A 68,614-nucleotide genomic window follows, 5' to 3' on the forward strand; every position below is an offset into this window, starting at 1 on the left:
TCTCCCAAGAAAGTACAGGAACAGCTTGATGAGGTAAGTATCTGATAACACAGAAAATCTTCTGTACTCTAAATAATTTTATTGTCCCTGTTGCTTCTATTTAATACATCCTTCTTGGTGCAGGCTCAAGGGCTACTTAAAACTACAATTTCCACCGGTCAATCTAAAGAGGCAAGATTGGCCAGGGTAAGCTTCAATGATGTTTATAGCATTTATGTTATTTTCATGCCATTATTTCCTTCTATGTTGGAAAAAAATGAATATTCAAGTTTTAACTAGCTTTTCAAATACAAGCTACTCAACTGTCTATCTTAGGTTGGCTGTTATACATACAAACTAGGGGGAAATTTCCTCTCTTTGGATGAGCTTACATACTGGCTAGACATTTTTGTTTTGGAAGTTTATTTATCCATCTGTTATTCACTGTTAGGTCTGTGCTGGACTTCAAACCCGACTTCAAGAATACAAATCTGAAAATGCACAACTCGAGGAACTTCTTGTTGCAGAGGTGAATGCTTCTCTCCTTTCTACTTGGGTTAGTTTTCTTCTGTTTCAATAATTTGACATGTTATATATTTATTTTTTTTGTTTTCAGAGAGAGCTTAGTAAATCATTCGAGGCACGCATAAAGCAGCTACAGCAAGACGTGTCAGAATCCAAAATTGAAGTGACGAGAGTAGAGTCAAATATGGCTGAAGCCTTGGCAGCAAAGAATTCGGAAATTGAAGCACTTGTCGGTTCCATGGATGCACTTAAGAAACAAACTGCTTTGTCGGAAGGAAATCTTGCTTCTCTGCAGGTTCAATACATTTACATTCTATCTCCTTTTTCTCCCTCTCATTTTTTTTCCATAGAACAGATAGTTCATATTGTTCTTGATTTCTAATTTTGACAACCAGAAGTTTTCATAACAGCCTGATATTGTTTTACCAGGCAAACATGGAATCTATTATGAGAAACAGGGAGCTTACTGAAACAAGAATGATGCAGGTCAGTGTGATTCTTTCTCTCACATGGAATTATTTTCATTTATACTCTTGCTCGTGCTGCTTTTATTCTGAGATCATGTAAGGAATGGGAACGTATATATCAGGCTTTACGAGAGGAGCTAGCTTCTGTAGAACGAAGAGCAGAGGAAGAGCGTGCTGCACACAATGCAACAAAAATGGTTTGTACCAGACATTACTTTTGTTGTTTAATTTTCATTCTATTGTTTTTTATTGGTTTTTTTTTTATTATTGAACAGGCTTCTATGGAAAGGGAGGTAGAATTGGAACATAGAGCCTTAGAGGCATCCACTGCCCTTGCAAGGATACAGGTAATGTAAGGACTCTTTTTGTTTGTCACTTATTGTCGTGATAAATTAAAGAACCTGTTAATGTTATGTGCCTGCTAGTGGAATGATTGCTTATTTTCTGGCTTTGTTACAACAGAGGACAGCTGATGAGAGGACTGCAAAGGCAGCGGAGCTCGAGCAAAAGGTGGCTCTGCTTGAGGTAGTGAAAAACACTATAATTCTTATATCTCTTTATTTACCTTTCCTAGGATAGTATCAATGTTATCAAGTTCTTGGTAAAACATTATATGTAATCAGGTTGAATGTGCAAATTTGAATCAAGAGCTGCAAGATATGGAAGCTCGTGTACGGCGAGGGCAAAAGAAGTTACCAGAAGAGGCAAATCAAGCAATTCAGGTATACCTTTTGTTACTGTAAAGCAGAGCACTAGTATCTAAATACTTTTACTTGTGACCCTGACAAGGCATTGGGTGTTGCTTATTAATTTTTCCAGTCATTTTGTTACTTTATTTGTTTTATGCATTTTTTAATTAAAAATATGTTGGGGAATAAACTTAAGCCATTAGATATAGAACGCATTTCTCATTATTGATAAAAAGGCTATTTATAAATATTTACATTAAAAAAAGTTGGTTTTATGAATATCACGTTACTTGAACTGCTTAGTCCTTTAGCAGTAGCAGGTAATAAACAGTCATTATTTGGTTGCTTTATAAATATTATAACATTGAATCTTTTTATTATTTTAGTAGCAGTAATAAATTACAATTACTTACCAATAAAAAAACAACATAAGATTCAGGCCTGGCAAGAGGAAGTGGAACGTGCTCGCCAAGGTCAGAGGGATGCTGAGAGCAAGCTTTCTTCTCTGGACGTAAGAATCTCCTCTTTTCATCCAGTACAATGTCCTTATATATCTGTATGTTTCTTTTGAGTTCAATATTCCTAAGACTGTAGGGGGCCTGTTAATAATTGGTGGCTATACTATTTTCTCTGTAAAAAATTTAGGCTGAAGTGCAAAAAATGAGAGTTGAAATGGCTGCCATGAAGAGGGATGCTGAGCATTATTCACGTCAGGTATTCTTATTGATTATTCAGCTCATCACTTTCTTTTCTTGAATGTGCCATTTCATATTCTTTTATTTATTTATAAGTGTTGTTCATATTATACAAACAATCTTCTGATAATATGCATTATGAGTATTGATGCTGTGCTTCTATCTTTTATTTATCTCATGTTCTAATAAACTAAAAGAGTGTATTTTGTTCTTCTGTATGAACAGCTTATGGATTTAAAATAGTATTTATTGCATTACCTTATTTGTTGGAATTTCCAATTTGCAGGAGCATATGGAACTTGAGAAACGCTATCGTGAACTAACTGATTTATTGGTAAATCACATTTACAAATGCTTTTAACAAAAAAATAAAATAAAAAAGGTTTCACAATGATAACCTGTTATATGGCATCCAGAAAATTTATGACAACCTCTTGTGTATAATTGTTGTCTGCCATTCAGTACTACAAGCAAACACAATTGGAAACCATGGCTAGTGAAAAGGCTGCTGCAGAATTTCAATTAGAGAAGGAATTGAAGCGTCGTCATGAAGCACAGGTTTGCTTTTAGGTGTTCTAAGCTGCTTGAATCATTAAATTACATTATCAATGTTATCACTAGTCTTTTTTAATTTGATGAACTCACAATGACGTTATACAGGCAGAGGCGGAAAGAAGTAGAGTTTCACGAAGGCCCTCATCATCTTGGGAGGATGATACTGAAATGAAGACACTTGAGTATGTTGATGCTTTCAAAGACCTATACAAAAATATTTTTATGTACATTCATTGATGGCTGTGACATAATATTGTCTTGAGGCCCTCATGGTCCATGCATAAAATGTTCTTTTGTCAAAGCATATCTCTTGACTTTTATTGATGGGAGTTCTTTAAAAGCATTGATCCATCTATTATATTGTAATTGATACATATGCGTTTTGTCCCGTATGCTTCTTGTTCTTACCAGTGCCTTTAAACTTGAATTCATTCCTATCAACCTTTTATTTGAATTGTGCTGATCTTCTTCTCAATCGTTGACACTGCTGAACTTGCTACAATTTTTTCTCTGATCCACTCATCCTTGCATCTTCTATTGGCTACTCTCTCTATGCACAAGATTATGTGTGTTTTGGACCCTCGTTGCATTTTGATTTGTGTTTTGCAGTTCACAAACATTTTAATATTTTTTTTATTGCATTAAGAATATTTTGATTGACGATCTTTCTTGAAATATGTTTCTTTATTTGGAGAATTTTAATATGAAGCATAATAATTGCAGGCCACTTCCCTTGCATCACCGCCATATGGCTACAGCAAGTATGCAGGTATTATCACGTCCCTAGTTGTTCAAACTCAAATAAAGAAGAAAAAAAAAATCATGGCATTCCTTTAGTTTTATCGTGTATAATTCTATTTGCTGCTCACAGTTGCAGAAGGCAGCGAAGTTCTTGGACTCGGGGGCTGTTAGGGCAACAAGATTTCTCTGGCGATATCCCACAGCACGAATTATCTTGCTTTTCTATTTGGTAAAAATGATTTGACACGTTAATAAAGAGACTGACTATACAATAATATGTCTTTGTGTGGAATAATTTAGATTACATCTCAATGATGAGTAATCTTCTGCAGGTATTTGTTCATCTCTTCTTGATGTATCTATTGCATCGACTTCAGGTATGATTAAAAAAAATTTTTTTTTTTTCTTTTACAATTGCTGAGGCATACATTTTCCTTAATCGGACACGTTGATGCATAGCTGAGTAAAATACTTCTCCATATGTAGGAACAAGCAGATGATCTTTCTGCTAGAGAAGTTGCAAATGCCATGGGGCTTACCAACCCTACCTTACCATGATTGGGTAGCTGCTGCTCTCACCATTCATTTTATTTTTTTGCCATACTTGTTCCCCTAAAATAGATTCTTAAATCTCCTTAAGGTGCATTCTCAGTTAATTTCACTAGCCCAAAAAGCCTTGGAGAATAATGAAGCTACATGAAATAGGTAGCACAAATGAAAAGTTTATCTCTCATTGTTTCCACATATTTTTATGGAAGAAGGTCAATAGTGGAGAAATTGCTGCAGATTGGTTTGGTTTGGAAATTGGAAACTGGTTTGTCTTAAAGGGTACTCAATTCTTTGTCCAGGTGGGCACTAAAAAAATGTAGTGTAATTACTCGAACATGGCTGGGTATACCTGTTTGGCCCAAATGTGTCTTAGCTAGCCATATTAAGTATTTGTTGAAGTCCCAGAAGACTTTCTTAGGGTACTCCTGCAGATTTGGTTTGCCCACCACTATATTCTCGTTTTGCATTTTTGGCAGAATTTTGTTTAAAAGTTACTGAAATGTGGTACAGATACTATGTAAATTTATCATGATCGATGTTTGTACTTAAAATGAAATACGAGATCTTACACAAATAGAAACATTTGAGCTGATTGAATTCTTCTATATAAGTGTAACCACTAATTTTTTTTTCTTCCCTCTTTTTTTTTTTCTTTCCCTAATGCCACTCGCAATTTGGTATCTTTGGAACAAAACCAAAAAGAAAAAGGGGGAAATGGAATGGCTATGTTTGGCTGGAGTTTTGGAAAAATGAAGGCGCTTGAAAGGAAAGTAGTCATTAGGGAATGGTGAGGGAAGATAGAAAGAAAAAAAAAATCTTTGAAATATGAGTAAGGAGAAATGCTATAAACCCGATGGAATTTTTCAACTCGAGTTTATGTGTCTTCTTTTTTATATAATGTGCGGCTTCTCCAATCTATTATTCGGTAAATGATCTAAAATATTTGCTTTTAAGTTACTAAATAAATTTTTTGGTGGTACTAATAATAAACATAGTTTATTATTGCCATCACGTTGACATATTACCATAATATTTATTCATTTTTACTAAATGATATAATTTATCTTTATACTAATTTTCTATGATTCTTTCTCGTTATCAAAATTTTAAGATGCAGATATGATGTAATCTTAAAATTTATCACACTAATAATGAAATTTGGTTTGTAGTGATGTTACATTAGTTAAAAAAAACAATGATATGGAGATGTCTTCTTCACACAATAATACACATGGATCTTAATGTCTAGTTGAGTAGCCTAGTGATTTCTAGGTGTAACATGCCAGCCATGAAAGCATGTTACAAGCTAGGTTGGTACTCAGTCAAATGTGCAAGTTGGTGAGCATGTTGATGCCTAATTTGTACGGCAGTGACATTTTCGTAAATATCTTCAATATTGCTCGAAAATGGACTAGACTTGGTTGTTCCCATATTGAAGGGGCAATGAATGCAATGATGCGATCGGATTTGGAAGATTCAGAGAATTGACAGGCTGATAGCCAAATATATCTCCCAAGAAGAAATCATATATGTTCCTAGTAGAATGCTAAAAGCTCATAAGGCTCTTTGTAGGGGGAGCACCTAGTGTCAGCTCTCCACCACCCCCTGGCGCAGGTGCGTCAAGTGAGCTACTACTAGTCAGGAGGGCTAGTAGGGCGGACTATGTAATCATCAAGATCGAAGGAAAAAGGAGCTCCATCACCCCTCGGAATCGAGTCTATCTCACTTTCGACAACCCAGATCTTTTGCCTAAGTTCAGCTAATCGTTCCAGGTGGCAAATGCAGGCTTTCCTTAAAGTCTCATATAGGCGGTATGGGCTATCTACGGAAGGTTTTGAGTCTGATGAGTATAGCTCTATGGGTTCAACGCCCGGAGGAATGCTAGACGAGCCGTCAAATGCCATAAAGCAACACCTGATGAAGGACACAGATGCATATGTGTGTGGGGGATGTGGTTTGCTACAAGATGCAAATGAACGATGTTAAACCCCTACGCGCATACACACAGTGGGAGGTAATACATAACATATATGCTACCATGCAGAAATGACCCATGACAAATGAAGGTGTCGACATGGATAAATGGCATAAACAACTATGGGGTGCAATAGTGTGTACATTTATACCTATGTATGTACTTATGGACATAAGCGCGAACCTCCACGTGAGCGTATACAAAGGCTAAAACAACACCACCTTCAAATACCACCTTAAGCCTACTTAGCATAAAATGATAAAGGAATGAATAAGGGAATAAGGGAATGAATAAGGGACCACTACTGGAAGCTAGTGATCATTAGGGAAGCTCACCACCATCGCTACCTAAGCGCCTCACACCAAAGCACCTACTCACCACCATCGCTAACAAAGTGTCTTGCACTAGAACACTAGGATGCGCCACCGTGACCTTAGTGCTACACACCACATGCCTACACATAAAAAAAAAAAAGACAATTGTTATTACCTCGTTGGATTTGGGTGCATTTATATATAGGATGATGTTGTGAGGGATAGAACCTCCCACTAAAAAGCCAAGTACCACTAAGCTAAGGTGAATGGTAGTATGGAAAAGGCTTTCATGAAGAATACCTATTTATAGAAAACCCAAACCCAACATAGCCCTTGGATTCAACATTCAATCCACGGTCAGAAAGGGAGCCTTACACTCACCTTGGGATTTGCGAAGCTGAATGGTAGGCTCATATTCATTCTCAAGAAGTGATGAGGATAACCACATACAAAGTGTGTTTCTTCACACTTCCAAAGCAAAGAAACACACTACCACCACACATGCCTTGATGACACCATATCATGAAGTCTACTAGAACGCCTAAAGGCCCTCTCATAGAATGGGGGCAAGTGTGGATGCGAAGAATTCAGCACGCGCCCAAGGCGGCCTCCTTGTCGCTAAATACCTCATAAGGCCAAAACTTGAGACTCGCCTCCTATGACGAAGTACCTGGGCGAGACCACGCCACACGGGTCACTGCCTCGTACTAAGGGTGGCGCCTCGCAAGGAAGAGGCGCCTTGCGCCAAGAGCGCGCCTCGTACCAAGAGCTCACATGTGAAAAATCACCAGCCACAAAAGCGTCTCACACATGGGGTAGCGCTCGCTCCCAAGTGGCATCTCGTGCCACCAAAATGCTTCACGTGCAGGGAGCACCTCGCGCCCAGGGGACGTCTCACGCCAAGGGCGCGCCTCGCGCCTGGGAGGGTGCCTTGCACCTAGGAAGGTACCTCGCACTAGGAGCGCACCTCACGTCTGGATGGCACCTCGCGCCAGGAGCATCTCGCACATGGGGGAGTGCACCTCGCACCAGGAGCATCTTGCGCATGATGGAGTGCCTCGCACCAGGAGGGCGCCTCGCACATGGGGACCGTGGGACAATGGTCTCGTGAGGTGAGACCCTCGCCTCACGCATGGGAGCCATTTCTTATCACATACGTTGTAGGCCTCATTGAAGTGGCCTTATCTCCCTCCCTGAGATAAGCACCGCCAATGGGGCACCTCTTTCCTTATGGGTGTCACAAGATGCAGAGTCAAGGACCTCTTGAACATGCGTTCGAGGAAGGTTAGAGAAGACCCCACAATGATTCGATATGAAGCCAGAAGTAGTGGGAACGATGAATCGTGTCATCCATGATAACATATAAGGATTCCAATACTTGAAGCTCGTAGGAATAATGTAACACCCTAAACTCCAGGGACTGCTACGGTGTGCCTTGTAAACAGTGCTAAACTCGCTAATCGAGTCTTTTGGGCAAAATCGTGTAACTAAGCATGATTAGCGGTTAGGGATTTAAAATTTTTGGTTAAGATATAACGTTTCATTAGAACGTTTATTATATACATTGGAATCCCAAAAATATAATTTAAAGGTCTATTACAAGAAAATATTTACAACCAACTGATCTAAGCGGCGAAACAGGGTTTAACCCTAGTTCCTCTTTCAACCCTCAGCCGTGGCGGTCGAGCAGCCGCATATGTATACGTCGTCACCTAAGCTCTCCAACTCAAGGATGGTTCAGCTTTCTTTTGCCTTTACCTGCACCACATAGCACCCGTGAGCCGAAGCCCAACAAGAAAACTCAATATGCTCATGAACAGTAATAACATGTCATCAAATCATAAGGAACATGCCTAGCAAATACAACCCTATTTAAGCAGGCAAATAAGTTCAAACAATGAACGAGTGACTAATCAACAAGTCACTAACAGGGGGTCTATATCTTTTTACAAGTGACTAATTACCAAGTCACTAACAGGGGGATTCTGCTCCCTCAGCCATGTGACAAAATAGTCACCTAGGCCTTTGGCCCTGGCTTTGAGTATCTAGTCCTAGACTAGTCAAGCGCTTATAATTTTTCATCGAACTTAGGGTCGGTCCAGCATTAATACCCCATATGAGTCATTAAATGCTGATATCGATTAGATCTAATCTTTTATCAGCCTTGGCGTTCAGGACGCTTATGCCGTTTCTGACTCTTAAGTCAATAATGCGCGACCAGTGCCGATCCTGAATAGTTGGTGCCACACACAAGTAAGCAATGCTACCAAACATATATCATATGTCAAATATCCGAATATAGGGCATTCAACATGCTTACTTAACAACTGTTAGCATAACTAAGATCATGCATAAACATAGAGACTCAAGCTCTGATCAGTCTCATATTCAATATTCATGGCATGCCCTAATCACATGTTTCTCGTGCATCACATGCATCACACTTAAACATCCAAGATGCATCAATAATAACCATATACAAGTGAGAAAGATTGCTAAGCATTCAATATGCTATCAATGTTCACATTTAAACATCCAACATGCATCAAGAATAACCATGCATGTCACATATGGGGTGCAGTTTTCTTACCTTTGGTACAAGCACAGGTTACCAATAAACAAGCCACAAGCACGGTCCCGATTCCAAGCCTCTAGCAATAACCTAGTCACAACCATAATATAAAACCTCATCAAAATGAGTAAATAAATACTTCCAAACCCAACCCAAGCCTCTGAGACATCAAATCCCACTCAACTAGGTAGTAGGATCAATCCCAGGCCCTCAGAGTTAAGTTCCCATCACAAAAATATAATTCTGGGCAACTTTTTCCTTAAGGGTCACGACCCTCCATGGACCATGCCGCGGCCCGCCCCCTGGCAGAGCCTATCACCACCTTCAGCAAGCTAGGGCCGCGGCGCCCTAGAACAGGGCCGCAGCCCAACCTCGCACCAGCCTAAAAACCTCGTTTTCTCCTTTCTAAAACCTTCCAAAAACCTATCCAAACATCTCCAAACTCAAAAATCAAAGTTCTCAAACACCCCCATGATCCAAAACCCATAAAACTCAAGCTTCAATTCAACCAAAAACTCATCAAAACACAAAGTCCAATTCAAGCTTAAAAACTTAGAACTTAAAACTTGAATTACCTCTGATTGAGTTGTTCCCCAACTAAATCCTCCGGCTAATAAGCTTTTAATCTTTCCTAGGATCGCTATGCCTCGATCATCGCTTGAATCCGAGTCCTAAAACTCAAGTTTCCTTCGAAAATGCGATCGGAAGACGAAAATGGAACTTTGAGGGAAAGAGAACGTTCTGAACGTTATTTTTATTTCTTAAAAGGTTACTTCAAGTTTAAGTAGTCTCAAACAAATACTAACGCTCGAGGTCTTCGAAAACACCCCAGGGGAAAAAATAGTCAAAACCTCCAGAATTTCCCCCTGATCTTACTAACTCCCAATTTATCACCAAATATTAATTCCCATTACCCAATAACCAGGTAATGATCTAAATACCCCTTGACTTACTCCGAGTCAAGAATAAATCCTGTTGTGACTTTCCCACTAGCTTACCTCCTAGGATCATCTCGTGCTAGGTAACCCTAGCATAACCAAATAATAATAAAGCACCACACACATATATCACATATGTGCCAAATATGCCCGAAATGGCCAAAATATGAAAATCACCCAATTAATTAGAAATGGGTTCACATGCATATTTAATACACCTAAACATGCATATTATCATTTAATAACATAATTGTTATCCCCATTTCCTGTGTGGACCCGGTACCTTCGTCCGGGTCCACGGTCAGGGGCTGTTCAAAATATGGGCCCGGCCCAAGGCCTCGTGGTACGAGAATGTCCAAGGGGGGCACGGGCCTGGATGCAATTCTGGGCCCTCGAGGAAGTCCGGTATGGGTCATCCGGGACAGTCATCCGGGAGACGTGCAGACAGTTCGAACCCCCCCCCCCCCCCCCCCACGACATACGCGTCATGGTCCCGGACCCTGGTATGGTCTGGGCCGGTGGTAAATGAAGAGGGACAAAGGTAAACAAACCCGGATCACATCATCCCCGGTTGGTGGGACCAAGCGTCCGGGACCCTGAAGCCGCCCCACTCCGCATGGGCGTTGTCCCTACTTTTCACCTACGGAAAAGGCCACCTCGGGATTGCACGCCGTTGTTTCAGATCTGCGCTGTCAAGTACTCTGACTGGTCTTGTCTCCTGAATCTGCCTCGTAACTCGAAGTGTCCAGACCAAAAACACTGTTTTGTCAGACGAAATATAGCTATTGGGCCAACTTATTGGGCCTTAACTGGTCTGAAATTCATGTATGTTTTATCTTTTATTTTGGGCTCCCACTGGGGAGGCCGAGAGTATCCATATCTCTGATGGGCCCGGGTCATACCCAGCCCAGACCCAGTGTTCCCATAAGCCTATAAATACAGGCTATAGAACATTGGAAGAAGGATCTCTCATCATCTAAGATATAGTTACTCTGTCAAAATATAGAGAAAAACTCCATTGTAAAAGGCTTTCCAAGCTCTAATACTACAGACTCGTGGACTAGGCTCATTAACGCCTCAACCACGTAAAAATCCCGTGTTAATCCTCTACTTCTATTACTATTACCCTTAAATAATATTTATTACTATAGTTACTGAAAGCCTCGGTTAACAATAATAAATCAATTATGGCCCTCCCGGCCTCCTAATCAATATCCTAAACTTTATTAGGAAATTTGGGGCATTACAAACAAGGTATCTTGGGTGGGTGAAAACCTACGTATGACTCGAAGAGCTCTTACAGGTACGGAATACACCTACAAACCAAGAGGAGTTAGGGTACAGACACAATGTCCACGCCAGACAAGTAGTGATAGTACAAGAATAGTACATAGTAAGAACTCCCCCAACACACCTATGAGGTTTGTACCCGACAAGTAGTGGAGGTACAACATGGCACCAAGGCAGGAGTACTTTTGCAGACCCCTGATGTAATGCCCCAAAATCCCTAATGCAGTTTAATGGTTGGATTAGTATGCCAGGAGAGACATAATTGATTTATTATGCCATTAAATGATTATGTGCATGTTTAAGTGAATTATATTATAATATGTTGTTAAATGCATGCATGTTGGTCCACATTTCATTATAGGGGCATTTTGGTAATTTGGCCCGTTGAAGGCGTAATTGTATATTTTCATGCATGTTGGTGAATCATTGATGAGACAACATTATAATGTGGATTTTTTCGAGTCATTCGACATGAGACGATCTTTGAGTGCAAGTTAGCGATTTGTTCATAACAGGATTAAGTTCGGGGCTCGGAGTGAGTCTCGGGGTAATGTGGTGATTAGAACGTTGCCGGGTATTAAAGAGTAATGGGATATGAATTATTGGTATTTGAGAATTGGAGGGTGTTAATTATGATTAACGAAATAGGTGAGAAATGAAAATTTTACCCTTGGGAGCCTTTAAAGGATTTTAAATAGCCTAGCGGTAGTTTAGTCTTTTCACCCTAGGATATGTATAAGTCATTGAAGGCTGTAGAAGCTTAGCCAAAATAGAGCACCATTCTCTTTCTCCCGTACATCACTTTCTCTTCTTTTTCTTCTTGGATTTTTTAGCCTCTTTTGAGAATTCAAGCTAGGGAAGTGGACCTTGAGGGATTAGGATTGTGTTCCACCATTGAAGAGGATCTTAAATTGAGCTTGAGGTAAGTTTCTAGCCATTAAAAACTCTGGTTTGCTCTGTTTTTGTTTTGGATTTCAGTTGGGGTTTATAGAGTTGATAATGGGAATTGATGGGAGTTTTTGGCTAGGGTTACTTGGGTTAGGATGTCTAGGACATGTGTAGATGGTTTTTGGATTCAATTGCAGGTTTAAATGAGGTTTGGAAGTTGGTATTTCAGGTTCGAAATGGAGGTTTCGAAGGATGGGAAAACTAGGGTTGAAAACCCTGGTTGTAGCGCTACAGCGCTAGCCAGGAGGGATTCTCCTCTGCCAAGGGAGCTGGGGCGCTAAGGGGGTAGTGCTACAACGCTACCCTGCTTTTCCATAATCCTGTCTTAGGAATTTTTGAGGGTTTTGGCTTAGGGTTTCAATTCCTAAGGCTCAGGATCGAATCTACTCACCGGTTGGGTACAATTTGGGGTCCCGGGAGTGAGGTTTAGATCAAGACCCTTTTTATTGTTGATTTTCATTAACGGGAGTTATAATTGGTTATGCTTAGGTGATCGCTAAGGAATCAAAATGTCGTTCGTTCTCAAGGGTCATTCTTTTACTATTTCTCGCTCGAACTGGAGGTAAGAAAACTGCACCCCATACGTGACATGCATGGTTATTCATGAAGCATGTTGAATGTTTAAATGTGGACATTGATTACATATCAAATGCTTAGAAAATCTTGCTTACTTATGAATGGAACTGACTTATTAGTCAGAATCGGCAATGGTGTCAGAATTGACTGTGAAGCTGTGACTTACTAGTCAAGTTCGACAGTAGTACTGGCACTGGTCATATGTTATTGACCTATGAATCAGGAGCGGCATAAGCATCATGAACGCAGAGTCGAAAAGATTAGATATAATCGACATCAACATTGAATGACTCATCATGAGCATTAATGCAGGACCGACCCCAAATTCGATGAAAACTATAAGCACTTGTCTAGTTCCATGACTAGTCACTCAGAGCCAGGGCCAGAAGGCCAAGGTGACTGTATCGTCACATGGCTAAGGGTACGGAACCCACACTAGTGACTCCATGGTCACTCATTTGGTTTACATTAGTGACTCGCTCATCAGTCACTCATCTGGTTTAAGCTAGTGACTCGGTCACTCATTTGTGAAGGGTGCGGAACCCACATTAGTGACTTTCACATCTGTCACTCATCTGTTTAGGGATATAAGTCCTGTATGATTATCACGATCATCATTTGATATTATATACATGCAGTAACAAGTTTTCTTGCAGAGCCTTGGCTCACAGGTGCTATGTGGTGCAGGTAAAGGGAAAGAAACGCTCACCCAGCCTTGAGTGGAGAGCTTAGGTGGTGATGTGTACATATGCAACCGCCTGACCACCACGGCCAAGGAGTTTCTCGGAGGAACTAGGGGGTTAACCCTATTTTTGCCGCTTAGGTCGACGGGTTGTAATTTTTACACTGTAATGACAATTTTGTGTTGTAAATAACTTGTAAACGTTTTTTATGGGCCCATGAACAGTTTTATGTTTTAAATAAAATATATCATTTCATTTTGATTGGTTTTCCACCTTAACCTATTAATAACACCTAAATGTACGTTTATAACCAAAGAACTCGATTAGCGAGTTAAGCACGGTTCAAAGCTCACAATAACGGTCTTGGAGTAACCAGGGCATTACACCTGACACATACTGGAGCCGACCACCACTCATCCAGCACCACTACCACCTGTAGCCTCGATATGCAACTCCTATTGGGGGAGAGTGAGATAACACATTCTCAAGAAATAGAATCTACACAAAATTTGGATTGACAGAGACTTAAAAAAGATTGAGAAAGAGCATGCAAACCCAAGTAGACCAATGTTGTTGTAACGCCCCCACGTCACTATGGCTGCTTCTTGGAATGGCGACTCGCCCTACAAACCAACACGAGTCTTACCAGTGTGCTTTGTCCTCACTCGCACGCTTCCTGGGAAAACTTCCCAAGAGGTCACCCATCTTGAGATTACTCCAGGTTAAGCACGCTTAACTTTGGAGTTCTCAAGTGATGGGCTACCGAAAAGAAGATGAATCTTGTTGGCATAGGTAGTACCCATCAATCCATTTAAGCCTTCTTTAACTGTGTAGTCTCATACCTACACAGTCTTAGAATCATCACACTTGACCATCCCTAGGCGGTATGGGATTTCACAGATTTACCCGGTCTTTTCCCTTACGGATCGCGGGATTCTAATTGTCACAATCACCCCCCCTTACGGGCTCGACGTCCCCGTCGGCCACACTTGTAATGCCCTGGTTACCCCAGGACAGTACTGTGAATGTTGAACTGTGAATTTAACTCACTACCCGATTTCTTTGGTTAAAAACGTGCTTCTAGGTGTTATTAATAGGCTAAGGTGGAAAACCAATCAAAAGGAAATGATATATTTCATTTAAAACATAAAGTTGTTCATGGGCCCATCAAAACATTTACAAGTTATTTACAACTTAAAATGGTCATTACAGTTTCAAATTTACAACCCGCCGACCTAGGCAGCAAAAATAGGATAAACCCCCTAGATCCTTTGAGAACTCCTTGGCCGTGGTGATCAAGCGGCCGCATATGTACACATCACCACCTAAGCTCTCCACTCAAAGCTAGGTGACTTTTCTTTCCCTTTACCTGCACCACATAACACCCATGAGCCAAAGCTCGGCAAGAAAACACAATATTGCATGAATATAATATCAACAAAGATCGCAATAATCATTCAGGACTTTCAGTCCAAAATAGAGGAGTGATAGTTGTAAATGTCACTAAGGTTGATTCTGTTCCCATCAGCCATGTGACGATAGGGTCACTTGGGCTTTATAAATAAGTGATCCTTTCACTAGCTTAACAAGATAGGTGTTTGATGAACTAGTCACCAACATAACCTACTACATGACCATAGAGTCACAACCATGGGATTCCGCTCCCTAGCCATGTGACAAACAGTCACTTAGGCCTTAGGCCCTGGCTTTAAGTAACTAGTCTTAGACTAGTCAAGCGCTTACAATTTTCATCGACCTTAGGGTTGGTCCAACATTAATGGTCCTAGAGTCATTCAACGCTGATATCGATTATATCTAATTTTTTATCGGCTCTGCGTTCATGACGCTTATGCCGTTCCTGACCCATAGGTCAGTAATACGCGACCAGTGCTGATTTTAAATAGTCAGTGCCATACACAGATAAGCAAGATTTGCTAAGAATTTAATATGCAATCAATGTACACATTAGCCAACATGCCTCTATAACAACCACGCATGTCATATACACAGGGTGCAGTTTTCTTACCTCTGATTCGAGCGAGAGTTAATAAAAGAACGACCCTTGAGAATGATCTGACTTTAAGTCCTTTAGCGGTCACCTAGTCATAACCAAATATGGGATACCATCAATAAAATGAATAACAAAGGTTCCCGAACCAAGACCTAGCCTCTGGGACATCGAATCCCACTAAACCGGGTAGTGAAAACGATCCCGAGGCCTAAAATTGAGTTCCCATGATCAAAACACCCATTTGGCCTCAAAATCCTTCATGAGTCGCGGCCCCAAAACCTTGAGCCGCGACCCCCAACCAAACCAGGAGCAAGCACCGCAGCGCACCATAACCATTGCCGCGACCCCCAGCATACACAAAACCCACCATCTTCAACATCGAGCTTGGGCCGCGGCACCCAAGAATAGGGCCGCAGCCCCCACCTGGGAACCTGCCATAACTCCGATTTCTCACATTTTAAACCTTCACAAAACATACCTAAACATCTCAAAATCCAAAAATCAAAGTTCCCAAACTTCCCAATGATCCAAAATCATCAAATCCCGAGGCTTAAACGAATCAAAAACTCATCGATACACAAAATCCAAATCAAAGCTTAGAAACTCTAAAACTCAAAACTTAAAACTTGAATTACCTTTGATTGGGTTGTTTCTCGCTAAATCCTTCGGTCAAGAATCTTCTAATCTTTCCTAGGATCGCTATGCCTCGATCCTCGCTTGATTCCGACTCCTAGAACTCAAGATTTCTTCGAAATTGCCACGAATGGTCACAAAGGTTAACGGGAGAGAGAGAGTGTTTTAATGTAAAGTTTCCTTCTGACAGACTACTTCAGGCTTAAGTAACCTCAAATAAAGCCTAATGCTCGGGGTCCCAAAAACACCCCCGGGGAAAAAATAGTCAAAACTCCAAGAATTTCCTCATGATCTCAATAACTCCCAATATATCATCAAATAAACATTATCATTATCCAATATCCTAATAATTGACTCCATTATGACAAAACTGCTAATTTGCAACATAGGACCGTCTCATGCCGAATAGCTCAAATATATCCTCATAATAATGGGATCTCATTCATAAATCACAATATACACCAAAATACACAATTATACCCTCAACGGGCCAAATTACCAAAATGCCCTAATAATCAAATGTGGACCCACATGCATGCATTTAACATCATATTATAATATAATTCACATAAACATGCATATAATCATTTAATGGCATAATAAAACAATTATGGCTCTCTCGGCCTACTAATCCAGCCATTAAACCGCATTAGAGATTTTGGGGCATTACAATTATTGAATCAAAGAGTTTTGGTTGATAATCTATTATTTATTGGAGCTTGGAATTATTGGTCCATAGGTCCTCGGGACGGCTTTATCAACATTACTCAAGGTAAGAGTTGATACAATGATCAAACTGTGAATGGACTATTTGAGAGAATATTTATTCTTCAGGATAAATATACAATTATATGATAACTGAAGTTGCACAATTTATTATTGCATTTGTGCAATTTTCGAAATTGTGTGTAAATAAAGTAAATTGATTTTAATCAATTATTTTATATAAGTGTGAATAAATAAATATGGATAGTCAAAACTGATTTTGATTATTATATTTATTTAATTAATAATAAGATGATAATGGAAATTCAAATTTTGAATTTTGAATTTTGAATTTTGAAATTTAAGTTGTTATCTTTTCTTTAAAAAGATGATACCTTATTTGGATGTCTAATTATTAATTAATTAAAATAAAAACACATGAAAAAAAATTAAAATATCATTTTTTAGGGATAGGCTACACGCATGAGGCTTGGACTGCTCTATCCATGTGGCACATATGATTTTATCAGATATTGGTTTTTTATTTTTATTTTTAATTAATTGATAAAACATTTTAAAAGGGGTTTTAAAATGGAATGTTAGATTTTTGTCTATTATCATTATTATTATTATAAAAGATGATTGATTTTATTATTATCATTATTATTATTATTATTATTATTATTATTATTATTATTATTATTATTATGGTAATAATGCCTATATATTCCATATGATAGAAAATAAAAACAATAAGTTTTTAACAGAGAAGAAAAAACAATCATCTTTTTCACAAAAGCAAAATACATTTTCTCTCAAGCCTATAATCAAAAGTCTCATATGTTGAGAATACTTTTGATTCACAAAATTAATCATTGTTCTCTATGTGCCCACCCACATCTTGAGGTGTAGAGAACATCTTGGAAGATCTAGGTGTGAGTACTCTAACAAGGATAGGAAGATCGAAATACATACGAAAAGATTCAAGGATTCTTGATAGGCTACAAAAGGTAAATCATTTCGAATTATTTTTCATATAAATATTATATATATATATTGATTAACATACTGCATATTAAAAGATCCTTATATAAAGTTGTTTATATGAAAATTTTGGTTGTATACCATTACCACAACTTCCGCTGCGCACTAGGAACCGTTCCTAACACCCTTGGAACTTTTGAATTGTCCCTCATTTTTCTTGGGCCCCACAACAAGGAAAATGGGCTTTTACTTCGGTTTTTAAGCTTGATTTACTTCGGTTTTCGCTAAAATTCGCAACCGCAGTAGTTCGGAGCGAAGTAAAAACTAGTTAAAAACCGAAGTAGAAAGTGAATATATGCGACCATCCTGGGCACTTTCTACTTCAGTTCTTAGGTAAAGCCGAAGTAAAAGGGCTACTTTCAACTTCGGTTTTTACTAAGAACCGAAGTAGAAAGGGGACATTCTACTTCGGTTCTTAGTAAAAACCGAAGTTGAAAGTAGCCCTTTTACTTCGGTTTTACCTAAGAACCGAAGTAAAATGTGCCCGCCTTTTTATTTAATATATATTTCTGATTATTTTTAAATGGACGATTTCTATTTATATATATATTTTTTGGCCTAATTTTATTTAAATGGTCTAATTAGTATATATATTTTTTGGCCTAATTCTTTTTCAACGATTTAATTATATTAATTTACAATTATATATATTTTTACAATTGAAATTGGTTAAGAATTTTTTTTGAATGAAAATATTATAACTTTTATTAATTAAAAATGTTATACATAAGCATATAAAACACAAGTACTTACGTAAGATAACTAGCCTTAACATTAATACATTTACAAAAAACTAAACTTACAACTAAACGAACTTATAAACAAAATAGGCTTACTGATAAATGTATGTCATCAATTGACCTAACCATTCGTGTTGGATTGGCAAGAGGTCTGCAATCTCACAATATTGCGTCTTCCCACCAAACTGTAAAATTAATAAATATAAATTAATTTTATAGATTATCGATACCAAAATAAGTTATAAAAAATGAACTTACTTTTTCTTTTAGGGTTTTCATTGCATTTGATGCCCGTACAAGATCTCTAATGTACTTCAACACATAAAAACCACATTCATGACTTTGTTGTTGTCTTGGACATGCAACATTGAATATCTTTGTAGGATTGCCGAGTAATTCATTGGAAGAAGCCTTATAATATGCACTATTTAAAAAAGAAAATTAACAAAAGTTATTAAAATGTAGTAACATGTAATAGTTGTTGCATATTAAGAAATATTTTTAAAAATTTAAAACTTACCTCATTATAATTTAATCAATTTCTTCAGGACGTTTGTGTGCTTTCAGTGGATCCAAGAACACGAATTTTCCTTTTGGCATAGCAATAACCAACATCCAATGTTCCCTAAAATAAGAAGCGTGTTAAGTAAAATAATTAAATTTTTAATATATGAATAATCAAATAAGAAAAGTTTACACTATTTCTTACCGTATGTTCCAATGTATAAAGTATAGTTGACCAACTCTATCCATGGTCATCAACCAATTTGCCAAGTCAATGGTTGATCGTTCTACATCGTTAACATTATTAATGCTAAGACGTTCAATGTCAAAAAACTTGTAAAAGACACGCTGATTTGGAAATAGGGACTCCCAAATGCTTCTGCAAAATTTTCTTTACTGTTAAATATTTTTTTTAAATTTCGGCAGAGTTTTCCCTATAAATAGGACTACCCAAACCTGTAAACATTCAATTTACTATGAAAATTTGCAACAGATCACAGAGCAGTACTCATAACTGATTCTAAATTCATATCATTCCAAAGAATTAGTTGAAGGGATACCTTAATCCGAATATCATTGATGAGCCTCCAATCATATGCAAAGTAGCAACTTGTTCCACATCCTTTGAAGTTATAAAGATTGACTCGCGATTCATGAATGATGGGTCCACTGGAATTGAGACGATTGTGTTCATTTCCTTAACTCTGCAAAATTCTCTCACCATAAACTGAAGGCTAACATGGATGCGATTCATGATGTGATCGGCAAATGGTTGGCCTTCGGTCAGAGTGTTTTCTGGATTGACGTGAGACCCAGCTAATGACAGATGTGGGCTAGTCAAAGAATTACGGTTCGTCTTATCCTTGGATGGACTTTTTGACATATAAGGTTTCTTTTTTAGAGGACCCTACGCAACATCAAGTAAAAATAATATTAAAATAATGGACCAACAAATATTTTAATAGGTAACAAATTGAAGAATTCGTTTATACATGGTCAGTCATAATTAATTCTTTTGGTCAAGGAATGAATACGTCATAAGTATCTCGAACATAGCGTATCTCCCCAACAGAACATGGGATTTCAGCATCCTCTTGTAACATTTTGGTGACTCACACCCTCGCGTATTTGTAACGCCCTGGTTACCCCAGAACAGTTACAGTGATCGGTGAACCGAAAATTTGACTCGCTACCCGAGTCCTTTGGTTAGAAACGTGATCTAAGTGCTATTATCAGGTTAAGGTGAAAAACCAGTAAAAAGGAAAGGGTACATTTCATTAAGTAAACAAACTGCTCATGAGCCTTTCAAAATGTTTACAAGTAGTTCATAATACAAAAGAGTCGCTACAGTTACAAATTTACAAACCCCGCCGGCCTAAGCGGCAAAAAATAGGGTAAACCCCTAGTTCCTCTGAGAACACCTTGACCGTGGCGGTCAAGCGGCCCTGTATGTACACAACATCGCCCAAGCTCTCCACTCAGGGTTGGGTGAGCTTCTCTTTCCCTTTACCTGCACCACATAGCACCCATGAGCCAAGGCCCAGCAAGAAAACATAGTAAAGCATGATATAATGTCAACAACAGTCATAATAATCGTTCAGGACTATCAGTCCAAGCGAGTAGGTGACAATAGCCAAATGTCACAATAGTGAGCATCGCTCCCTCTAGCCATGTGACAATAGGCTCACCAGGGCTTAACTGTTAAGTGATTCTTTCATAAGTTTGTTCAGGACAGGTGCATGGTGATTGGTCACCAACATAACCTTCCTCACGACTCTAGAGTCGAAACTATGGACAACGTCCCATAGCCACGTGACAAACGGTCACCAGGGTCATATACCTTGGCTATAGTCATCTGATCGTAGACCAGGCAAGCGCTTATAAGTTCTTCGACCTTAGGGTCGGTCCCGCATTAATGCCATAGAGCTATTCAATGCGTGATCATCGACTTTAGAGTCGGTCCCTGACTAGTCAGTGTCATAAACAGGTAATCAGCGTTCATTAGCATTTAATATGCAATCCACGTCCACATATATCAACCAACATACCTCAATATCAAACCATGCATGTCATATACCTATACAGGGTGCAACTGTATTCATACACTGTTTTCTTACCTCGGGTTCGAGCGAGAAGTATGATAAAGACGACTCCTGAGAACGATCGATCTTTTAGTTCCTTAGCGGTTACCTAATCACAACCAATTATAACCTCCATTAATGAGAATCCATAATAATAGGGTCTTAACCTAAGCACCACCCTCGGGACCTCGAAACATGCCCACACGGTGAGTAGATTCGATCCCGGGCCTTAAGGATTGAAACCCCAAGTCAAAAACCCTTAAAAACACTCAAAACGAGACTTAGAAGGAACAGGGTAGCGCTACAGCGCTCAACCCCTAGCGCCACAGCGCTACACTCAGAACCACCCAAGTTCCAGAAAGCCTCCTGAGGAGCGCTATAGCGCCCTAAGGTGGGCGCTGTAGCGCTACCTCCAGACCCAATCTCCCTTGAACCGACCTTCTTCAACTCCTTCGATTCTAACTCGATTCCCAAGCTTCCAAATCCTATTCTTGATGCCAAATGATCCCAAAAACCATTCTAACACACCCCAAACATCACAAGCATGGGAACCCTAGCCAAAACTCCCCACAAAACCATGAATTCACCCTAGAAATCTCAGCTGCAAATTAAAACCAGAACAGGGCAAACCAGAGAAAACCATGGTTAGAAACTTACCCAAAGCTCGGCTTATGATGGTCCTCAATGGTGGAACACACTCCCAAACTCCCAAGGCTTGCTTCCTAAGCTTGAACCCTCAAAATTGGTTCAAAAACCACAAAGAAAGATGAGGAGTAGAAGGTACGGGAGAACTCTTTTGCATACTCTGTTTTTCCACCACTTTCTTCAGCTGTCAAAGGTTATATCTATCCTAGGGGTGAAATGTCCATTTTACCCCTAGGTCAATTAATAGTTTCTAAAGACTCCCAAGGGCATATTTGGTACTTCCCTCCTATCTCGTTAATCATAATTAACGCTCTCCAATTCCCGCTATTCCCAATAATCTCAAACACCAATAATTCACAACCCGTTACCCTTTATCACCCGGTAACGCTCTAATCATCAAAATCACCCCGAGACTCAACCCAAGTCCCGACACTTAAACCTGTTGTGACTAAACCGCTAATCAATATTCTAAGATCGTCTCATGTCGACTAGCTCGAACAAACCCACATCATAATGTGGTCCCAACACATATCATTGACATGCATACAATTAACATTATATTATAATATAATTCTCATAAACATGCATAAACACATTTAATGGCATAATTAAACAATTATGGCCCTCCCGGCCTATTAATCCAGCCATTAAACCACATTAGGGAATCTGGGGCATTACAGTATTCGTCTGTCAATTGAACACCATGAATAGTCAGTGGACCCACCCCATCAATGATAACACCCTCTGCCACCACATTATGAATATTATCCGAACAAAGTAACACATCCTGCATGTATGGTGTGTCATCCTGCATGTACGGTGTGTCATCCTGCATGTACGGTGTGTGATATTCTTCGTCGTTCTGCTCGTCATCGTTGTCGTGTTCATCCATATCATCTATCCCACCTGCTTGTTTAGCATTTTCCTCCTCTAAAGCTTTAAATTCTGCTCTGAGCCTCGCAATTTCTGCATCTTTCTTACTAACAACATCAGCCATTTCTGTTGTTATTTTTGGTTTTCTTCCAAAGACGGACGAAATCTTCGCAAACGACCTACAATAATCAACCAAATTTATTTAAAAAATAAAATATTATAGAATTAAGTTAAATGCAACAAATAAAAAATAATATCATACCCAAGTGCTCTAACACGCCCTTGGTGCTCAGGTGTCCCTAAAGCTTGCGTTAATATGTCATTCTGACCCTTTGCAATGATTTCTCTACTACTAACTTTTTCTTTCAGCTCATTCTGTGGAACAAACCAGTGGTCACTTATATTAGTGACTTATAAGAACTTTATCATTCCTACATTACTTTAAAATACTTGCTTGAAACCACTTACAATTCTTGCTTCAATTTGTTTGTCCAAATCTGTGACAAGAACCTTCTTCTTTTCTCGTGCTCTTATCCAAACTTGGTACTGTTCTACATTTGCCACACCTAGTTCAGTTTTCTACAACATACAACAATTAATTAAAGTTGGTGAGTGCAATATTCTTCATAACAGGTTGTCAGTTGTAAAATAGTGATGTGAATTACTTACCAAGTCCTCTCTAACATTGGCAAGCCCTCTACGAGATGTACGATGCCTCGAAGTATATTTGAGAGCTCTTTCACGTTGTGCTGCCTGCAAAGCCTACATAAAATAAGTAACAATAAGTTTTTGAGCAATTATTAGTATTTCAAAACTAATAAATCATATACATAATAGATATACATCATAGTACCATAAACTCAGGAGATAAACGGTGGCTAACAAACGTCCTCCAATCTTCTAGGTCAAGTTCTGGATATTTCTTAGGAAGGATTTGGAGTTCATCTATCAGACCGTCTTCTGCCAAAGGGTAGATGTAGTCACTAGTGATGTTGGTCTTAAAATCTCTTATCATTCTTCCCGCACATTTAATTAATTCTGGTTTCCAATTTTCTGGAATGTTAAAGGCACCCTGAAATAGAAAGAAAATGATTAATGAAATGCAAAGTAATTCATGAAAATGATCAATATATTAAAGTAATTAAAATATTTTCTTACATATACATCCTCCCATATTCTATTCTTCAATTCTTGTGGGACTTGTCTCCAATCCTTATAATTGAGAGAGACCGTTCTCCTAGTTTTAACTCCAAGGTACAATTGCATCTCACTATATGCTTTCCCTATAGGTTGACCTTTATCATTAAACTAAATATTTCTCTTTATTCCCTTAGCTTTTTGATTATTGATATTGTTCTTCTTTGTTGGGCCTCGCCTATTTGGTGTGTTCTCCCCTTCAGAAATTGTCATCTACACATAAACAAGAATTAACGTTACAATTATGACATAAATAAATACATATTTAACATAAAAATGAATACATTACTCACTGGACACATTTTCTTTTCCTTTTTCTTTTCTAGGTTGATCCACAATCTACCCATATTCCATCTCTAATGTCATTTCTAATGTATTCCCCATCATCATCATCTTCATTGAAATCATGGATTTGCTCAACTTGCTCATGTATTGGTTGTCCAACAATAAAATTGTCATGAAACAAATCATCATTTTCTTCGTCATTTTCATCTTCTATAAACTGCCTTTCCGGGGTTCGTAAAACAACTGACCATTTATCATCAGCAGGATCAGTTATGTAAAACACTTGTTTTGCTTGGGTAGCCATGATGAAAGGATCATTCTTGTGACCTTTCTTACTTAAATCAACCAAAGTGAATCCAAGTTCATCAATTTTAACCCCAACATTGTTGTCCACCCAAGAACACTTGAGCAAAGGAATTTGAAATAAGGAATAATCAAGCTCCCATATTTCTTCAACAACCCCATAATATGTCATAGTACCAGCAACTGGATTATTGTCTTTTGCACTAGCGAAATGCATTGCTTCTGCCACAATACTTACTCCACTATTTTGAACCATTCGAGCATCATCTCTTGACTTTGTGTGAAATCTTTTTCCTCCAACAATGTAAGCACGGTGCTTTATTACATGAACACTTGGTCCAAATGATATGCGTTTTAACTCTGTCGATACTCCATGGTTTTCTTCTCCCAACCTTGCTAGAATAGTATTTTTCAACCATCGACTAAATGTTTTATTATGCTCATCTATAATCCATTTCTGTTTATTTTTAACCTTGTTGGGAATCATTGATTGTAATAACTCCATGTGCTCACTGCAAATACAAAGTACAACATATTAAAATTTCAATTATACATAAAAATGAGCATAATGTTAATTAAATTTATAACTTACGTTATATATGGTTGAACCTCGGGATTGTTTTCCAAAACAACTAAATGAGCTTGATCTAATTCTGCACGAGATATGGTCACCATTGTTCCTTTCCCTCGTAATCCTCTATCACTCCATCCGAGTTATTCCGTGGTTTGCTAATTCCGATTGTGTCGATTCCAACCATGTACTTTGAACAAAATTCCACAGCTTCTTCTGCTAAATAACACTTAACCATACAAGCTTTAGGGCGATGGTGATTACGTACATATCCTTTCAACACCTTCATATTCCTTTCAAATGGATACATCCATCTCGCCCAAACTGGCCCACACAACTTCACTTCTCTTACTAAATGGACCATCAAATGTACCATGATGTCAAAAAAAGATGGTGGAAAATATTTTTCAAGCTTGCATAAAGTTTCAACTATTTCATCATGCAATGCATTTAACTTCTTCATTTTCAATTATTTTCCGCGTAGTTGATTAAAGAAGATGCACACACTTGTCACACTATCTCGAACTCTTTTTGGTAAAACTGACCGAATGGAAATTGGAAGTAATTGTTGCATTAATATATGACAATCATGTGATTTCATTCCAATTAACTTCAAATCTTCCATAGACACTAAGTTTCGAACATTCGATGAGTAACCATCAGGCACTTTCATCCCTGCCAATGATTGACATACGGCTTGCTTCTCTTCTTTAGACAATGTAAAACAAGCAGGAGGCAAATATGTGTGAGCCCCTTTTTCTTCAGGTGCCAAGCGGTGTCTTATACCCATCTCAACAAGATCTAAACGACTAGACAAACCATCTTTGGTTTTACCTGGGATATCAAGTAATGTACCGATTATACTTTCACATACATTTTTTTCTATGTGCATGACATCCAAGCAATGTCTAACGAGTAAATCTTTCCAGTAAGGAAGTTGAAAGAAAATTGATTTTCTTTGAAAACATCCATTCAATTTTTTGTTTTTATTCTTCTTCTCATACCTAAAGTCAACTTTTTCTACTTCCTTAAGAATTTGCTCACCTGACAATGGCAAAGGAGCAAGGTCTCGTTCCACAGTACCGTCAAATGCTTTTTCTTTATTTCTGTCAGGATGACTTAAATGAAAATATCGTCTATGACCCATATAACACATTTTGCGTCCATTTGACAAACGACGGGCCCTTGTGTTGGTGCAACAAATTGGACAAGCTTGGTAACCTTTTGTGCTTAAACCTAATAGGTTACCATATGCTGGAAAATCATTAACAGTCCATAACAACATCGCTTTCAAATTAAAAACTTATTTTTTAAAACCATCATATGCCTCAACACCATTTTCATACAACTCTTTCAAATCATCAATTAATGGTGCCAAATAAACATCGATATCATGTCCTGGTTGTTTTGGGCCTGAAATCATTAATGAAAGCATCATGAACTTCCTTTTCATCACCAACCAAGGAGGAAGATTGTACATAACCAGGAAGACAGGCCATGAACTATGCCGACTACTAAGAGATCTATGCGGGTTTACTCCATCAGCAGCTAAACCGAGACGAAGATGTCTTGGTTTATTTTTGAATTCTGGATTGATATAATCTACCTTCTTCCAGGCCTCTGAATCTGCAGGATGCTGGAGTTTACCATCTTTCACTCGTCCAATCTCGTGCCATATTAAGTTCTTAGAGTGTTCTGCACTTCGATATAATCGTTTCAGCCGCAAAATCAAAGGTAAGTACCATAGCACTTTCTGAGGAATAAGTTTCCTAATCTCCTTACTTTTGTTAGGTTTGTACCGTGATAAACCACATTCTAGGCAAGTGTCCATGTCTGCATACTCCTTACAATATAAAATACAATCATTCGGACATGCATGAATCTTCTCATACTTCAACCCTATCAAACTTAATGTTTTTCTTTACTTCGTATGTAGACTCCGGAAAAAAAATTTCTAGCGGCAAAATCTCCTTGAAAGTAGCTAAAAATTGACTGAAACACTTATCACTAACTCCATTTTCTGCTTTTATGTTATAAAATTTAACCATTGTGGGCAATCTTAGTTTATTACAACCACTGAACAATTGTCTGTCTACATCTCTAACCATATTATCAAATTTTTCTGGATTATGAAAAAACTCTTCTTGTGCTTCATCAAGCAATTCTATAGGATGATCATCAAAATCATTACTCTCAAAATCATCTACACCTCGCCTACCTAATGGATATGGGTCATCATTTAATAATTCTCCATGCCAATACCATTTTGTATAACTCATATCGAATCCCCGACAAAATACATGATCCTTTATCATGGTAATATTCCCCTTTACTCCATTACCACAATCGATACAAGGACAACGTATTTTTTGTGGATCACTACAATTCTTTAGGCAAAACTCTAAAAATTTGTTGAATCCATCTTGAAATTGTGATGTTTCTCTCCTCTCGAGCATCCGTGATTTATCCATACTAATAACAATATTAAATTCCTAATAAGTTAGAAAAAAAACTTATATTAGGTTCTAGTCTTATAAATTTTTTTAAAAATTCGACAGAGTATCCTCTGTTTCTATAGCATACCATAATTTCATAATTACCTATAAAATCAATACAAACAAACACAATAATCAAGCATAGATGAATCCATCATTATTAGGTTCTAGTCTTATAAATTTTTTAAAAAATTCGATAGAGTATCCTCTGTTTCTATAGCATACCGTAATTTCATAATTACCTATAAAACCAATTAAAACAAACACAATAATCAAGCATAGATGAATCCATCATTATTAGGTTCTAGTCTTATAAATTTTTTAAAAAATTCGGCAGAGTATCCTCTGTTTCTATAGCATACCACAATTTAAAAATTTCCTATAACAACAACACAAACCAACACAATAATCAAGCATAAGTCAATCCATCCTTATATCACCACAGCACGCAAATTTCTCAGAGCCTACTTCACTAATTTTCAAATATAACTTTCACTAAATCTAATATGCATGATTACATTTGCCTTATCTTTATACATAAATCTTGTAGTAATATAAATAAAAAAAATAACTAACCTTCAATATTACTCTTCAATGCACCCGAAACGAACAACAAAGTTCACCACTCAATCAACAACCCAACTAAAACATTACATAATTAGTAAACTACATAATTAATTATCAAACCAAATAATAAAAAAAAATTAAACTAGTTAATGAAACTAATGAACAACACTTTGATCATCTTCAAGCTATTTATTTTTTTTCAAATATTTAAAAAACAAATTTATCTATTGTCTCAATTTCTAAAATTCACTAATATACATATATATATATATATTTATAATAAACCTAATTTTTATCACATTATTTAACCTAACAAAATAAACAAATAATTATAAAAGTTAACAAAATATTAATTATAAAATTCGGAATAATAAAAAAAATAAAAAAAAACATAGAAAATAAAAAATTATCATCAAAACCATATTTTAGTAATCTATACCTGTTTTGAAGCTCAAAATCCCCCTGCAATGACAAAACTCCGGTCAAAATCCGGCAAGAAACACCAAGAAACAATGGAGAAAATACCCACGGTCAAATGCTTTTTTTTCTTTAAAAAACAAAAAAAAAAGATTTTTGGATTATATTTCGGTTTATAGTGTAGAAATGCAGCAAGAAATAAAGAAAAAACAAAAAAAAAAAGGTGTGGAGAATGAAAATGGGCCTTGGCTCACGGTTGTTAATGGAGGTTTTTGAGGGTTTTTTTGCACAGAGGAGAGAGAAGGGCTTGAGGGAGATGACCGTTCGGGTGATAAAAATGGGTTATAAAACCCTTTAACTTCGGTTTTTACCTAAAAACCGAAGTTAAAGGTGCACAAGGGAATAATGGTTGTGCACATTTCACTTCGGTTTTTAGGTAAAAACCGAAGTGGAAAGTGCACTTTCTACTTTGGTTTTTACCTAAAAACCGAAGTGAAATGTACACAAGGGCCGCGTTTGGCTTGGCCATTTTTTTGCATTTTTATTATCTCTAAACATAAGTCACGGGCTTGTGCAACCAAACACGATCCTCTTCACTATGAATCTTTCACTTTGTTTTTTTTAAAAAGTGAAGTAGTATGTAATTTTTTTTAGAGCGTCATTTTCAAAAGCGAAGTAAAAGAGTTTGAATAGGTTTTTACTTCGGTTTTTTTGTATGCTCACTATAAAAACCGAAGTAAAAGCCTATATTTCTAGTAGTGCCCCAAAGGTTTTTGACCCTTGCCCTTATTCTTGCCATTTCTTTGCCATTGTTAGGAGGGTTTGCCACAATATTGGCCTTAGAAGTCTCTCCATTGGACTTCTCTTCATTCATATCTCTAGAGCGAGATTCCTCCTCAATTCTCAAGTGTCTGAGAATTTCCTCCAAAGAAATCTCTTCATTTCTATGGAAAATATTTTTCCTATAGCCTCTCCATGAAGGAAGTAACTTGGCTATAAGGGCACCCACAAGAAATTGTTCCGACAATACAATTTTAAGAGTAGACAATTTATTCACAATAATTTGCAGCTTGTGAATTTGAGGTAGAAGGGGTTTATCATCATAAAATTTAAGTTCCATACATTGAGTAATAAGAAATTTCTTAGTACCTTCCTTTTCTGCTTTGTACTTCTTTTCCAAGGCCTCTCAAATCTCCTTGGCGGTCTTGGTGTTGGTGTACAGATCATAGAGTCTATCCGAGAGGGCATTGAAGATGTGACCCCTACAAATCAACTCATCTTTTTCACGCTTTTTCCTTTCTTTGACAACTTCTCATGTATCGTCTTCCTTGGGCTCTTCCAAGGCCTTTAGGTCTTTATCCAAGACATTGAAACTTTCAAAGTGGTGAGCAAGAATCTAATCTTGTCTTTCCAACGAACAAAGTTAGTCCCATTAAATCTATCAAATCTAACAAAGTCTTGAGTAATGAATTTCATTGTCGAAAGAGAGTTAGATTCTTCCATGATATGCTATTCCAGATTATAGAGTATTATAATGTTGGGGGAGAGTGAGATAACACCACCTCAAGAAATAGAATCTACACAAAATTGGTATTGACAAAGACTTAAAAAAGATTGAGAAAGAACATGCAAACCCAAGTAGAACAATGATGTTCTTCAACTTTGATGAAGCTTCAAAAACCCTAGGCAAGACCACCACTTTGAGCAAACCAAAGCTTATACATGTTGCAAAACGCTATCCTAATACTCTATTTCCTAGCTACCATTGATGCTTGAGGCCTTCTCTTGAGAAAATGAGGATTGAGATTGAACAAGCCTTCAACTCTCAAAGTCAAGCACTTTCTTGGAGAGTTCTTGGAGAAAATTAGAAATTCTTGAAGCCAGAGAGAGAAAGGGGGGTAAAGAGAGATTGGAAAGAGTGATCAAGTCTCCCAAAACACTATTTTTTATCCTTATATAGAGTAGGCACCGTCATTATGTCTAACCAATAGGATTAGACTTGAAAAACACCTCATTATGAACATTTACAATATTTCATGTAATACAGTAGGCGACGTGTCGCCTGCATGCAGATGATGCATCGCCTATTAGGGTTTCTTGAAACCCTAGGTTTCAGGCGATGTCTCGCCTCTTGGGAGGCGACGTATCGCCACCCTCTCTGACTTTGGACACTTCCAAAGGTCCCAAAAAATGCTCCAAATGTCACCAAACTTTTTGGGAACCGTTAGATACTCTCATGTATCACTTTGGACCCGAGTTTGCATTTTATAAGTGCTTACAATTGAAGCTCAAATTCACATATTCATTATGTGAATTCTACGAAGTGTTTATACCTTGTTTGTATTTTAACACTTATCATTTGTATTTAACCAATCATAACAGCTCCTTGTCCCTTCGAGACCACAATGTACCAAAAGCCTTAGAGCTCACCTATAAATAGGACCTCACTTCATCATTGAAGGGGGTTGGGAAATTTTTGTAACCCCAAATCATTCTAAGAGAAATACACAAGTTTTCCTCCATTGTTTTTCTGCAACTTTTGTCTAAGTTCTTCTAGGTTCACTTAAGTTTTCCAACCTAAGTTCGTTGACAAGTTTTTACCGTCAACAAGAGTGAACTGGATCTTCAAACTACGTAGTCTTCCACAATTTTCTTTGCTCACCACATGAGATGGAAAAATCATGGAGAATAAGAGAGTAGTGATGGCCATAATAGGTCTCTTTTGAGTCTAGACTTTTGCTTAATCACACTTACTTGGTGTAATAACCTGAATTTTTATTTTATTTTATTTATTGTGTTTTATGTAAACATTATTTTGTGATTTTCTTTATTAAGAGTATGAGTAATAATTAAAATAATATTTGGTGAATATTATGAGAAGTGTGAGTTGATCGCTTTAGACCATAGTGTGAGAATTTAGATGTGAAATAAATCTAAGATGGATATCTTGTTTAAAGAGTTTAAGTATATGATTTTATATGCTTGGAATCCACATAAAATCTTAGAATCATTTTAGACTATGATTTTGTGACTTTTTCACTAAGAGTCTATGAATAATTGAAGAGGAATTTTATGGGATTAAAGTTATGATTTTATGTTGAAAGGACTCACATAAAATCATAGACATAAGTTAAACCAAAGTTTTATATTTGGTGTTTAGAATGTAGTTTATATTATCATTCTTAAGCTATAGTTTTAATGTTTTGTTTTTGAGAAGCGTACGGTGTGTTCGGCTGCACACATACTTATTGGAGGGAAACAAAATTTGAATAGCCATGGCAGTTTTTAGAGGTTACCAGAGAGGGAATTAGAACCGTTTTCTTTCCTCATTTGTTTCAGCCATCTTTGAACGTGAGAGAAAAACAGAGAGAGATTAGAGAAAGAGAACACATTGTGTTCTTGTAGTGTACGACCACTTCGGGTCCAAGAAGAATAAGGTAAGGTGAGTCATTTCTTTGGTTTTTCCTTGGGTTAAAGACCTTAGACACGTCCTTAGAACCTCTGTTTTGATTGTAGAAGAAAGCAAGAGAAAGAAGGGAGTGTTATTGGAAGTTCGGTACAAGAATAATCAGAAGAAAAACGTAAGTCAGAACCTACTTTGCGTTGATTTTTCTCTTAGATTCTGATTACCAAATTCATGTCGAATGGTTTTGTTGTGTTCATAGTGTTTTGGACTAAGTTGAGGAGAAGAAAAAAAACACCAAGAACTGACCACAGTAAGAGGTACATATTCAAAGATTTCCTTCGTAGTTTTACGTTTCTGATTGTTCGTTTTCGCTTCCTTATCGTGGATATGAATTTGGGGGCTGTTTTGTATTGATTTAATTAGTGTTTTGGGACTAGAAACATACATTAAGGGGTTGGGGATAGTTTAATATATGTGTTCTTGAAGTTTTAGATGATTTGGTGGTGGTTGCAGATGGGTGGTGATGGCTGGCCGTGCGTGGGGGATACCACTTTGGGTGGTCACGCGTGGAGGCCGGTGGTGGTGATGGTGGTGCTAGTGGTGGTCGAAGTGATGAGCATGGTGGTCTAGGTAGTGAGATCGTGGCTGCCATGGTGAGAAACCTTGGTTCGGATGGCCATGGCTGAATATGTGATGAGGTTGATGAGAATGGGGTCACGTGCATGCATGCGTGTGCATGATCCAGCTGGTTACAAATGGTTACAAATTTGTAACCAAAGGACAAAAAGTGGTATTTGGTCCCGAAACTTTAGGAAGTTACTGCAAGGCTTGGGATTAGGTATTCTAAGATCAAAATCTGATTATTGAGAATTAAGGATAAAAACTCTCCCGTTAATTGTCCAAGTATAATAATTTACAAGCTAGGCTTGTGAATTATTATGTAAGCTTTAAGAAAAATTCTAAGTTTGGGAGTTAGTTTCAAAGTTTAGATTTGATGAATTAGAACCTATGAAATATTTTCAAGGACTAAGAAAATATTTTAGGAAGTACAATATTACCAATTTTAAGTCTCAAGGTCAAGAGGTGGGCTCGGGGCTCGTGAATTGGACTTCAGCATCGGAAAACAGAATTTTAAGAAACAATTGGAGTTTTGACTTGAAATTTCGAACATGGCCTAGGATAAAATTATTATTGGAAATAATAATTTTCTAAGTTGAGTTTGGGATTCTGAGAGGGGTATTATGGTCATTTTACCCCAAGGGCTCGGGTTTGGGCCAGGGTCGGGAATTTCAGTTTTGTTTTTTTAAATTCCCTTATATATTTTAGAATCTTAGTAAGTATAAACTAAGACATATTGTCCCAATATGATTATAGGGTATAAACGCGATCGGAAATACTCACAAAGACATAATTCGCGAAAGCTAAGGACAAGAGGTAAGGAAGTATACGCCAAGAGTAACTTAGCTTGATGTGATCTTAGTGAATTGTTTGCATGTTTGTATGCTGCCAGTTAAATTCTAGTTGCTATATCTATGTGTGATTATATGGCTGGATGTGCATAATAGTACCCATCTATCGGGTTTGAATGTGCTTAGTGCAGTAAAGTTATCATGAATGCAAATGTGCAATATTTGTGACTGTCAAGGGAAACCTTGTGAGGGTGGATCCCATGTAGCCGTGTAGTGGGGTTAGCCGCCAAGTCAATAAAGTCATCGGGTTTTAGCGGAGTGTACCCCTTTGGCACGGGAGGTGAGTATTCTCTGGGTCGCGGAGGCCACACGAGGATCATGACCCCACAGATAACTCGATGGCTTAATTACAAGGGAAACCTTGTGAGGGTGGACCCCATACAGCCTTACAGTGGGGTTAGCTTCCAAGTCAGTAAAGTCATCGTGTTTTAGCGGAGTGTACCCCTTTGGTACGAAATGTGAGTATTCTCTGGGTCGTGGAGGCCACACGGGGATTAAGACCCACAGATAACACGATGGCTCAGTTATATGTTTTCAGTATGTTACACAACACTGTGACTTATGTGAATATGCTAGACGTGCTGCTCAGTTTACAGTTTCCAGTTGTGCATTTCTGTTATGCAAAATTTGTTTTGGATAGTAGAATCATGAGTTGTAGCTAGCTTCCTTACTAAACGTTATAGCTCATCAGTTACTTTGTGTGTGTAGGTAAGGGCAAAGCTTAAGGAGCAGTGCAATGAGCTGGAGGGGATTCTGTCTGAAGTAAACATACTGTGAAACAACCGACCTGCATGGTTGTCAGGGTTCTCTTAAGTTTTCCGTTGAGTCCAGTAACAGTTTTATCAATTTCATGTTTACTAGTTTTATTTAAAGAAAGCCCTGTGGCTACAGACTATTTCCTAAGTTACTGTGGATGCCGAAAATCCACCAAATAAGAAAAACACACAAAAGAAGTTTCTAGTCCCTTAAAGAAGTAAATAGCTAAGGGGCACCAAGGGCGCCAAGTACGCAATGAAGGCAGAAGGTAATTATAGGCCATCGAAGTGTTAGACACTCGCAGAGCCCTAGGCCTCATGAGGTCATTCCAGGCCTCCAAGCTGCATCACCTTGTTAGACGTGTTTGTCAAGCACACATGGCCCTTATCCGTGCCCCTCGAAGTTAAGGCCCCAGCCTCGCGAACACCACTCCAGCATCACCCCGCGCATGCCAACACCTCATGCGCCTAGCCTTGCCCCGAGGTGTCCCACACAAAGGACCTCACGCCAAGAAGACGTTTCGCACCTAGGATGTATCCCATGTCTCATCAAGGCATGCGCCTCGCGCCCCGCGCGCACCAGGGGCCTCGCGCCCATGCGCCTCGCGCCCCGCGCGCACCAGGGGCCTCGCGCCCGCGCGCATCAGGGGCTTCGCGCCCCACGCGCACCAGGGGCCTCGCGCCCCGCGCGCCCATGCGCCTCGCGCCCCGCGCGCACCAAGGGCCTCGCGCCCGCGCGCCCATGCGCCTCGCGCCCCGCGCGCACCAGGGGTCTCGCGCCCGCGCATGCGCCTCGCGCTCCGCGCGCACCAGGGGCCTCGCGCCCCGCGCGCCCATGCGCCTCGCGCCCCACGCGCACCAGGGGCCTCGCGCCCCGCGCGCCCATGCGCCTCGCGCGCCCATGCGCCTCGCGCGCCCATGCGCCTCGCGCCCGCGCGCATCAGGGGCCTCGCGCCCCGCGCGTACCAGGGGCCTCGCGCCCCGCGCGCGCCAGGGGCCTCGCGCCCCGCGCGCGCCAGGGGCCTCGCGCCCCGCGCGCAACAAGGGCCTCGCGCCCATGCGCCTCGCGCCCCGCGCGCACCAGGGGTCTCGCGCCCGCGCATGCGCCCCGCGCGCACCAGGGGCCTCGCGCCCCGCGCCCATGCGCCTCGCGCCCCGCGCGCACCAGGGGCCTCGCGCCCCGCGCGCACCAGGGGCTCGCAATGAGGTATGGCCTTGCCCATGGCCTCTCCCATGGCCTCGACCATGGCCTCGTCCATGGCTTCGCCCATGGCCTCGCCCATGGCCTCTCCCATGGCCTCGCCCATGGCCTCTCCCATGGCCTCGCCCATGGCCTCTCCCATGGCCTCGACCATGGCCTCGTCCATGGCTTCGCCCATGGCCTCGCCCATGGCCTCGCCCATGGCCTCGCCCATGGCCTCGCCCATGGCCTCGCCCATGGCCTCGCCCATGGCCTCTCCCATGGCCTCGCCCATGGCCTCTCCCATGGCCTCGACCATGGCCTCGTCCATGGCTTCGCCCATGGCCTCGCCCATGGCCTCGCCCATGGCCTCGCCCATGGCCTCGCCCATGGCCTCTCCCATGGCCTCGCCCATGGCCTCTCCCATGGCCTCTCCCATGGCCTCTCCCATGGCCTCACCCATGGCCTCGCCCATGGCCTTGGAGGTGAGAATACTCACAAAGGGCAAGGTACGTGCATGAATATGGAATTTGCCTACAAACCTAAAGAAGTCAGAGTACGGATATAGTACCCTTACCAGACAAGTAGTGGGAATGCCAGGAGTGGTTATGCAAGAATAGGAGTTATGGTTCGTACGTCTACGGCCATGGGTCAGAGCCGACACCACTACCTCCTGCGCCACTACGCCTGCCACCACGCATTAGACATGGGTACCGACAAGTAGTGGAGACATCCTCCTGACACCTGCTTCTGTACGGGGTGTACGACCGCAACCTCTGAAGCCACTCCCCTGACACATTACGTATGTACCACTTGGTCCCCTGGACCACTATGTATCTAAGGCCATTAGAGCCTACTATAAAAGGAACCCTAAGACCACCTGAAAAGGGGTTGGAAAATTCATTGTAAGGAGAGGCTATTGAGAAATATACCAGGATTTGCTCCATCATTTATCTGTGTCTACTTTTTCTTAAAGTGTATTCTTAGTTCTTACAAAAACCTCACTCGACTTACCTTTGAGTTTTCCGATCTAATTTCGTTGACGAGATTTCACCGTCAACAGTTTGGCGCCGTCTGTGGGAAGAACAAGCATCAAGCCAGTGTTCTTCCTTCATTTCCAACAAAGAAAGATGCTAAGACGTTCAAAACACCTACGGCAAATACAAAAGGTGGAGGTTCACCGAGACGAAGTAGAGCGGAGGCCTTCCAAGAAAGACCCCCCTCTGCCCGAGCATGGAGATGGACCAGAAGAACCTCTTCCCCCGGAGGAGGAGAGGGAAGCATCGTGCTCGGCTACCCAGCCCGACGGAGGTCATTCAGAGCCGCTAGTGTATCCACTTAACCGGCCCCGGTTGACCCCACGCTCAGGCCACCGGGACCCCAGTCCCTCGACGCTCTGGCCAGGCAAGGGTCCCGGGGTACGCTCGGTAAGTTCCAGCTCAAGGACGCGCTTCTACAAGGATGAAATTCACGAGTTGCATAAAAAGACTAGGAGGCTGGAAACCATGATGGAGAACATGCAGAAGGTTTTAAACAACCTACGGCAAGGGAAGTCAAGCATGCCCCTCCCAAAGCATAAAGGGAAGGAGCATGAAAAAGGGGAAAACACTGTCCCCATAGACGGTGGGGGAACCCAACTTTCCGCCAGTGAAACCCCCCAGGCAAAGTACCCTGGGGGACATAGGCCAACGAAGTGTCCCCAGGAGCATAGGCAGAGAGAAGATGAGGGTCATAAGAAAGATGCGGAAGTCCCCCCAAAAGGGTCACCCCCTGGCCTAAGAAAAGGGCTCCATGAGGAGAGGTCAGAAGTGAGAGACGCACCCCCCGCGGTTCCACCGAGGGACACAACCAAGGCGAGGGATCAGCCCGAGAACCCGCAAAATTCCTTATACGAAAAGAGGAGGGGACTAGACACCAAAATGCGATGCCCTCAAGGCAAGATCACCACTGTACTTGGGGGGCACATGGATGGTGGAGAATTCGACCGTGATTCACCCTTCACAAGGGAGATTCAGGCTGAACAAATGCCCACTGGCTTCAGAGAGCCTCGCATGACTCCGTATGAGGGTACTACAGACCCAAAATATCACTTAGACTCCTTCAATAACTTGATGAGGTTAAGGGGGGTCAACAGCAGAGCAAAATGTCATTGCTTCGTCGTTACTCTTAAAGGAGTGGCGTACAAATGGTTCAGGAGGTTAAGGCCAGGAACAATCAAGTCATGGCAACAATTCTCTGATGAATTTCTTCAGCAACACCATGCAGCGTGTGACTACGTCATGCCAACTACCAGCCTCGCTAACATCAAACAAGGCGAGAATGAAAGTTTGAAGGACTACATCCATAGATTCGGTATAGAAGCAACAAAGGTGGGATGTTTAACCAAAGCAGAGCTCAAGATGGCTATTACAGCCGGAGTTCGTCCAGGAAGCAAGTTATGGAGTAACATGCTCAAAAGAGAAGTTTCGGATTTGGACGACTTCTTCGAGAGAGCACAGAAGTACATACGTGTGGAAGAGGGCCATAAGAACTTCCATGTCGAAGAGAGCGAACCTTCCTCCAGTGGCCATACTACCAGTATGTCTGGGGATTCCATATAGAAGGGGGGCATCGTGCTAGAGGGGTCCCTGACCAAATTAGAGATCGAACGAAGACCATCTAGCCATGAAAGTCTCCACCAAAAGGGGTCTACAAAGTAGACACCCACCAAAAGGGGTCTACAACGTAGACACCTCCCAAAAAGGGTCTCCAAAGTAGACGCCTCCAAAAAGGGTCTCCCAAGTAGACGCTATCCAAAAGGGTCTCAAAGTAGACGCTTCCGAAAAGGGTCTCAAAGAAGACGCTTGCAAAAAGGGTCTCAAAGAAGACGCTTGCAAAAATAGTACTATGCCTAATGACGAGAAGGACGCTTCTCGCAAGATATAATAAGCGCGCGCGAAGATATATAAAAGGATAACTAGAACCCAAGGGGTCAATATATCCTTACAGGTGCAACTAAGACGCATCACAGAGAGGCCTACCGAACCCCCTTTTCGCGTGGGTTCCAAAGGACCTCGAACATGATAAATATATAAAAAAAAAAGAAGAAGAATAAGAGAATAATAAAAAAGAACGGAAGAGTCTACAAGAACGCCTAAAGGCCTCCCTATAGACTAGGGGGGTAAGTGTGGATGCCGAAAATCCACCAAATAAGAAAAACACACAAAAGAAGTTTCTAGTCCCTTAAAGAAGTAAATAGCTAAGGGGCACCAAGGGCGCCAAGTACGCAATGAAGGCAGAAGGTAATTATAGGCCATCGAAGTGTTAGACACTCGCAGAGCCCTAGGCCTCATGAGGTCATTCCAGGCCTCCAAGCTGCATCACCTTGTTAGACGTGTTTGTCAAGCACACATGGCCCTTATCCGTGCCCCTCGAAGTTAAGGCCCCAGCCTCGCGAACACCACTCCAGCATCACCCCGCGCATGCCAACACCTCATGCGCCTAGCCTTGCCCCGAGGTGTCCCACACAAAGGACCTCACGCCAAGAAGACGTTTCGCACCTAGGATGTATCCCATGTCTCATCAAGGCATGCGCCTCGCGCCCCGCGCGCACCAGGGGCCTCGCGCCCATGCGCCTCGCGCCCCGCGCGCACCAGGGGCCTCGCGCCCGCGCGCATCAGGGGCTTCGCGCCCCACGCGCACCAGGGGCCTCGCGCCCCGCGCGCCCATGCGCCTCGCGCCCCGCGCGCACCAAGGGCCTCGCGCCCGCGCGCCCATGCGCCTCGCGCCCCGCGCGCACCAGGGGTCTCGCGCCCGCGCATGCGCCTCGCGCTCCGCGCACACCAGGGGCCTCGCGCCCCGCGCGCCCATGCGCCTCGCGCCCCACGCGCACCAGGGGCCTCGCGCCCCGCGCGCCCATGCGCCTCGCGCGCCCATGCGCCTCGCGCGCCCATGCGCCTCGCGCGCCCATGCGCCTCGCGCCCGCGCGCATCAGGGGCCTCGCGCCCCGCGCGTACCAGGGGCCTCGCGGCCCGCGCGCGCCAGGGGCCTCGCGCCCCGCGCGCGCCAGGGGCCTCGCGCCCCGCGCGCGCCAGGGGCCTCGCGCCCCGCGCGCAACAAGGGCCTCGCGCCCATGCGCCTCGCGCCCCGCGCGCACCAGGGGTCTCGCGCCCGCGCATGCGCCCCGCGCGCACCAGGGGCCTCGCGCCCCGCGCCCATGCGCCTCGCGCCCCGCGCGCACCAGGGGCCTCGCGCCCCGCGCGCACCAGGGGCTCGCAATGAGGTATGGCCTTGCCCATGGCCTCTCCCATGGCCTCGACCATGGCCTCGTCCATGGCTTCGCCCATGGCCTCGCCCATGGCCTCTCCCATGGCCTCGCCCATGGCCTCTCCCATGGCCTCGCCCATGGCCTCTCCCATGGCCTCGCCCATGGCCTCTCCCATGGCCTCGACCATGGCCTCGTCCATGGCTTCGCCCATGGCCTCGCCCATGGCCTCGCCCATGGCCTCGCCCATGGCCTCGCCCATGGCCTCGCCCATGGCCTCGCCCATGGCCTCTCCCATGGCCTCGCCCATGGCCTCTCCCATGGCCTCGACCATGGCCTCGTCCATGGCTTCGCCCATGGCCTCGCCCATGGCCTCGCCCATGGCCTCGCCCATGGCCTCGCCCATGGCCTCGCCCATGGCCTCTCCCATGGCCTCGCCCATGGCCTCTCCCATGGCCTCTCCCATGGCCTCTCCCATGGCCTCACCCATGGCCTCGCCCATGGCCTTGGAGGTGAGAATACTCACAAAGGGCAAGGTACGTGCATGAATATGGAATTTGCCTACAAACCTAAAGAAGTCAGAGTACGGATATAGTACCCTTACCAGACAAGTAGTGGGAATGCCAGGAGTGGTTATGCAAGAATAGGAGTTATGGTTCGTACGTCTACGGCCATGGGTCAGAGCCGACACCACTACCTCCTGCGCCACTACGCCTGCCACCACGCATTAGACATGGGTACCGACAAGTAGTGGAGACATCCTCCTGACACCTGCTTCTGTACGGGGTGTACGACCGCAACCTCTGAAGCCACTCCCCTGACACATTACGTATGTACCACTTGGTCCCCTGGACCACTATGTATCTAAGGCCATTAGAGCCTACTATAAAAGGAACCCTAAGACCACCTGAAAAGGGGTTGGAAAATTCATTGTAAGGAGAGGCTATTGAGAAATATACCAGGATTTGCTCCATCATTTATCTGTGTCTACTTTTTCTTAAAGTGTATTCTTAGTTCTTACAAAAACCTCACTCGACTTACCTTTGAGTTTTCCGATCTAATTTCGTTGACGAGATTTCACCGTCAACAGTTACGTTTAACTACATTTTGTTTTTAAAACTATGGGATCCCATCCAAATACTATTTTATTTCAAAGTACTCCAATGTAAAAAAAATTAAAGTTTACTTTAAAGTTTATTTTGTTTTCAACATCCGATTTTTACCAAAGTTGATCGTAAGGGTCCAGTTGACCCTGGATAGTCATAGTCGTGTTTCGGTGGGTCTAGTTAAGAAAAGTCGGGTCGTTACACTTGACAACCCTAGACTAAAGTCCCTATTTATAGCAACATTTTAGGGTTAATTTAATTTAATTAAATAATTAAAATTATAGTTTAAAAATCCAGACATGGCTGAATATTAGATATTTTGCCAAGCCTTGAGATTTTTCCATTTTTAAATTCAAAGCATAAAAACTTTTAAATTCAAATACTATTATTTTCTATAATTATATAATAAAACAAAACCCTTATTAATTAATTACATAAATATAACATAATATATATTATAAACAGATTTTGTTATACGAAATCTTTTATTCAAATTAACTAATTATAATTTGAACTTGATTTAATACCATTTATCAATTTGACACTAATTTGTCACAATTAATAAATTTGGCCAAAATTATATTTTCTTCTCTAAATTCCACATCTTAGTAAAATTGTCCAAAATTGACACAAAATTCAATTGACAATCCTAATTGATAATTAAATCAATTAATCGAGACTATGTAGATGATTTAATCAAAGGCATTGTGGGGACCATGGACCCATGGATTCAAGCTCCAATAAGTTACCGTAAAATTGTTATCGAATAATTTCACTACCTTATTAATTCCTCGTGACTTCACTAAAAACTCGAAATTGTACTCTTGAACTCATAGAACATTTTACACTTAAAGTAAATACTGTAGAGTCCAAGAACTTTACTTAGCTAATTGTTTAGTAGTATTATAGTATGTTTAGTGTTATCTTTGTTACTATGGATTTTTGGTTCAGACCGGGAATTATTTGGACACTCATAGTAGTACTTATAGATTTTCTAAGTTTAACCTATAGTTTAAGAATATTAAGTATAACCTAAGATTTGATTAATGTGACTGATATTAAGGGTTACATTTATTATATTATAAGGTTTAGACATCAACCAATAGGATTTTAAGCACATGTTATGAATGGTAATTAAGGATTAAGTATTTTTGAGGATTAAATTAAATAAGGGTAAAGTTTGAATGTTATAAGGTCAGTCAGTAGCTTTGAGTACGTTAAAGGCTTAGTCAAGGCTGTTTACTCCATTCAAACTTAGCTAAAAATGTGTAAATTCGTGTTTAAATATTCAGCATGTGCCGATATATCGCAGCTATAGGGGGCGATATATCGCAGCACGTAGATACGGAAAACACGAATCGATGCACGGTCGCCTCGGGAACAATGGTCCAGGCGATATATCGCCTATAGGGGGCGATATATCGCCTCCTCCAACATGTTTTCAAATACTTTTGAATTCTTTTCCTTTCAGCCATTCAAACTCCTCCATAAGTCCAGCATCTTCTGAACGAGTCTTCAGCCTCTACTGAACGATTATTCAAATGATTTTCACCTAAAAAGCCATTATTTTTATTCAAGTAAAATCAAGATACTTTCATTCCCAAACTCTATAAATAGGACCTAGTACCCAGCCATTATTCACCATTTGCTCTAAGTTCAGAAGCTGCTAGTGTTAAGTGAGTGTGAGAGTGTAAACACCTGGTTTGGGGAAAAACTATAAGCTTAAACATCATAAGCTTATCAAACACTTTGGGAAGTGAGTTCTATAGTATTTCGGTGGAGGTTAGATTGATCTTGCAAATCTTTGAGGTAACCAAAACTCTAGTTTCTTTCTGTATTATGTTTCCTTTCTCTTAGTCTTCTACTCAATTTCCTAACCTCATTCTTATTTTGGTTAGGGAATCCAAGTTCTTAAGCACTTAAGTTGTGGTAAGCATATTTTCTTTTAATGGTTTAGTCTTCCTATTCTCTTTCATTTCATCTCCTTTCTTTAGACTCACTCTTGTTCATTATGGTTTTAGGAGTGTTCCAAAAAGTCCCAACTCAGTCCATTTTATCCCGGTAACTTTGGTAAGGAAAATAGGCTAGAATCTATATGTTTATGTTTATGTTATCTTATGTGTTATGTTGTGATATGATATGAGTATGTTATGAATATGTTGTGCATGTGTTTGTTGTAGGCTTGGGCTTATGCCCTATTTGACTAACAAGACCCCAAAAAGATTGTGGGCATAAGCCTATTTAGCTGGTAGGACCCCACTAATCTCATGGGCATAAGCTTGTTTAGTCTATGGGACCCCAAGTAATAATGGCCATTATAATAAGTGAATTATGTGTTATGATATGTCTTTACGTTATTATGAAATTATGTTTATGTTTATGACTATGTGTTAGATTTTTCCTTGCTGGGCATTAGGCTCATTCCTTTCTGTTTATGTGCAGGAAATAAGCTTTAGTGGTGGAAAGATTCGTGACGCTTGGAGGATGTGTATCGATGATGGATGGAGTCAAGGGGCCGAGCGTTATTCGATTCGAGGATGTAGTCTCCTTTTAATTTTTTTATGATTTTATGTGTATTTTCCGCACCAAATATGTAATGTCTTTTATTTTTAAATCATCTTTTGTTTTAAAAACAATGGGATCCCATAATCCTTCTTAGTATTCTGTTTATTTGTAAATAACTCTTATTTTGCAAGTTATTCAATAAATTATGGTATTTTCGTAAAAATGTACGTTTTATGTATAGTTTCGTTAATGGTCCAAATAGTCTAGATTAGTGGGTCATTACAAATACGTTATCCATTGTTACAACCATAATTTGTCATTCAATCCTCTATAAATGATCTACAACTGAGTCGGGTAAAAATTACCGGTTTACCCATTATTGTATTTTATTCTTAAATACCACTAAGTTCCTTGTAAATGATATTTCCATGAAATCACATAAATGGGTACTCAATTATTCAACTCGTTGAACCAAAATATAAGGTGATCGTCATTTCACTTCTTACTGGAAGTTATAGATGTTCATATCTATGATTAACACTCCCACTTAATTATACTACCAAGTTCCTAAGATGTAAGTATGGGCTAGTTCGTAGGATAAGCTGATAAAGAACAAATCAAAGGACTTGAATAATACAATCAGTTTGAATACTAACCACTCATAATTGAGATTGAATTGACCTATGATCAACTTTATGATATGATTATATTAGATAATAACGGTACATTTACTTATTTATCTAAAGTCAATATCGGTCAAGTCTGATGGAACAAATACATCCGATCTTATCTACTTTGCTAATGTTCTGGAAAGAACATAACACTACAATGTGTAAGTATATCATATCGTGGATTGACAAATCAGTGTAAATCATGTGCACCGACTAATCTTAGGACTAATTTATTTTGAACATATAATCATATTTATATTCCACTGTGATTACGTCACTATAAGTATGATTAGTTTTATGCTTGAGAATTAATAAAAGTTTATATTAAACAGATAATCATGAAAATAAAACATGCGAGCAAAGGGATTTACCAAATCAAAAAGGATTTCTATTCTTTTATTGATAATAAAATGAGATTATAAAGAAATTGAGTTTTAATTAGGATATAAAACCCCAACAACCACAAGGGGACTCATATGTCTCCATGAGTAAGAGTACTCGTGGATATTACCAGGTCGCCTTGGTAGTGCGTCGAAGTGTGCTGTCAGAGGTTTATGGGTACGGTTCCCTTGGCTTGCATGGAATGTGACTCAAACCTCCGAGAGACGTCGTGGCGTGCCATGGCCACGAGTCTTAACACGAGATGGCACGGGAAGTCATTCATGGGACTTGTTAGCATACATGCATTGGAAGGTGCACAATGCTTGAGAAGGACAGAGGTCCAGTGTGTGCTACTAGTCTGGCAGCTAGTCTCGAGGGCCTGCCAACATGAGCGAAGGCATGGTGCCTTGAAAATTGGACCATGGACAGATGAGAGTCCTTGGGCTGCGATGAGAACTATTCGGATGGTATCGAATGAGGCATGACGAAAGGCGTTGGCACGTCAACTTGGTGTTGGCTCTTGACCACACATGCTACCTTGGCTTGTGAATGTTTGGGTGAGCATCGATGTTGGAATTTGCCTTGCCATAGTGAGAATCTATGGACAATGTGAGTGTCTTGGCTAGAGAGCTTTGATGCACGGAAGCACTCATAGTTGCCTGAGAGCGTGACTCGGCAAGAGTTGTTCGAGAGACGGAAGTGTGTAGAGGTACACGCCCAAGCGAAAAATGTGTCAATTGTTATTCGAATGGTTGGAAGGCCGATCTTGGCTCAGAGGAGTCAAGGTGACGCGCGAGCATTTACATTGTCAACTAGTCAGCCCATGACACTAGGCATCCCCACATGTTGGCTTAGGGGTTTGAATCTCACTAAGGGTATCTCTAGTGCAGGTGCAACTTTTGTTGCTTGTCAGCCTTTGCCAAGTGGCACTACCAAATGAGTTGAATTGAAGACTTCAATGGGCAATGTTGTTTCCTTTTTTTTCTTTGAAAATGTTTTGTGGATGAGAGAGTTTAAAAAAATATATATTTTAAAAGTTTTGGCAACAATTAATATTGACAACCCTGGAGATGCTCTGAGTCCCCATTTTAGGTGTGATTTACCAAAACTCTAGCATTAATGTTGTACATGTATCATGTTTGTCTTAGTAGAATCCATCGTTTAGATGAGAATCTATGACTCAACATGTGTGAAGATTCGGCTTAGATTCTTATAATTGGCTAGTGTTATCCAAATTGACTTGAGAATCAAAGAGTATCCGGAAAAGATTTGCACTGATCCCATTTTCGTTTATAAAAAATAAAATAGCAATAATAATACTCATAAGTCTAACTTACATATTAAGTTATTTAATGTGGGTAAGTTATAATGTGGATGCTTAAATAAAAAAAAAACATATAATTTATTCTAAAAATTTAATTTAGTGTGTTTTATTTTTGTAAAAAAATTTAGTGTGTTTTTGTCACAATTTTATTTGAGTAAATAGTATATATTTATATTTTATAAAAAAATATTATATATTTATAACCACAATAAATAAACTTGTATTTTTATTTCTTTTATAAATTAAATTTAACGTGCTAAATTTCACTTTTTTTTAATATTTTTAATAAGATGACTATATGCATAATAAGGGAGCATTGATTTATTAAGACAATTTTTTTTAACAAACATTTAATGCCACATAACTTCAATACCATTTATTAAAAATATTTTATTTCTTCGAACAAAAGAAAGTAAGATTTGATATAATATATATATTTTAAAATAAATTAGATTTTACACAAACTCATGATTCTTGTCATGGTATCAAGAGCCAATTCCCTAGCGGGCATTCGATCCACACCGATCCAAAAGAGTGAGCCAAGCCGCACGAGATCCGGATAGTGCGAAAAGACACTTGAGATCCAAAAAAATAAGCGAGCTGACAAAATGGGCCACTTGTGATCAGGTGATTCAAGATTGGTGAGCGAAAAATCGCCACCATCTTGAGGGGGGATATTAGACTATAGTGTCTCACATGGAATATGTGTAAGAATATTGAACTATTAATAAGAACATGTGTAACTCCACTAATCACCAATTGGTTTTTAGATGGAGCCTCATGATTCTTGTCACAAACAACTAATGTAAATGCAATTGTAAGCAAAAATAAAATCACTTGACAACAATAAATTAAGTTCTCTAATGAAATGTTTTATTGGGTTTTCTTAGAGCAAGTTCAACGGAACTGCATAATAGTAAAATGCTGCCAATTTCACACTAAATAGCCACTCAATCAGACTGCATTAATGGTAGGACACTGTAGCAACTATAAAACTTTTTTTTTATATATTAATATATATTATTTATGATATAAATTTATTAATAAAATAATAAATAATATAGATTTTAGTAAAAAAAAATATGTTGCTAAAATTTGACCATTTCAACACCGAATTAGTTTTGTGATTGGAGTAGGCTTTAGGTAGGCTTTTGAAATTTGTTTGTTTGTTTTTTATTAGAAAAAGAGTGTTGTGTTTTGGCATTTTAAAATGTTTAATACTGAGATATCTAACATTATATGAGATATTATCTCATAATTAATTAATTAATAATACTTTATAATATTTATTAGAGTAGATATTAGATTATACTAATAGCTACTTGCCAACTTTGGTGATGGTACAAGCAATTCTAAAAAAAACTAGAAAATTAAAAGAATGATTTTATTTCAAAGAGGGGTCATAGTACTATAGTAGTGTCTAGTTTAGTGTGTGCTTTACTAGCACTGCGCAGAGTCCAAGGAACAGTAGAAGAAATCAGCAAAAACAGAGTGATCCCTTCCTTGCACAATGTCGTTCCTTCACTTTACTTAGTTCACTGTACTCTCTTATTTCTTTTTCTAAACACTGAATAATTGAGCTTTATATATTATTTATGGATTTCTCCCTATTATCAGTTGCCCAAATTTTGCTGTGTTACGCGTCTGTGTTTATACTCAACTCGTGATCGTGAACCTCTTGAACGAGCGGGAATCAAGGAAGCCATTTTATCGGTTGAGCAGATTTTCTCAAGTTTTCTCTTTGTTTCTCTCTAGCTCAATCGGCCATGGATAATGATGATATTGAGCTTCGCGTGGGACTGCCTCTTCCTCGTTCGGTAGAGCAATTGCTTCATAAAATTTGCTCGGAGAAGAACCAGTCCCCGCCGAAGGCCGATGTTCGGCGAAAATTGGTCGTCGCCGGTGAAAAAGAGGCTCTTCGGGTCCTACAAATAATCGACAGAAACCAGGTCAGGAACCTCTCGGCATACATATCTTACATGCTCCGCAATTCTTCTTCACCATCACCACCACCAACACCATCACCACCACCATCACCATTCCCTTCTCCATCTCATTCGCTTTCGTCTTCTCGTTCTCCTCCTCCTCCGAAGAGGGTCTCTGTTTCTTATTCTCCAATTCAAAGAATCTCTTCCTCTTCCACTCCCCCAAGTGAGTGTGAGTCACTGTTTTCTCTTTTGGAATTCCTTTGATTATGCCCAACGATGTCGTTTCATGATGGAACTGGAACAGGTGGCTCCATTCCTTGCTCACTCAGTGCACAGACTGAGACTCCCACAAAAGCCAGAGAAAGGGGACAACGAGAGGCATTGGAAGCTTTGGGGGAACTGGAGTTTAGAAAGCAATTCTTAATCCTAAATTACATTGCCGGGTACTATTATTTTGCTATTTATTTCTTCATGTATGTGGATTATATTTACTATCATTTTTTTGTGCAAGACTATATTTAATATCATTGGTAATTGCTTTTGTTTTCTTTTTTATTTAATTGAAAATAATATATATTATATATGTAAATGCACTTTGTAGAAATGAGCTTCAGGCAGTCATAACTGACGAAGAAATCAGGAGACTTAAAGATGTTGCAATGGTAGAATTTGAAAAACATATATGGAAACGGTTTGGGAGAAATTTTTTGGACCCACAAGACCGTCTAATGGTAAAATATCCTTTCTTGTTCTTTTAAAATGATATTTGTATATAATCTTTTCTTATTCTTTCTGTTGTATAGTCTGCAGAAAGAAGAATTACAAAATTTTCATTTCATTTTCTTCTTCTAGGTTTGCCCTCTCCGTAGGAACTTAGACGCGTTGCATCACCCCTTATCTGAGAATCAAATATTTCAATTGGAATACTCCTCTGTTTCTTTAATTAAAAACGGTTTTCCCCACTTTCAGGGGCGAAAATTTAGTGCAGCTATTGTTTATCTCTTCTTACAAAGTCATAATTACTTTGTTCAGTTATGTTATCCTCATTTTCATTTGGTGTCAACAGTATCATGATTGGGATTCTAGAAGAACACACCTATACTACTGTCATGTTTCTCCGGAAGGGAGTTATAGATTCAAGGTTGGTTCTTTCTGCAGCTACTGGAAATAATTGCAGTTGCACACATGATGATTAATGTTTGTAGTTTTTGATTTTACGTTTACTTATTAAAATCACTTTGGTTTGAACTAAAGAAAACTTTCGTCTTCGTTATTTGGAAGCCTCTGTCCCGCATCTTGATTTGTATTTTGGGAACAACCTCCACAATCCTTATAATGAACAACAACTCTCCACCTTACTTTGAAAGTAGTATCTCTTGTTTAAGCTGCTATTTTTTTTTATTGGGTAGCATGCAAAAGGAGCCACGCCAATGCACATCAGAAATGAGTTTTTATTGTCAATTACCTTTTGTCGTAGTTAAAAGTGCAAATTTTTCTTTAAACAATGACTTTGTTTGAGCTATTTGTATTATTTCTAGAGCAATGGAACCATATGTCGTTATCATTTGTGAAATTCATATATATTAGCATCATGAAAGAGGACTTCATGCAGTACTTCATAATAAATATTATGCACTAATATTCTAAGTGGTAATTTTCTTCTTTAACTTAATATTGTCAAATTCTTGATGCTATTTCATTTGTCACTTAAGGAACATATTACATTGAATAGCCATTTGCATTGGTTTTCTAATTCAGGGCCCTTACCTAAACAATACAAGAACTCACTTACAGAAGGTTCTAGGGGATGACAATGTTTTGATGGTTAAGTTTGCCGAAGAGTCTACTTCACATGATCCGAACTATCCTGGCTTTACAAATTTATGCAAAGAAGGGATTTTAGTTGGTTTACGTCTGTACTGCTATTACGGTGAACCCTCTTTGAACTGTGTTATGAATGATTTATATTTTTCAGTTTAATCTTATACTTAAGTGATATAGCATGTCATCATAGTCTAAAACTCAAACATGGGTCTTTCTGTTTGCTATTAATTTTTATTTTTACATGAAGCTACCTTGGAAGGAAACATTTTTTAGACAGAGTCCTCTCTCTCTCTCTCTCTCTCTCTCTCTCTCTCTCTTCCTTTGTCTGCATGAATTTTTTTTAACTTACCTCTACTTGTCATATTAATGAATTTAGCTTTTAGTTTTGATAGTGGCCATATTCTTTCCACTTATGTATTGCTTTCCATAGACCCAAATGGTATACACACGTTATTGAGCTTATGTTGGATTTTTGAGGATATGTTGGAAAAACACTTGGTTTAGTGCTGTTTAATTTATTCCGTTTCTTTCTTCTTATTCTGAGTTTGTATTTTATGTTTTTCTGTTTTTGAGCATACCTTGTCATTTCCTTTTGTGTACTTCTTGCTTTGTTCGTTGGCAACGTTTTGTTCACTATTGAAACAGAAAGCAATTACACTTATTTGCATCATTAGTGGCACTTTAATAATTACTCTCAATCTCTCATGCTCAAAGTTTTCCTGTTCTTTGATAGACTTTTCTTAGCAAGAATCTAACTTTCAATCTCACAACACCAATTGCTGAAATCCCTTAAAGAAATCTTTATTGAAATGATAACAGCAGTTCAAATTTACAAGCTTTTGAGAGGCTTGTACTCTCCTATTCCAACCTTTCAAGAGGATTGGGCTCTCCACAATGAGTCTAAACTCTTTTAATTTTCTGCACACCCAACTCTCCAGTCCCATGACCCTTAAATACTTTTCTATAGCCATATCAAAGACTACCCGCAACCTATTATTACATGACAACTCAGCAATCTTACCAACATTACTGAATACAAAAGTAACAATTAAAACCATCAACCAACTAGTCTTCTTAGGCTTTCTCCTACAAACAGCACTGGTCGCTTATCATTCTTTGACTGTATATATATATATATATATATATATTGAGATTCCTAGCAATGTTGACAATCTTTCTTGTCCATCTGTATGTAAAATGGGTCAGTTTTTAAAGATGGAGGTAAGGAAGAGAAGAAGAAAAGTCCAACTTCATCCCCTGTAAAGTGTTTTTTCATTCGCACTCACTCCAATGCGCACATTGATCAGAATGCATCTTATATCTTGTCCGATGGAAGTTATAGAACAATGTTCGATAGAAGACTTCTGTTTATGCATGCACATACAGTATCCAATGTGGCCAAATTTATGGCTAGGTATATTTCAATGTATACAGTTTGTTGCAGAAAGTTTTTTTATGCAGTTTATATTGACCAACTAATAGCACTGTTGTAAATCAGGTTTTCACTGATTTTATCCAAGACACATAGCTTGGATATTGATCTATCCCAAGTTCAAGTTGATATAATTAAAGATATACCCTGCCAGGTATAGCAGTCCATAATTAGTCTTTGAAATTTGTATTGGTGCTTAGCTACGGCTTATATTTCTACTAAATAGTTTCTCTTTATAAATTGCAGAATGAATTTGGTGATCTTATCTATAGAGATGGAGAACCTCTTATACACACAGATGGCTCTGGGTACATTTCTGAGGATTTAGCTTTGTTGTGTCCAAAGAATGTACATAAAGGACAATATATCAACGATAAGTTTTCTGAGGTTTTTTCATATAACTCGTGATACTATTTCATTTCATTTTATCTGTTAAATTGCATGTGGAAGTAAATTTGTAGACAATGGCAATCGTTTTGACCAAATTATATGTTTCTATAGTTTGTATTTAAAATATAAAACTCATCACTTTATAACAATACTATTTGGAAGTAGGTGTTCAACATTCTGTAATACCTTGAATGGTGTAGTATAATTTCATAAGATTATACAAATGGAGAAAATTTATGGTTGATAAATTTATGGAGAAGAGCCCAATGCGAAAAAAAGCATGTTGGGTCTTTGATAAGGTTAGAGAACCTAAATTTATGGTTGGGAAATGTTTATTTTCTTTTCCCTTGACTTTCTTGATCTCAAATACTCACCAGGTTGGTGATAGCCAAGGAGGTGATAAGTTTAGGAAACCTTCATTTATTAGCAAACCGTAGGTCTCTTCCACAAATTTATTTAAAGAACTAGAAAAATGTGATTTGAAGTAGTTATAGTCTTATATTGAAGGGTCCGTGCAGATTTTTTTAATATTTTAAAGTAGATATTTTAGAGTTTTATTTATGAAACTATAGCAACCAAATTGGCATGCATCAATTGCGACAAAAAAGACGCGCATCAATAACCAGTTTAGTCTCTGGAAGACTGTTTAGTATGTGCTTGCAGTGCTACCTAATCAAGGAACTGCTTAATTTGCAACTCACTGTTGATTTAATAGCCTTTGCCATCCACATACAAAATTTTCAACGTGACTTACTCTTATCTTATGCTATCAGATAATCCAAAATCATGATGGGCTTGATGACAAAGTGGAGAATGGTGCAAAAGTAGAACGGCAAGGATCTGGAACAGAGGAACCTGTATGTGCTTAAAATTATGACCATTGTCTCTCTCTCTAATCCAACTAAGTTTCTTATATCTTTACTAATATGACTGTTGAGGCATTTTAGTCCTTTCTTCTGCTAAATTAGCTCAATTCTTTCACTTTTTGTTTTTCTTTTCCCTCTCTGTAGCCTATGTTGATACAGTTCCGTATGTTTTACAATGGCTATGCAGTTAAAGGAACCTTCCTTGTGAACAAGAAGGTATGTTTTTTTTCCCCTTCATGGAATTAATGTTAAAGTTGAAAACGGCCAATTTTCATAACCATGTGGGGGGTGTTAATTATATTTTGATACCATAAACTTATTGTTTGACTTATTTATTATCCAATGTTTCTTTATTTTTTTTGGGCAATTATCACGATTGTCCGCCAAATTTAAAACTAGTGACAAATTGGTGCTATTTTGAAGTTAAACACAAATTGTGAACACTGGTGTACCAAAATACCCTTCTAAACTTAAATACATATTTTAACAATTAAAATTACAAAAAAAAAAAAAAAAAACTCAAAATTGAATGAGAAGATTAAAAAAAACTTGGATTTTTAATCTATTCAATCCATCATTAGTTTTAATTTAGTTTCAAAATTAACAGTCAAAAGAGGAGTTTGACTTAGAGAGTATAAATTTGATACACATTTTAATAATAACCAAAGTGCAAAGTGTAAATTGGACAATCACAATAGGTCAAACTAAAAATTATAAAAATATTAACTCATTATTCTTCTCTAGTGCTGAATGTTGGTTTTATGCTTTTATAAAGAATATTGTTAACGGGCATCAATAGTGCCCAACACTCTTTGACATAACATACTGTTATTGTTGCAATTTATTATTAGGTCCTACGTGGGACCCGATACTAAATTGCACTAATTAATATGAAGGTGTTGTTGGGCACCATGATGTCCTATTGCAATGCTCTTTTATAAATACTGGCTTTATATGTCTGTGGGATTTTATATTCAGTCTGAATAAATGGTCGAATCTAGTTGGCGGATGTTTCTCTTAGAGATTTCAAGCTTCAAACATTTCTCCTTTGTCTAGTTCAGGTTGAGGTGACACTTGGTATCGTGATTCACTTAGAGTTATTAACATTTATTTACATGTTTAAGTTTCAAAATGCAAAATGTGCAATTTATTATTTATTTTTGGGGTATGAGTTTTCTCTACATGATCTCATTCTATCTGATGTAAATTTATTGTTCCTTTAATGTAAAATAATAATTAAAAATTTGTAGCTTCAAGACAAAACAATTCAGATTCGAGAGTCAATGGTTAAAGTTAAGCCGGATCCAGATATTTTGAATATTAAGACAGTGAATTCATTGGAAGTAGTTGGAACAAGGTATGTCCAACATTACCTTTTATGTTTGCATTTAGTGAATTTGGTACGCTCTTCTTTTTGTGTCAAGTAAAATTTTCTTTATCAATTCATGTTCTGGTGTTATATCAGGTCATAACTTTTGTCATATTGCTCCATTCCCTTTTGGGAAAAGAAAAGGAAGTATCATTGAGTTCCAAATAGAGTAAAACAATGAACCGTGTTTATACTAAAAGATCTTGTTGATTTTCTACTCTTTTTTTAGCTACTTCTACATTTTCTTTGAAACAACACGAGACAAATCAAGACGACTTCATTCGTTCTAACAAAGTTAGGTGGTTCATCAATGTTCGGTACTAGAAGGTTCTTTAGCAATTGAAATTGTGTTTTCATTGTGAAAACCTAATCAGAGACTCAGTTATCTTACCTTTGAACTAGTTAACTCTGCCTTATATATCAATCTCACGAAATAATCACAAACCATCAAAGCAACAAAAGTAAAAGGGAAATTTTATGTTATATGCATGATAACTTAGTGAAATTTTTTAATAATTTAACATAAGTTATTATCCTATACATATGACAATTTCAATTTTTTAGACAAAAATACCCCTAACATTCAAACACCCATTTTCTTTCTCAATTCAAATTCACTTTCTCTAACATATCTCATTCTCTCACTTTCTCACTCTCTCTCTCATTCTAATCTTGTAGATTTCCAAAAAATACCAAAATTTAAAAAAAAAATCATTTAAAATAGATATTTGAGTGAAAAAATATGAACTTCCAAAGTTTTCGTCAAATTTTAGTATAGAGCATCGATTTTGCATCGAAAAAGCATCGCTTTGGCCAAAAATCAAGTTTTCATGATTGCATCGCAACAGCATAAAAATACCATTGATTTTGCATCGAAACATCATCGATGTACCATCGATTTTGTATCGAAAAAACATCGTTTTGGCCAAAAAATAAATTTTTATGATTGCATAGAAGGAGCATCGAAACACTACCGATTTTGCATCGAAAAAGCATCGTTTTGGCAAAAAATCAAGTTTTCATGATTGCATCGTAACAGCATCGATGCACCATCGATTTTACATCGAAAAACTAGTTTTCATGTTTGCATCGCAAAAACATCAAAACACCATCGTTTTGTATCGAAAAAACATTGATTTTGCCAAAAATAAGTTTCATGATTGCATCACAAGAGCATCGAAATTACATCGATTTTACATCGAAAAGGCATCGTTTTGATGCAATTTAGATGCTTTTTTATAGTGTTTCGATGCAAAATCGATGGTGTTTCGATGCTCTTGTGATGCAATCATAAAAACTTGTTTTTTGGTCAAAACGATAACTTTTCGATGCAAAATCATTAGTGTTTCGATGCCAAATCGATGGTATTTCGATGTCAAATCGATGGTGCATTGATGATGTTTCGATGCAATCATGAAAACTTGATTTTTGTCCAAAACGATATTTTTTTGATGCAATTTCGATGCTCTGCACTGAAATTTGACGAAAACTTTGGAGGTTCATATTTTTTCACTCAAATGTTGGTTTCAGATTATTTTTTTTTAGTTTTGATATTTTTTTCGAGATCTACAAGATTAGAATGTTAGAGAGAGTGAGAGTATAAGAGATGTTAGAGAGAGAAAGTTTGGATTGAGAGAGAAAATGAGTGTTTGAATGTTAGGGGTATTTTTGTCTAAAAAATTGAAATTGTTATATATTTGAGATAGTAATTTATGTTGGCATATTAAAAAATTTCACTAAGTTATTATGCATATAACATGAAATTTCCTAAGTAAAATTGCTTCATTTTGCTGGAAAAAATAGACAAATTGCTTTTGCTCTATCTTTTTTTTTTGGGTCTCAAATAAGAATATATTATGGTTTGTTTTCCGTGGAAATGATAAATCAGATGCAAATGAAATCTATAACTTTTGGAGGTTTATATTTTTTCACTCAAATGTCGGTTTCAGATTTTTTTTTTTAGTTTTGATATCTTTTCGAGATCTACAAGATTAGAATGTTAGAGAGAGTGAGAGAATAAGAAATGTTAGAGAGAGAAAGTTTGGATTGAGAGAGAAAATTGATGTTTGAATATTAGGGGTATTTTTGTCTAAAAATTTGAAATTGTCATATATTTGAGATAATAACTTATGTTGGCATATTAAAAAATTTCACTAAGTTATTATGCATATAACATGAAATTTCCCAAGTAAAATTGCTTCATTTTACAGGAAACAATAGACAAATTGCTTTTGCTCTATCTTTTTTTTTTGGGTCTCAAATTAGAATATATTATGGTTTGTTTTCAGTGGAAATGATAAATCAGATGCAAGTGAAATCTATAACTTTTTAAATTGTTGTCCAGCAATCCGCCCAATAAAACTTACACATCAAGAAATTTAATTGCACTTCTAAGCTACGGAGGGGTGCCACACAAATATTTCGAGGAATTACTTGAGAATGCATTGAGAGAAGCTTATGGTGCTTTCAGCAGTAAGCGCACTGCACTTAAAGGTGATTTCAGCCATATTGCTTTAATTTTCTTTTAGTCCAATGCTTGGACTGTATCCATACATAGTAATCTATTTATTTTTTAAAATTTATTTGCATATTGGCAGTTGGTATTATTTATGGGAACATGGATAGTGATTTTACAATTGCAAGAATGATCTTGTCTGGTATTCCTCTTGAAGAGCCCTACTTGCAATATCGTCTTTCTGTACTAATGAAGGAAGAAAAGAAGAGCCTAAAAGGGGGAAAGCTTTACATACCTGAGTGCTATTATTTAATGGGAACAGCTGACCCCACTGGAAAACTTGAAAGTGACGAAGTTTGTATTGTCCTGTATGTACTAGTATTGGCTTATATTTCCCTCCCAGTATGAATATGTACAAACATATTCTTAATTATTAAAACTGTGTTGTACAGATCATTAATGTTTCCTTATCAGTGAAGCACCTTTTTTTTTTTCCTTTCTGCACTATGATATTTTCAGTCACAACGGACAAATTTCTGGAAAGGTGTTGGTGTACCGAAATCCAGGTATACACTTTGGTGACATTCATGTTCTAAAGGCCACCTATATAGAAGAACTGGAATCTTTTGTCGGAAATGCCAAGTATGCTATATTCTTCTCCACAAAAGGTCCAAGGTCAGTAGCTGATGAGATTGCTGGGGGAGATTTTGATGGAGACATGTACTGGGTCTCAAGAAACCCTGAGGTTTGGCATTTACCTTTTTTTATTTTTTTTTATTTTATATGCGGGTCTAGGTTGACCATTTTAACTTGTTTTATTTTCTTTTTTCGTAAATGACATATCTTGAACAATAAATTCTTTCCTTTACAATAATTTTTTCCAGTTTTCTTCAATTCTTAGTTTGCCTATTTGATGAGCTTAGAAGAGTTTTGAGTTCATTTTTTTCTCCATGTTGTATTATAAAGAATGGATGGTGACATCAAATTTTGAAGTTCTTTAACTTTTACCTTTGAATAATTCTGAATGACACTATTGCGAACAGTACTACCTATTTTTAATTGAGTTGTTCTGGTGTGTCTATGTTAGTCTCTTGTACCATATGGATTAGCAATTCATGAATATGGGATGAGAATATAAATGCATGGTGTGCTTGTTTGCTTTGGCATTTGATACTTAAAAAGTTTTATAGCATAAAATGGATGTGGAATTATTTTGAATGACATATTTTGCATAAGCGCCCGTTCTGCTTAGGCGTCTTCAATAGCTCGAGTCATTGTTGATGTGGTATCTTCAGCTATTGAAATTGTTCATTTTAGATTTAAGCACATGTATTAAAACGCCAAAACTTTATGCATACTGTACTACTTTCATAGGTAATTTAATATTGTTAAGGCTGTTCTTACCAATTAATTCTTATTAATTCAGTTATTGAAATATTTCAAGCCAAGTGAACCTTGGGTTCCAATTCCCTCGACAAAGAAGGTTGTGAGTAAACCTATTCCATCTTCGCCTGAAGATTTGGAATACGAGTCTATTAAACATTTCCTCCAAATTAGGTTTAATCCAAGGTATGCTGTTGATTAGTTGGTTACCATAATTTTGGTGTGATATGATTCATGTGAAGTTAATGCACTATGCACTGCAGTTTTGAAGTATTTTATGTCTAATATTTGCTTAACAACGGACATGGATGGACGCAGTTTAAAATATTAAATTGAATCTAACGTTTTTTCTTCACATTAGTAATGTCGGATACTTTCTACTCCTAGACAAGGTGATTTAAGGGATAAATTTCTAAATTTTATCAATGGAATCTCAGTCATGGACCTTGTTGTAATTTTTAACATTTCATTATGTTAGGAGAGTTGGGATGTTTATTTCTAAATGTTTTTAGCAAAAAGAAATTGTTCTTTTCTTCTTTCTTTTCAGTAATGCCATGAGTGAGGCAGCCGATAGCTGGTTGGCCTTAATGGACAGGTATTTGATTCTCGGGAATGATTGTGTTGAGGAGAAAAATCTTGTCAGAAAGAACATCGTCAAGTTAATCAACATTTACTACGATGCTTTGGATGCTGCAAAGAATGGGATAAAGGTTAGTTCTGGTTGTACATTTTTTTCATTTGAAATAACTTTAGATAGGCTCATTAATCACTAGGGTGTTTTTTATTATCTTTCTACTAATATCTCATACATTAATTCATAGATGCCTGTATATGTACATACATTCATTTGTATTCAGGCTAATTAATTTCAAGAATGCCTTTTAAGCAAGGAGACTTGCAAAATATGTCTAAGTTTATGCAGTTCATGAAATTTCTCTAAGGTTTACATTTTTCTATCCTGTATTGAATTGGATTAATTATGTTTTTCTTTGTCATAAAATTCATGGCAGAAATAGAATAGTCGAGCTTTTGCTGTCTCTCCTCAAACAAAGGAATGATCAAGTTATGAGACTAATCAATAGGCACATATCATGTGGTGCATTGGTCTACTTTCAAAATTATGTTTTTTTATTTTTTATTCAATGGCATTTCTCGGTTTATTTCTACTATCCTTGATCTTTAAAAATATCTTGCCAGTTTGTGTCTCCTATTATTTTTATCCCACACTGATTTTATTTTTTTGTTGCAACAGGTTGTAGTTCCCAGAGAGTTAAAGCCGAAAAAACTTCCTCATTATATGGAAAGGCAAGATTTTTATGAATCCAAGTCCATTTTGGGATTGATCTATGATAGGGTGAATTCATATAAAGAAGAGGATTATTCAAACACAGGTGAAGATTTGCTAAATAAACATTGCATCTCTCTGTCATCATATATTTTCATTGCAGTCATTCTTATAATTCTTTATTTAGTGTTCCAAAATATTCACCGGGAAGCTTGCATAAATAGTAATTTTGAACTTTATACGTTCCATTGTCCTACAAAACTAAAACGGAGTTTTAACAAACATGGTATTCTTCAATGCCAGAGGTCTGGAAGCTTCCATGTTTCGATGTCGATATCATCTCTGAAGACAGCTTGAAGAAATGGAAGGAGCTCTACAATATGTACAGGGAAGAGATGTGTGATGCCTTGAATAACAAGGATAACGAAGTGAAAAACAATGCTGCTGATGAGGTCAAGATGAAGTATAAGAAGGTAAGAGTTAAGACTTCTTTAACCACTGAAATGAACAAACAAAAAACTGCCTTTTGTTTCGTTTCCTGCTCTTCTATTGAATTGTATTGTGTTGTATTGTAGCTCCTATATGGAGCTGAGGACTTGGAGGAGAGCCCAAGGAATATGGAGGAGATATATAACGAGGCCATTGCCATATACCATTTGAGTTATGACTATGCCATGAGTGGTCGTGGTAGTGTCAAGAATTGTTCATTCGCGTGGAACGTTGCGGGTTCAGCACTCTTCAAGTTTCACGCAATCAAAAAAATTGGTGAGAAAGCCTTTTTCTGTGTTCCTTCTGTTTTAAAAGAGGTGCTCTAAGTAAATAAATATGCCTAACATAATTCCACTTTTTATGGTGTAATACGCTAACTTTATGATTAGGGATAGGGATAGATGCAGGTCATTAGATATGTATTGTACAGTACTTATGAGCACATTAATTATACTCTAAATTAATGAATATCATGGTAAACTTTGTATTTCTATTAAATCTAAGTTTCAATTCAATGCTAGTCACCCTGTTTTTTTAGTTCATTTTAGAATTGAATCAAAGTAATAACAAACTATGAATTTTGACAAAGTTTAATTTCTAAAATTTTATTTGGGAACAAAATAAAAAGAAAAGAAATAAAAAATAAAGAAGCTAAAAGCACTCTCTCTCTCTCTTTATCTTTTTTATAATTTTTTATCTTAATATTTAATATTTGATAAAAAAAATCATTAAACAATTTTTAATATTTTCAAAATTTACAACATTTAAGTAATATTCACACATTAATACGTTGGAATGTAAAAAAAAAGTGTAAACAGATTTTTTTCGCATTTAAATCTAAAAAATGAATTGTTTGGTAGGTGAAAATGACCCCAATTTTAAAACAAGTTTTAATAAGTAACTTCCAGCTCTTGTCAATGTTACACGCCTGAGATGGTTGTGTAGAATTTTTCTTTTTTCTTTTTTTGAATAGGAGTTATGTAGACTCTTCAAACACAGCAAACGGTGAAAAATTAATTTTAGTTTAAGTAAAATTTAATTAATTTAAATTCAAAATTAATACAAAAAATTAAATTCATAACATTAGATCATTTTTCATTGTTTTTTTTAAATAATAAAGTTTATAACATTTTTTAATTAATTAAAACAAATTCACATATCCATTCAACTCTTGTATAAGCACTATGTATGTACTGTATTAATTATTACAATATTATGTTTTGTATAAATCATTGCAATATTTAATTTTATATAGCTATATAGGATGTGCCAAAATCATATTCAAATGTTTGGCTCTTGTACATGATAGTTTTTGTAAAACTAAATATTATTCTCAAGTCACATTAAAATAGACCACTTTATAGACTTGTAAATATATGTATATAGGCAATGCAAATTAACAAAACTTGTAACAAGTGAAAGATTCAATACAAGTTTTATTAAGCTAAATAAAACAAATTATTAGATAAAAAAAAGAACAAAAATAATCAGTACTTATAGTGAAGTCATACAAAAATAAATTATATAATAAAGTATTCACAATCAATCTTATTGAAATTTTACCATCTTATTTTAATATATATAAATAAAAGAACCAAAGTTAGTTTTACACAAGCATTAATGTCAACAAAAAAAAAACCATCTAAAAGGAAATTACACCAAATATGAGATTTTTTTTAAACTTTGAAAAATATGGCACTTTTTTTTCAAAAGTTTTTTTATGGCATATTCTTCTTGTTTACATTTTTAAGGAGGTTGTTTTCCCATATATTTGTAATATTTTATTTGTATACCATATTTTATTTTTTTTATACAATTTTAGTAGCTAGTTTTAATATGTTTTTTTTTAATATTTTTATAATTTTAATCTATTTGTATTGTTTTTTATCATTCATATTTTATAAAAACATTTTTTTACATTATTCTTTGAAAAAAAAAGCCGAGACTTTCACCACCATGTTTTTTATTCTCATTTCTTCTTCTTTTCTTCCAATTTTCATCTTCTGCAATTAACATTTTCTTCGCAGTAACCGATTACCACTATCAAAATAATTTTGATTTTTTGTGGGAGTAATAGTATTCCATTGTCAATTTTTTTAGTGATTTGTGGTAACGGGTCACAACTATAAATATTAATTTTATTTTTTAAGTAGTGTTGTAGTAACTAGTTACAACTATAAAAATAATTTTGATTTATTTAGTAATGTACCATTATCAAAATATCAATTGAATTGTAATTAGTTACTTAATGAGATTTGGAAGAAAAAAAAACTTATATGAAAAAAATAAATTAAATTGATCATGAAGGTAACTGGTTACAGCTAGGTCTGAAAAAAAAAATAGATATGAAAAAAAGAATGAGTTACAATGGTAACTGATTACTTAGCCAGACCTAGAAAAAAATAAGATCCAAACAAAAAATCTAAATTGATCATAATCGTAACTGGTTACAGGTAAGTTTGAGAAAAAAATTCATATCTAAACAAAAGAATCTAAATTAATTATTAGTGTAACTGGTTTCAGCTAGGTCTAAAATAATCACATATGAATAAAAAGAATTAGACTCCATGGTTCTTTGATACTTAAACAGATTTGAAAAAAAAAAACCAGAAATCAGATGAGATCGCGATAGTAACCAGTTGCAGTCAGGTCTAGAAGAAAAAAAATCAAATATGAAGTGCAAAATCATATTTGAAATGACAAAATCCGATGTGAAAAATATAGAATTTACTCATTTAGTACTCTCTGTTTTTGCAAAGTATCGTTTCGGTGCCCTCTTTTTTTAATAATGCTAATATGATACCTTGTTAAAATCATACATATTTGGTACACTAGACTCAATTTTGATAAATAAAATTTTATCAATAAGATCAAACTGTGGTAAGTTATATGTAATTAAAGAATTAAATTTAAATTTATAACTCATATAATTGAGAGAGATTTGATTAAATTGGTAGAATTTTATTAATTAAATTTGAGTTTAGGGTACCAAATATGCATGATTTCAAAATACAAGATATCAAATATGTACAATTTCAAAATACAGGGTACCAAATGAGCATTATTGTAAACACAGGGTACCAAAACGATACTTTACAAAAATACAGGATACCAAATAAGTTACTTACCCTGAAAGAAAAAAAACAAAAATAATAAGAATGAAACCAGATTTGAAGAAAGAAGACGAAGAAGAATAAGAAGAACCAAAGGAGCGGAGGTGTGTCGTCGTCAAGGGCAGGAGCAGAGGTGCGTCATAGTAGGGGGTGGGACTGGAGGTGGCATCATCGATGGAGGGCTAAGATGATGGAACCGAATGAGAGATGGGAAAGGAAGAATAGAGAAAAGAGAGAGAGATATATATCGTGAGGGAGAGAGGAGAGAGTGAGAATGAGTTTTGTGTAATTAGGTTTATGGTATTATATTTTTTATATTTTATGGAATTAACATATTTAAAAAAAAATTCTTCGAAACTTATGATATTTTGTATAATTACTTTTTCTCCATAAATATAGTAGCTATATTTATTTTTCTCATATTAATGTAAACTTCTCTTATTATTTTTAATTGTTGCATTTAAAAGATATATTTACCTTTTAAATAAAAAAAATTACTTTTTTAAAATGATAATTTATTCAATTTAAGCATTCCGAATACGTTTTCTGACTAAGTAAATGAGATAAAATGATTATGATTCAATTTCCAGTTAGTTTTAGTAAACAACATAATACATTTAATACTTCTGATTATTCAATATTTTATTATCATTCATTTCTCTAGTGATTTATTTGGATTTCGATTACAGTTTAATAAACGTGCCATAATATGCAATCAAACAAAGAAATTGAACGAAAAATTTATTATTTTTCATTCTATTCTATTACATTATCTCTAACCCAACATCAACTATTTAATCAGTATAAAAGAGTGAATGAAAAACTTGTATATCTTTATAATTTTTTTTTTATTTTACTATGATGTATTACATTATATATATGATTATTTTCAACAAATTATTCATTGCTGCAAAAATATAAAATAAAACCCTATTTAATAAAAAAAATTATTTATTTCTGGGTAAGTAACTATTTGGTACCTTGTATTTTTGCAAAGTATTATTTTGGTACCATGTGTTTACAATAATGCTCATTTGGTACCCTGTATTTTAAAATCGTACATATTTGGTGCCCGTATTTTAAAATCATACATATTTGACACTCTAAACATAAATTTGATTAATAAAATTTACTAATTTAATCAAACTGTTCTCAATTATATAAGTTTCAAATTAAAATTAAATTACATATAAATGATGACAGTTTGGTCATATTGATAAAATTCTATTTATAAAATCTGAGTCTAGTGTACCAAATATGTATGATTTTGAAAGGGAAATTTGAGTTTTAATGCAATAAGTGACACTCCGTTTGAAAAATACATTATCACTATATAACTCTCGTTTTGGTGCTACTAATGTCGTTACTACCCAAAATACTCCTGGCATAATTTTCCCTCTCTTTTTCTCGTAGTCTTCACTCTCTATCTCTTATGTTTTCCCTCTTTGTCTCTCAAACTCTCGTACACACAAAAAAAAGGCAGCCACCATTAATTTGCATTTCGGATCTAGGGGCAAGTTGTGAGTCCTTTCAAGTCAAGAAACTTCATTTTGGATTTCGGATCTAGGGAAAAAATCTTATGGGTAAGTATATATTTGTTATATGTAGTGAGGAAACTTGTCTGGTTACATTACTTGTCTTATTTCGAACAGATCTGTGTATGCCTTCATGTTTTATTGCAATTTGAAATTCTCTTATTTGGATTAAATTAATTGGTTAATTCAAATAATTAATCCAAGGATGTATATGAAAACACGTTTTAACAGATTGCGGAAAAGCTTAAACAGAAGTATGATATGTGTAAACAGAATTACTTAATCAGAAACGTAAAGAATAAAGGACACACGAATTTTTACGTGGTATCAACAACCTTTGCAGATTGTTACTAATCCACGGGGCCACGCCCAGAGAATGAAGTTTATTAGATAAGAATTATTCAAATTACAATCACCAATTGACTTATACAATCTTAAAGACTCCCTCTTTAAATTGTCGCAATCCCAGCAATTTGACACTTCCTAATAACACTTCCAAATGACTCAGAAACTTGAACTCCCTTCAACTTCTGGTCCGTGCACTAATCATCCCGAAGAGTGACTCACACTACAAGCTTCTCCCGAAGCTCTTAAACAAGGTGTCCTTGAGAGTTTTACCTGCAAAACAGTTAACAAACATATGCAAGAAAAACAGAAAACAAAACACAAAGAGCTCTAGAACAAAAGCTCTCTACACATGAAAACGACACTTCAACAAAATATGAAATCAATCTCTGAAGTGATAACCTAATCGCACAGGTCAGAAGCTTTTATAGAGAAACAAAAGCATAAATAAAGAATATTCACCATTGATTACTTGATGCACAAGATAATTCTAAATAAGGTAAATATCCATCTGTTTCGACAGAACCGGATTCTGCTGAAACAAAAGATACCCAGACTTTCCTAACCGAGACAATGAGAATAAATGACAAGAATATTTCCAAGATAATTCCAGATTTATTCTATATACAGAAAGAGACATTTACAGCAGAGAATTTTACACAATAAACAGGATTTAATCAATAAATACAATATTAATTTTGACTAAAACCAAAAATGCCAATAAACTAAAAATAGAAACAAATCCCTCAAAACCGGGATTTTACAATCTCCCCCTTTGGCACTTTGGAAGGCAAAATTAATATAACACTCCTGCAAGAAAAAAAAGTTAGTGATTACCAAATAAAACTCCCCCTGCGAAAAAGCACAAGTAATCAAAAACAAGTAATCATAAAAAAACTCCCCCTCAAAAAGTAGAGGGTCCAGAGTTTGATGTTCCCAAAAACTTAAAAAATAAACCAGGAGTGCGAGTGCTTCTCCCCCTATTTGTCTGTCAAAGTACCAAAGAAAAATATAAAAGACCCCAAAAGATCAATGTTGTATTGCAAAATAAACAAATAAAATAAAAACAGTGGTCAAGAATTTGAAGCACGGGTGGCAAGCATCAGTAGGTCTTGAATGGACTGCTGGATGATAGCAAACTTTGTGTGAAGATCAGCCAAACTAGAACGAAGGAACGCCAATTCTGTAGCCACAGCAGGTGAAACTGATGGGACAGAATCAGGGGACAGGTCCTCATATACGAAATTGAGGGACTGAGGCTTCACTTTCTTGGCGCTTGGTGCTTCGCCAGTCTCATTTGAAGGGCCACCTGATCGGAATGAAACGGCAGTAGTGGCTAGGACCAAGTCTTCGGTCTCCAGTTTGATGTCATTATTCTGCATGCTAAGAATTTTATAAATGAGATGGGGAAAGGGCAAATTAAGAGACTTACGATTACCCCTGCGGAAACCAACAATTTGATCAAAAATGTGTTTCGCCAGATCAACTTCTATGCCTGTGCCAACTTTATAGAGGAATGCGGCCAGGTCAAAAGAAATGGTGTTAGTGTGAGATGTAGGCTTCCAGTTTGAAGTGGCAAACTTGTGGAGCACAGCATACATATTTGTCAGGTTGGTGACCAGCAGAACAGTGTTGGGGGACCACTGCATGCGTTGTCCCACGAGCTCGGACAACACTTCATCGCGATCAAGTGTTTCAGCAGCTTGGTCTTCAACAGTTGCAATCGGAATTTGGAGTGCGATTGCAATATCTTTAGGAGCGAAGGAGTACCATTGTCCGCGGACATAAACCTTTTCGAAGTGAGGGGACTTTGGATCAAGCACATCATTGGTAAGATTGGCATAAAACTCCTTCACAACACGCTCCACATAGCCAGAAAGCTTCACCAGGGACCCAACCCACTCACGGGTTTGAAGCAAGATGAGAACTCCGAAGGACCTATGATCACTAAGAACAAAATTCCTCTCGGGAAGGAACTTACGATGGGCATACAACATCATATCTCGTTCATTATCATTATAACAGAAGGAATAAGAGTGAGGTTGAAATTTTACCACTGACTTAGTAAGAGGAGTACCAGACCGAGAGATGGGTTTCTTGCCTTTTCCCTTGGATGAGGGTTTTGTTACCACAGAACTGGGAACAGCAGCGACAGGGCTTGAGACTGTGTCCACATCGGGATCAGACGACGCAACATCTTCCTCTTCCCTTGGCTCAGAATCGGTGGCTGATTCTTCAGGTTCCTGAGACAGCTCTTTGTCAGAGGCCACTTTCTCTGGGATATCTTCTGTGGATTCTTTAGCCACTGTTTCCTCTTCTTCATCTGCCTCAGAAGTGGACGGTGATGGTGGGTTGTCCTTGAGACGTTTCTTGACCGAGGATAAAGGAGAGACAGTCGAATCGGAGGGCGTTTTCCTCTTCAAAAAACCTTTGGCATTCGTCTTCGGTGGGAGAGACGACTTCTTTGGTGGAGAGGGTTCGACAGACCCTTTTTCGGATGCCCTAGTCTTTTTGGTTGGAGCGCTCTGAGAAGAAGGAATAACAGATTCCTTTTCGGTCACCACCCCTTTAGGTGGTGGTGACGACACAGGGACAGCAGCATCAACATCGGGGAACACCAGAGGGGTCGCCGTGAGAACCGGAGTTGTCTTCTTACGCGGCTTCATATTGGGTTTTGTCCCCGCAGATGAACTAGGCGTCGAGACGGACTTGGGAAGAGCAGAGGCAGACGGCACGGCTGTGCTGACAGGTGTTTTAGACAGAGGATTTGAGAGATTGGTTGGAGTTTTCTTTGAGTGTGCTCCTCTGGTCCTCACCATGGTATCTGTAACTCAAAAAAAAAAGACAAGAAATAACAGCCAAGAAGATGAAGAAGAGTTAGAGAAATCGTGTGAGAGAGACGAGAGGAAGAAACCCTTATATAAAGGACCAAACCGAATGTGATCTTTCCATTACTCAAAATGGACGGTTAATTGCCCAAAAATCTGTCACATCTCTCTGAAATAACTGCTCAAATCTGACAAGGAAGAGATGTTTCCTTTTTCAAAAAAATTTCTTATTAAGACCAAATATCCTCATCATGGCACACGATCTCTTTGCTAATTTTCTTTCCCTTTTTATTTCAAAATTACAACAATAGAGGAACACAAAAGGAAACTGAATTTAATGGTGAAGATCATGACACAATAAGAGAGATCAAACCCTAGCCATACGATTTCAAAAAAAGGAAACCACATCAAAGACTTTAAGCAACACAATATTCTCAATTAATTCACGTGAGATGCCAAGAATAAAAAAAAAACTTGAATAACTTGGTATATTGAAAAGAAACTCATCAAAGCAATATTCACAAAACCAAGATTCGGCCAAGACAATTTCCCCATATTTCCTTTTCCCTTTTTTTTTTTAATTTTATTTTTTTAATTTTTTTAATTTTTAAATTTAATAGAATAAATCTAAACAACAAATACAACTTGAATTATGGGCACGTGACAAACAATCTGAACAATCAATGAGAGAATCATGTGTGTATGAGAACCTTAAAATAAAAAACCTTGTGAAAATGAAGTCTTGAGCAATACCTGAACACAAATCAAGCACAATCCAGTTACTAAGCATATTTCAAAATGAATCAAACACTATGTGAACATTTATTATAAATTTTTCTTTTTCCTTTTTTTTTTAAAATTCGGTGAATCACAACTTCAAGCATATGTGTGTGTGAGTGTAGCAAGGGAACATTGCCCAATTTGACAGAAAGTCTCTTTCAAAAATTTGTACCCTATGAAGACGCTCTCACACTTACCCTAGTGGTAGCCATTTTCTATGGTAGAGTATCCTCTTTATAACTCCGAATTACAAAGTTCCAACTTACTCAAAGATGGCTTTCACACACTAGGAAGGTAGCTCTATTCATTCATAGGAGCCTGAAATTGTGAAACACTAAACACCACTGTCACATAAAACAATGCTTGATTCACAGAAATATACTACGAAGGGATTACTATTTGATTTTACTCTAGGCATGCAAATCAGGAATTCATTCAACACAGGATAATTTATTCTAAGTCATACACACAGATTCTCAAAATGTTTAAACAGATTCTAAGCTCGTGCCAACAACCAAGATCCAATACTTTAAACAAGACAAACTCCCAAGGATTTTCTGAGGGAGTCAAACCTAACCGAATCCAAGGCCTTGGTGAAAATATCTGCAAGTTGTTTTTCAGTTTCAATATACTCAAGCACAAGAGTTTTATTCTCAACTAATTCTCTTATGAAATGGTGTCGAATATCAATGTGCTTAGTCCTAGAGTGTTGTACCGGATTTTTTGAAATGTTGATGGCACTTGTGTTATCACAAAAAACAGTTAAGGTGTCAAGATCAAACCCATAGTCTTTCAGCATTTGTTTCATCCATAAGAGTTGAGCACAACAACTTCCAGCAGCAATGTATTCTGCCTCAGCAGTGGAGAGGGAGATCGAGTTTTGTTTTTTACTGTGCCATGACACCAAATTGTTCCCTAGAAAGAAACATCCCCCACTAGTACTCTTTCGATCATCGGTGTTTCCAGCCCAATCTGCATCACTAAA

General features: G+C 37.8%; 2 protein-coding genes across 5 annotated transcripts in view; both read left to right on the forward strand.

The window, feature by feature from the left end:
- The window catches only part of LOC133797100 (golgin candidate 1), a 7,183-nt gene extending 2,391 nt beyond the window's left edge, over positions 1–4,792 (forward strand). Inside the window, exons 4-21 of one of the 2 annotated variants that reach the window (XM_062234896.1) lie at positions 1–33; positions 124–186; positions 431–508; positions 596–799; positions 934–990; positions 1,094–1,168; positions 1,247–1,318; positions 1,434–1,496; positions 1,595–1,693; positions 2,100–2,171; positions 2,306–2,374; positions 2,642–2,689; positions 2,818–2,913; positions 3,016–3,092; positions 3,634–3,679; positions 3,782–3,880; positions 3,984–4,028; positions 4,138–4,792. The exon at positions 1–33 is cut by the window's left edge and continues 579 nt beyond it. In XM_062234896.1, coding sequence (XP_062090880.1) covers positions 1–33; positions 124–186; positions 431–508; positions 596–799; positions 934–990; positions 1,094–1,168; positions 1,247–1,318; positions 1,434–1,496; positions 1,595–1,693; positions 2,100–2,171; positions 2,306–2,374; positions 2,642–2,689; positions 2,818–2,913; positions 3,016–3,092; positions 3,634–3,679; positions 3,782–3,880; positions 3,984–4,028; positions 4,138–4,209 — 1,368 coding nt within the window. In that variant the 3' untranslated portion in view covers positions 4,210–4,792. Of the gene's footprint in view, positions 34–123; positions 187–430; positions 509–595; positions 800–933; positions 991–1,093; positions 1,169–1,246; positions 1,319–1,433; positions 1,497–1,594; positions 1,694–2,093; positions 2,172–2,305; positions 2,375–2,641; positions 2,690–2,817; positions 2,914–3,015; positions 3,093–3,633; positions 3,680–3,781; positions 3,881–3,983; positions 4,029–4,137 lie in introns of both variants that reach the window. The other variant, XM_062234895.1, reaches the window with a different exon arrangement.
- A 42,242-nt stretch (positions 4,793–47,034) lies between these two features.
- On the forward strand, positions 47,035–59,548 carry LOC133797101 (probable RNA-dependent RNA polymerase 5). Of its 3 annotated transcripts, none has more exons than XM_062234897.1 (19): positions 47,042–47,764; positions 47,840–47,978; positions 48,137–48,266; positions 48,602–48,676; positions 49,294–49,465; positions 50,566–50,773; positions 50,858–50,945; positions 51,038–51,178; positions 51,955–52,038; positions 52,192–52,263; positions 53,298–53,404; positions 55,761–55,909; positions 56,014–56,239; positions 56,391–56,616; positions 57,298–57,440; positions 57,802–57,964; positions 58,507–58,645; positions 58,843–59,012; positions 59,115–59,548. In XM_062234897.1, exons 1-19 carry the CDS (start codon positions 47,374–47,376, stop codon positions 59,352–59,354), a joined length of 3,063 nt encoding a protein of 1,020 aa, XP_062090881.1. In that variant the 5' UTR covers positions 47,042–47,373; the 3' UTR covers positions 59,355–59,548. The 3 variants fall into 3 exon arrangements, with proteins under 3 accessions (XP_062090883.1, XP_062090881.1, XP_062090882.1); XM_062234898.1 differs by having other exon boundaries at positions 47,042–47,758; XM_062234899.1 differs by lacking the exons at positions 58,507–58,645; positions 58,843–59,012; positions 59,115–59,548 and adding an exon at positions 58,265–58,316 and having other exon boundaries at positions 47,035–47,764.
- The last annotated feature ends 9,066 nt before the right edge of the window (positions 59,549–68,614 follow it).

The sequence above is a fragment of the Humulus lupulus genome, chromosome 8 (genome assembly GCF_963169125.1).
Source record: "Humulus lupulus chromosome 8, drHumLupu1.1, whole genome shotgun sequence".
Classification (NCBI taxonomy): Eukaryota; Viridiplantae; Streptophyta; class Magnoliopsida; order Rosales; family Cannabaceae; genus Humulus; species Humulus lupulus.

Coding starts and splice junctions, on each gene's coding strand:
- LOC133797101 (XM_062234897.1), top strand. CDS start 47,374: ATGGATAATGATGATATTGAGCTTCGCGTGGGACTGCCTCTTCCTCGT. Junction 50,774..50,857: donor GTGGCCAAATTTATGGCTAG/GTATATTTCAAT, acceptor GTTGTAAATCAG/GTTTTCACTGATTTTATCCA. Junction 57,441..57,801: donor CAAATTAGGTTTAATCCAAG/GTATGCTGTTGA, acceptor CTTTCTTTTCAG/TAATGCCATGAGTGAGGCAG.